We start from the raw sequence: 70,513 nt of genomic DNA on the forward strand, positions 1-70,513 counted from the left end.
CACTTCTCCTGCCTGTGAGTATGGAGCGTTACTACCCCCTGTGAGATGCTGACAACATGGCTGCAGTTAGGGTCAGTGTTGAAGGAAATATGTGAAACTTCAGATTGATTTATAATTTTTAATTATAAATTTACATTCAGAGTCCTTTATATCATGCTAAAGGAACATTTTATGTAAGAATTAACTGAAAAATTTGCATTCCCATTTGCTTCTCAGAAGTGTAAGATGCTTGCATGAGACTTCCAGTTCTTTTTTTCTCTCCTTCTTTTCTCCTCTTTCTCTCCAATTGGATAAATATGAAACAGGATGCTAGTCAAAAAAAAAATACTGTCTGAAAACACACCTCAGGGTTTTTGTCCTGTTCCTCCCATCCTTGCCCCTTTAGTGGAGCCAATTTGAAGCCTCTAAGGTGCTCCCCCAGCTTGCATGTAAAGTAGTTGTACATACTAAGACAAGTTCTCTCAAGGGCATTAAATCTTTAGGTGTGTTTTTTTTTTTCTTTCTTCTATAGGTTAGTTGGTGTGGCTTTTGGGTTTGTTTAATTAAAAAAATAAAAGCAGTGTGTTGTCCTCTTAATTTCTCTTCAGCTTTATTTCCTTTGCTTTCTTCTCATCTGTCATTACTTTGAATAAACTTGAGGCAGCACGCAAAGGAAGTGTTTTCTCTGTCATTGCATCTCTCTTTTGCCTACACTTTTCTGCCCTAAGAAAGGGCTAGCCTGAGCACTTGAGCTGTTGGCAAATTGAACCAGGTATTAATTTGTGCATTGCTCTGAATTTCCCACTGCCCTAACAGAGACAACAATGCTACACTGTTTTGTAACGAGGATGTGTTGAGAAGTAAAGTCTATTAAGTATGTAGTACTGAATTAGGATGTAATAGTTCCTTTAACGTTACTTTAGTTTTCTGCTGTAATTAAGGTTGTTATCTTCACTTGTGCTTTCATGATGTCCTTCTATCATGTAGACGAACTTTTTTTTTTTTTAATACAAAATTATATTTCCTGGGTGTCTTAATCTACTCTCCAAAGGTTTTCTGCTTGCTTGTGTTCTTGCATAACCAGTCTTTATCAGGCTTCTCAGCTTTCCTCCTCTTGTGAAGCCTCCTGAGGTCAGACAGCGAGACACCAAGTTTGGGTGCCATGGCATTTCATCAGCATCTTAAGTGAGCCATGGGACTTCATAGGATATCTTAGTTGTGTTGCCTTTTCAGATGAATCCTTCTGTATGATGAATTTAAATGCTTAATTTGCTCAAAGTACCCCCTGCAGCACCTAAGTACTTGCAAGTGTTTTTCAGAACTTGCCTGTCTGCACTAAAAATGCAGTTTGAGCGGAGTTTTATTTGTAGTAGAGTACAAGTAAAGTAACTGTCAGTATCACCCACTCACTTCTGCTGCTGGAGTAGTAACAATACTTACCTGTAGATAAAAGAGTGCAAAATCCATTTTGGGGAGAAAGGGGAGAGGTGGTTTTGTAACTTTGTTAGTTTGTCCAGGGAGATAAGGTCTGAGGGACGCTGTGTGGTTACTACTCAACCTCTTGGTGCCAATAGTCTGAGCTACACTGGTGGTGTGGTTTAACCCCAGTCAGCAACCAAGCACCACACAGCCACTCAGTCCCTCTCACAGGGCATGGGGGAGAGAATTGTAAAGAAAGGAAAACTTGCAGGTTGAGATAAAGACAATTTACCAGGATAGCAAAGGAAGATGATGGTAATAATATAACATAATAATATATAAGGATAATAAAATATACAAATGCACAATTTCTCACCACCCAACAGCCTGACAACCGATACAGCCCATCCCGTGCAATGATTACAGAACAGAAAGGAGAGCAATCTTGGAATGATCCCAACAGAAAGAGAGCAAGAGAGCTTCCCAGTAGCCAGCCCCAACTTATATACTGAGCATGACATATGGTATGGAATACTTCTTCTGGCTCTTTTGCGTCAACTGTATTGGCTATACTGCTCCAGCCTTCTGTACCTGCACATGAGCGAAACCTGGAAAAGCCCTTGGAATCTTCAGCAACAACAAATAACATCACTGTATTATCAACGTTCTTCACCTACCAAATCTTGTACAAAATCCAAAACACAGCCGCTACGGGGAAGAAAATTAGCTCCGCACCAGCTGAAACCAGGACAACTGGGAGAAACAGGCACAAGCTTGTGAACGGCTGCTTCTTGATAAAGCAAAGAGCAGGAGACGCACTGCTCCAGCTGAACGTGTAAGAAAACATTTTCAGCATGGGATCAGTTCTTCACTGTGGAATGACATAACCTGGACAGCATTTGAAGCATTAAATTTTATTTTATTTTATTTTATTTTTGGCTTTGACACGTAATCCGGGATACCTCGGCACGGGGGCTGACATAGGAGAGTGGCCTCTGGCCGGGGGTAGCAGAGGGCTGGTCAGGCCGTCACCCTTCACCACCAGCTTCAGCACGGGCCAGCCCTGCTTTCCCCACCACCTGACGAGGCTCGCCGGCCCTCAGCTCAGCCCGGCCGCCCTTGCCCGGGGCCGGGCCGCCGGCGGGGCTCAGAGCCCGGGACCTCTTCCCGCCCAGGCTCAGATGCCGGTAGCAGCGGAGCCGAGCGCCGGGCCGGCGTAGTGCTGCGCCTCGCCCGGGCGGAAGCGCGCCGTTCTCCTTCCGGGTCAGCACCGGGGGGAGGCGGGAAGGCGGGAGGCCGGGAGGCCGGGCTGCGCTGGGCCCGGGGCCGCCATGGAGAGGTGAGAGCTGCGGGGAGGGTGGCAGCCGGTACCGGTGGGGTGTCCCGGCTGAGCGCGGGCCCCTCCGCGGGTGTGACGCGACGCGTCCCCCTGCGGCGGCCGCGGAGGAGCGGGGAGCGGTGTGCTCGCCGGGCGGGCTGGGAAACGCAGCAAGGCTGGAACAGGCTCTGAGGGGTGTCAGAGGTTTTCCTGACATCGGGAGCTTTAAACCTGTTTTATTTTCTTCTGGAATACGTTTATGGATTAAACGAGAGTTGTTAGTTAAGCAGGAATCGTTGAGCCGGGCCTTTGCAGGGTGCTGTACAGCCAGGCCTGCTTGGGCAGGCACAGCCGGGGCCCTCGCAGCCCGCCTGTAGCTTCCCCTTTGCGTCTCGGTAATCGTTAAGGATTTTTTTCCCCTTCTGCAAGGCACGCCCAATCTGTGGTGATTTTGTGTATCTGAAGAAGATAACCAAGCAGTGAAATCATGTCATTCTTTCAATTTATTTTTTTTCTGTTCAAAATTTGAGTTTCTTACTGCTGCATCTCTTACTAGCTTTTTATTTTAATATGAAGCTGTTGTGGTGTAGGAGGAACAGAGTGTGGTGTTTCAGACACACTTATTTTCCTGAGATGATGAGCAATACTAGATGTTCTGTACCGGAAACTGGAGATCAGTACTAGAATTAGAGGTGACTTATGCTTTCTTTAAGTTTCCCAGTTTTGGAGTTAGTTGAAGTAAGAAAAAAAAATAAATCTTGTATATTCTGGTTGGATTTAACTATCTATATCGCTGTTCTCTAGAATTGGTTTTGGAGACATGTCATCCCCCCATGATGTGGAGATGGCCAGACCTGGATGGAAGCAGAGCTCTCAGAAAAGAGTTTCTAGTATCCTTTTCCTGTAAAGACTTTTAATCTTCTCTTTAATCATCACTTATGGTGTTCACAAGGTGCATGTGTTTTTACCACTGCTTTGATTTTGAGCATGTTGAGGATGGTTTTCAAATACACAGCAAGTTACTCTTTGTTTTGTACTCATTAAAAGTGAGGAGTGTATGGATGTAATGTGAAACTGTTATCTGATTTGTGAGGTATTCTGCAATCAAAATTTTGCTATTGGACTGTCTCATATTTTCCCCTTCTGTAGTCTGTTTTATTTTCTGTGTGGTATTATCACACATTATGAAGGAGAAAAGTTCAGAAACAAAACTATGATTGTAGTATCTGAAAACTAGTAGGGAGGGATATTAACGACTGACTAAAAGTGTGGCTGGGAAATCTGGACAAGTTTAATTTAGAAAAAAACCCTGCGTTTTCTGCGGCATTGTACATAACCTGGCCTTTACAGAAGACCTTAAGGATAAGCCAAAAGATGCCATTGTTTGCATTTTTGCAGAATAGTTTTTCCTCTGAATGGAATTTTCTTTTTCCCCTCCTTTTCCCCATGTTGTAGTCTCAAACCATGTCCAAGCTGTTGTAGTGATGGCACAGAACAGATTACTTAATAGACTTCAGAGAAAGTAAGGGACTGCAATGTTTGTGTAGTCAGTTCTTTACTATATTTAGATTGATTCTTTCAGTTTTGGGTTAAGTATGGTTGCAGGAATGTTGCATTGCATATCTCCTAAACTGGTGCTATCATGTTAGTGTACCATGGTGTTTTACAGTTTTTCATGGGCTCCTAAACTCAAGTTGATGTTAGCCCAGAGAACTATGTGAGCCACAGGTGACTCCATCCCTGAGTTTTCTTCACTCCATTATACTTTAACTTTATGGTTTTATGCTCTTTTGTGTGTATTGTATTATTAGAGTATTGTGATTATTCAGTGTATATTAGCTTTCTGTCCACACTCATAGCAAGAGGAGTGCAGACATGGACTTAAATTTCCACAGAACTTTTTCCCCCGCTTATTTAAAATAAGAAAAAAAAGTACTGTCTAATTTGACAGCTAATATAATGGTATTTTTCTGGTTATGATAGCAAAGGAATCCAGAATATTTGCTCATCCTTCTTTTTTTTTTTTTTTTTGCAAGCAGAATAAAACTAGTGAGATATTGGCCCTGATTATATTGTCCCTAAGAATCATAATGTTCTTGGACGCTGCTATGACATCGGATACTGAAACTTTTACACAACTACTTCTTAGTAAACCATACCTGGAGCACTGAACCTAGTTGCTGACAGGAAGAAGGAAAGTAGAGCAACAGAGACTTTTTTATTAAAGTCATCAGCACCCTGGAACCAAGAGAGAGAGAATTTTTTTTTTAAATGTATTCAATCTCAGATTTTCATGTTACAGTTTATATAACATAAAGGAGCTCGTCATGGAGCAAAAGTATTCTCTTTGATCTGAGCAGTTATGAGGAGTCCCAGACTTGTCATGTTCATATTTCTGAACTTTACTTTGTAGTGTCCCTTTTAGCCCTCCAGCTTTTAAGCTTCTGGTGAAACATGTTATGACCTAACTCAGGCTTGTGCGTGGGACTTTCTGCTTTAGTCTGAAAGACAAGATGCGTAATCCTTCATCATAATTGAGTTATAGCCAAGTATTTTCCCTTTCCGAGTATTCGCAATTGTTTTGAATAGAGTGGAAAGCGTGTTCAGGAGAGTGTTTCTTAACTTATTTATTGATCAGTTCTTACATCCCTGGATGACACTATTGGAAACACGACGCCCAGAGGCCAGTTCCTTTCCCGAACTCCTAGTTCATTGCTTCGCCAGCCAGGTAAGTCTACTTTCTTTCTTTAGTACTTAGTTAAATTGCTGAATGCCAATGGATTTTCGCCTTTCAGTTTTTAAAGGGTGTTTGAGCTTTATTTTCTTTGTTTGGCACAAGAGTGTGGCCAGTACCATTTCAGTTTCTCTCAAGTACCATGTTGAAACAGATTCTTGCCTTACTAGTCAGCCATCTAGTTTGTTGTGTTTCCTTCTTTTTCGCAGCCTTCTTCTGATTTTGCAGTAGCTTTTAATTCTTCAAGATTGTCTGTCATATAGTGTTTCTTCAGATTTTTTTCCATCCTTGTTTTTGTGGCAATTCAATTCTGTTGCTACCAGGTGTATTTATTGGTTGCATTAGTAAATTATTTCCCTCTCTGCTAGCAGGAGAAGAAATTACATGGCACACCTCACAGAAAGGCTGTAGAACCACACATGGTGGCTAGGATCAGGTTGCCCTGAAACTTCTCAACCCGTGTTCTGCATCAGCTGACCCATATTAGGAGCATGTTGGGGATTGTTCCCAAACTAGCATTGGTGCAAAGATACAACGTTCCGGATAGACTGATTCTTCATGATTTCTCAGAATTCCTGACAAGTTCAATGTGCCCCCTGCTTGTTCTCGTTTAGCATGATATCTAGTGGCTTCTGTTTTGGTGGTCAGCAGCAAAGATAAATGCTGTTAGCATCAGCCTTCTTCTCAAGCGTGAGCTACTTGTGTGTCAGCATTGACAGCTCTTGCAGTGAAACTGGAGGTTGTTCTTAGTGCTGACTTAACACTAAACATACTGTGAAAAAGTCTGTAATCCTCTTAGTGCTTCCCTTACTAGTTGTGGGTGAAATAAAAATGCCCATTCCTTACATTTCCATGTCATCACCAGGGCTTACCTCCCTTTTCTTTGTCATAGTCTCTTTATATAGTCTTTATTTTGTCATAACTCAGGCATTTATATAAGGAATTGCTCATTTTTGTAATTATCTAGCCAGTGTATTTTCCACCAAGCTCCAAGAGGATGGCTGGACCTTCTGCTACTTTACATCCTCCTTTCAGTTACTGCTGTAACTGAAGGTGTGTCACACATTTGGTGCATATAATAGAATCATAGAATGGCTAGGGTTGGAAGGGACCTTCAAAGGTCATCTAGTCCAACCCCGCTGCAAGGAGCAGGGACATCCCTGACTAGGTCAGGTTGCTCAGAGCCTCATCCAGCCTGGCCTTGAACGTTTCCAGAGATGGGGCCTCCACCACCTTTCTGGGCAACCTGTTCCAGTGTTCTATAACTCTCATTGTAAAAAAATTTTTCCTAATTTCTAATCTAAATCTACCCCCCTCTATTTTAAAACCATTACCTCTCATTCTATCGCAGCAGGCCCTACTAAACAGCCTTTCCCCATCTTTCTTGTAGGCCCCCTTGAGGTACTGGAAGACCGCTATCAGGTCTCCCCGGAGCCTCCTCTTCTCCAGGCTGAACAGCGCCAACTCTCTCAGCCTGTCCTCATAGGAGAGGTGCTCCAGCCCTTTTATCATCTTCGTGGCCCTCCTCTGGACCTTCTCCAACTGGTCCATGTCCTTCTTGTGCTGGGGGCTCCAGAACTGGACACAGTACTCCAGGTGGGGTCTCACCAGGGCAGAGTAGAGGGGGAGAATCACCTCCTTCGACCTGCTGGCCACGCTTCTCTTGATGCAGCCCAGGATGCGGTTGGCCTTCTGGGCCGCAAGGGCGCATTGCCTGCTCATGTTAAGCTTCTTGTCCACCAGCACTCCCAAGTCCTTCTCCTCAGGGCTGCTCTCAATCCATTCCCCGCCCAGCCTGTGTTTGTGCCTGGGATTGCCATGACCCAGGTGCAGGACCTTGCACTTGGCCTGGTTGAACTTCATGAGGTTGTCACGGGCCCACCTCTCCAGCCTGTCAAGGTCCAACTTGCGGTCAGCCTGGCTTCAGACTTCTGTCTGGAATGCTGCTGCACTTGAGGAAGAACTGAAATGACAACGAATAGGCTTTGTCTCTGTGTTTGTACATGTCCTACTTGGTAAACTAGGGCTTGAGTATGCCCCGGGCTTGTTTAATAAGGTGTTTGTATAACCCCAGCGTAACTAGATGAATAGGTTAAGTGCCATTATTGATAATGAACCTCCTTATTTCTAAGTGTTGTTCGACCTAAGTCTTGTTTTTCTGTTATAATTGGTGTTTGCCTTCTGGTAGAAGGGAAATGAAGATGGACAGGGGCAAGTTACTTCTCCATCAGTTTGGTTTGTCTGTTTCTTGTGTGATCAAGCGGGATTTCATAAATACTTCAGTCTCCATTGTAAGATTTCCTTTAGAGCTCCTTGGTAGAGCGTAGTGGCCTTACACTTTTTCTTTTCAGAAAAGGCGCGCTCTTTTTCAGGTACTGCACTGAATCGAAGCTCCATGAAGCCATCAGATATGTCTGCCCTCCTGGGAACAGGAGGAAAATCTCCTCTGATTCTGCCAACTCCTGGACTTTTTGGCAATATGTCAATGGTAAGATGGTTAGAGCACCTTTTCCTCTTTTGTTCCTGTGAAACTTGTAAGAAACTAGAAGTTTACAATGTTTGTGTTATTTCCATCAAGGACAAACTGTGGGTTGTACAGGCTTGCTAGTAGTACTATTGCTGCTTACTGCTATTATTATTTATAACTGTAGTGTTCTTTGAGATGATGCAGTGAGGAGTAATAGAGGGGTTTAAGGATTTGCTAAATATGCCATGTGTGTTAAGCTAGTCCCTGTAATACCAGCTTGTGACTACAAAAATCCTGACTTTGCTTGATTACAAATTATTCTGAGGCAATTGTTCTATGTCAGCAAGTTAAACCTTCAGATTTTTCTTATTTTTGCACTCTCCAGTATTAGGCTTCACTTGGATGTTAAAGTTTGGACTTCAAAGAACAAGCTCTTCTGATGACTTTTCAGATGACATTAATTATCTTCTACTGTAATGTCTTTGGAAAAACACTGATTAGAAAATATATCAGTAGGGACATCTGAAGTATTTTATCTTCATTTATTTTTGAATTAACTCAAATCAAGTTAAGGTGTCTTTCTGTATGTGGATTTTAATTCCTTCTCCCTTCTGGTTGTTTCTAGTTTGTTTGTTACAGCTCATTTGTTTCTTTAAATTATTAGGTTCTGGGGCCTAGTTGATCAGCGTGTATGCAGCTCTGAGCAGTGGCACTTCTCTGATTCAGAGCCTCTTGTCATTCTGTAACGAGTGTTTTATGAGTGGAGTACATTTTAGGCTAGCATTTAGTGCCCTGAATTGAATCCAGTTTAGATTAGCAGGAGGAAACTTGGGACTAGACAAAGGCTTTCACAGGAGGGTGGTGGGAAAAGGACTTAAAATTATGTCTTGTAGAAGTTTGCTTGCTGGTAGATAAGGACACTGATCAGGCCTTTCTGTATTTCCCGCAGAGAATTTTACTGGAACTGAGTTTCTTCTTACTTTTACTCTGCAGTCGGAGTGCTGTAGCATTCTGTTCTGGGTGGCTGGAGGGCAATAATGGCAGAGAGAAATCAGGCAAGAGGAGAACTGTGGGTAGAAATTGGGGCTTAAAAGGAAGATTAACAGGCATATGTCCACAGGTTTTGGATATGCTTAAGAGGCTGCTACAGCAATGTTATCTGGTTCCCTGTTGGTGCTTGTTTGTTTGGGACCATTTTAAGAGTCTGGAAGAAGAATCAGCCAATGACACATCTCTAGGTCTTTGTTTAGCATTAATTGCTGCTGAGAAAGCAATTGCTGTCATGGAAACAGCTATAGGAAGCTGTCCTGTCAGTGCAGTGTATGTAGAGTCTGTCTTCTGCTTTAGCCATTTTGCTGTTCTGATGTCAGATGTTTTATTAAATACCTCCTCTGAAATACTCCCCAAAAAGTATAGGTATGTCTTTATTCCCTTGTTCAATATTCTGATACTTGCTGTTATTTTAAACATCTACTGCTTCATTCAATCAAATTATTTTTGACCAATTCACCAGGAAAGTTGAAAGACTGGTAAATGGTTGCGATTCAAATTTTAATTTTTTTGCTTAACTTTTCACAGCTGCTTTACAACCTAGTCAGTGTTATTCTGTCTGTTTTTACTTTGAATGACAAAGTAATGTGTTTTATTTGTTTTAAGATGAAAAGCGATACCTGGTGTTTTAAAGTAGCCAGTCTTGTTAGGTTAGCTTCTATTTTAATTATTTCCGGGGGGGTGTGAATTTCCTTTTCCCAGATAAAAATGTATCTTTTCAGAGTTGTTTGTTAAAAGCATATTTTGACCTTATCTAAAGGTAGTTTTTTCACTATTAATTTTTAGAATTGTTCGTTATGTTCTTGTTATGCTTTTAGTTGGATGAAAGTAGCTGGACAATGGCACTCTCACCTCAGCAGACAGGAATGTTTGTAAATCTAGACACGTCCAATATGACAGAAGATGTCTCTATGAGCGCTGTACTGTTGCGTGAGGATGATCCTGGGGAAGCTGGTGAGACAATCTGAAGTTTGCATAATAATTTACTACATTTTTTATTTGTGAGGTATAAATATATACGTTCCTTTTTTTTCTGTATTATTTTGTTCAGATATTTATTTGTCAAAAACAGTCTAGTTCAGGAAGTTATCTCTTCCAGTTATTGGAGTTTTGAGAGTTTTGACTCTTCTGTGAAACCTAACGGCACAAATGGTATCCCCTGGTGATGCAAGATGCAAACCGGATTTGTTTTGTGGAGATATGCAAATGAGTTTGTTGTTAAAACTTTCTCAGATTACAGGTTTACAGCAACAGTTTTATAAATATTTGGCTTACCTCATAGCTTCTGTGTCTTACTATCTTAGCTGATAAGTTCTTCAACTTTATGGGATATAAATAGTTTGTATCATCATCCTCATTTCGATTTACAAAAGACAAGATGCTTTGTCATCAGAAGGATTTTTTTTTTTTTGTAGCATGTTGAGGTTTTTTTACCAAGTTATCTCTGACTAATATGGCTGTTTCTTCTTAAATCTGTTCTAGCTACCATGAGCATGTACTCAGATTTTCTGCATTCCTTCCTGAAGCATACATCAACTACCATTTTTGATCTTGTGGATGAGTATGAAAGTATTTGTAACAGTCAGGTAAGTAGTTTGCTTGGTTTTTTATTTACTTGAGTTTACAGTCCTTCCCTAAGTAAGTATTGCTATTTTTCTTTAAGCTGAGAAGTCACAGTGCTCAACATAGATAACTTAAATCTTCCAGCTGTTTGCAGTCGTATGAGTCACTGAACATTAGCATTGAATAGCATCTCTTTTTCCTCATCTGCTACTTTGGCACAGGAACACCCATTGTGTAGCTTGCTGAATAGTAAAAATGTCATCTGGCTGCCATTCCACTGCAAGTAAGAAGTAACAATAAACATGAGCAGATGTATGGTATTTTTTTGTTAATGATAATAAGCTGGATTAAAATGCACTTATTTCTCTTGAGTATAAATAAATCAAATCATTGTATTATGATGCTTTAAGGGTTTTCTGCTACATTATTAACAAGCTGGCAGTAGAGGTGTCAGCGTCAGCTCTAAGGTGTCTCTGCGTTTAGACACAGTTTTTTATTTGACTGTTGACTGACAGTTTGGAATCAGCAGGGATTGGCAGTTTGAAAGGAAGAAATCAAGATGCTTCTGTCAATAAGTGTTGATCACAAAGGAGAGAGAGGTGGGCAGACAGTTTTTTTTAAGAGACTTCATACCTAAGTCTATGTTAATAAAACACATTTTTGGTAGAAGGTTGCTAGCCTATTTTGTGCAAATTTGTTCTTGCGACTGAATTGGAGGACACTGAGATCTTTAATGAGGCATGTACCGCAACTGTGTTCCCTAGTGGGAAGCAGACAAGAGAAGGAAGATAAATGTGAACTTGATTATTTTGTGAGATGGTGGAACTTCCAAGCTGAAATGGAAAAGAAAGTCTCTTCCATTCCTCCTATTTGAGGATATGGTTACTATCTACAAGATCATGGAATATAGAGCGGTTGTTTTAAGCCATGTGGAATTGGGGGGAGTTGACTGTGTGTTACCAAGGACCTATGAAAGCAGAGTGAAGGGTGTTGCTCCAAGGATTGGCTTGGATGTTGCTAATGGGGCTTGGGATGGGGATAGAGGGACAGCCCTGAGCTCTCCTGCTGCCTCTCAGCTGTACCCTGAGATCAGCCAGTGGCTCCTAGCAGACATGAACACTTTTCATATTTTCTGGAAGATGACAGAAGGGACCAGAAGATCATGCTCCTCTCTTGCATTGTGATGGTACACCTCCTTCTTTTCTCCAAATCTGTTGTTCACCTCCCACTTGAAAACTGATTAATATACTGATGCCTGACAAATTGGGTACTCCTAAAATGTGAGATTTTGGGGCTGTTCTCAGAAGTAGTAGCAGCTCTGCAACTAGCTACTGATGGAGAAGACTTTGTCTAAGTTTTCTTCATAAGAAATAAAGTAAAAGATAAAAGAATTTCTTTTTGGTAGTACTGTAAATTACGTGGTAACCAACAGTCTGGGTTTCCTAATTTAACAGAGCTAGAAAGGAAAGGGTATCTTTCAGGCACCGATAAATGCATGAATGCTGTCATAAATACCAGTAGGGCTGACTTTGTTTGATATTGATGTATATGGAAAAAAAGGATTTTGGTGGTTTGTTTTTTGTTTGGTTGTTGTTTTGTTGGGTTTTTTTTGTTTTGTTTTCAGTGGTTGCCTTCTCTCCTTCTGAGTCTTTTGGTGCTTTTTAATTTATCACCATAAGCTGTTTTTAGTCTACATTTGTACAGTGCATTGCAAAACAAAGCTACTCTCTTAGTTTATGGCTTCGAAGCTGAGTTTATGGCTTCTAGGCTGTCTTAATGTTATTTTTATTAATAATTAAGGGATTTTATGGTGTGGAGTATCATCTGCCTGTTGGTAAATCAAACTTGGTTGTTGAAGCATTCAAGACAATGAAGAGATTGCTATAACAGCTTAGAAAAAAAAGTACAATGATGGGCAATATTAACTATGTATAAATTTGTTTACCTCAGGTGAATATACTAGGGAAAATAGTTTATCGGGCAACTCCTGGACAGCAGAAGTTTTCAAAAACTGCCAGTGTCTTGTGGCTTCTCAAGCAGGAGATGGTAACTTGGAGACTGTTGTCCTCACTCTATAGGTAATTTCTTTGAAGAACGCTATATGTTTTTGCACTGAGCTGACTTTCCTGGATTTTTTTTTTTTATAAGATTATAAATATGGAGTGAAGCAATAAAGTACCCATTAATAACCTGTTTATAGAACTAGGTGCTGATATACATGTCTATTTATTATCTATTTACAGAAATGAAAGTTGTAAACAGGAGTATTCTTACTGCCTCTGTAACTTCTAGTATTTTTTTAAGAACACTTTTGTAAAGGTATTCTTAAGTGCTTTCACTTATGTGCATTCTGATTAATTTTCTCAGCTTTATTTTAAACACTAACATTTTGCACTTTTATTTCTAGAGACAGAATACAGTCTGCACTGGAAGATGAAGCTGCATTTGATATCACAGTAAGCTTGGACTTTTGGGGGGTTTTTTGAGTGATATAATAAGCTAAATACAAGCTAAATGCTTATATTTTATTTTTACAGTCTCAATATTGCAATCACTCAAAATTCAAAGGTAAAAGAATGTAAACAAGAAAAGAGACTGATTTTATTTTCATCAAGACAAATATTAAATTATTTCATATATTGTGAAAAGTGAATGTAAATATTCAGTTCTAAAAAGAAAATGGTAGTGTAAAAATACTATGAACTATACTTTATATTTTGTCTCCTTAAGTATTCCACATACACTTGTATCCTCTAGAAATAACTATTTTTTTTTTTGCCTTTTAAAATTTGCATCAGTAGCTGTACTGTTCCCAAAGGTCAGAGATAATTTTGCTTTGCATAAAAGAAGAACATTTGGTCTCCAGCTGTGTAGCTTTTGCAATCCTGATTCCAATTTATCTCAAGAGAAATCAAAATTTTTTAGCATTCTTGTTTTGGCTGTAGTCTTCTTGTCTGTGTCAATACAATGCTTCCAGCCTTTGCTGCCAGAATGTGCTTAGGAAGACAAAACAATAAGTAAAGTGACTCTGCCTTTGTAAAATTTATGATCGCAGTTGCTTTTTTCTCAGTCATAAAATAGCTTCCTCTAGGATTCCCACTGCTAAGTTGTCACTATTAAATTAAACACAGTTGTGCCAAAAAACAATCTTCTCCTACCTGTGTTTTTTAGGAGAAGGCATCTTCTGTTCTCTTTTTGTTGCAAGTCTAATGAAAGCTAAATTAATGCAGGAGAGCAGATAAAAGGATCAAGGTTCTGGGGTTGAGTTTTTTGGTTTGGGTTGTTTTGTTTGTTTTTCACTTGTTCGTGTTAAGTGTGCATATAGTATTTGAAAATGTGATCTTAATGTATACAGTAATAAATGGAATTTGGGATAATACGAGTGCAGTCACTGGAATCAATGGATCTACTGTGTAGAATCTTTCTGCAGTCATACATTTGTGAATTGTATTCTGAATCTCACTTTTACAGTTTTTAGTGTAACTGGATATAAAAGATCTGATTTTAAATCATCTGTTTTTGAAAAAGGGATAGGGGAGTGGCAGCGTACTGAACTTGTAGAAAGTTTATGAGTTAGTATGTGTTCAGTTTGGTATTTGTGGTTTTGTGGCAAGTTTTCTTTTCCAGGAAGTAATAATCAACTTTTTCTTAAATAGGTTTTAACTGCTAGTGAAAAGACGACTGTAGATAACTTGTTTCAGAAGGATTCACTTGTTCGACAAAGCCAGGTATGATGGAAAGTTTTTGAGATGAGAATGGAAATAGATCAGTAGACACTTAAATATTTATAACGCTAATGCTTTATGCACTTTATTAAGCTGTTTCTAATAATTACGCTTTTGTATTAACTGAAGTGTGTTATTCTTTGTATGCATAAAAATAATGCTCTTTAGTTTCTCAAGATCAGAAATGTTGTTCAAGCTAGTGTGGAGAGGATGGAGGGCTGAGAGCTGTTACCATTTGGAGCATCTGTTATTGTTGATAGTGGTTAAAAAACTATTAAGTAGCACTGTAGTAACTGCAGCATGTAGTGAGAAACAGAGATCAAGTGCCTAAACAACCTTCATATTGGATACTTAAAATGAAAGTGGAGTAGTCTTCAGGATGTGTATGCCTTTGGTTACCATGCAGATAATGAGTAGATCCAGAGATAAGAGGAAGACAATTAAAATATTATTTTTTAGAAGTTTGTTTTAAAAATGCGATTTAATTTTATTCCAGCTGGTGGTAGATTGGCTAGAGAGCATTGCCAAGGATGAAATTGGGGACTTCTCCGATAATATTGAGTTTTACGCAAAATCTGTGTATTGGTGAGTTCAGACTTTCTTTGATTGTATACGTACTCCCATCAAGTGTAAGATTCGCAGGCACAGAATCGCTCTTAAAAAGAAGTGGATTTTTAAAAGTTGCTCAGTTCATTCACTTTTTTTCTTTAAATACTTAGATGTAAAATTTGAGATTTTCTGCCCATCTACGGGAGTATATCTTCTCAATAGTCAGTTACTGCTTTTGGGAGGCAAGGATGGAAGGAAAACCATCAAAGCAACTTAATTTAATCGTAATGTGGATGCACATTTGCTTTTTTCCCAAGAAGGCACAATAAGAGATGGTCACCTGCTGATCAGCCTGTTATTTACACTGGATAAAACAATTTATTTTATTATATGATTCTCAGATGATCACTTCTTTGTCTGGTTTTAATTTTTGCCTGTTCAAGTTCTAGTCATTACTTTGTGTCATTGACCCTTCACTAGAAGCTGTTATTGTGGTCTGTATTATCAATGGTGGGGTTTATGGCGGAAAAGACCAAAGACCACCTTTCATGCTAGATGCCTAGAATGAACCTGCTTTTAATGGCCAGTGAATACAGGCTTTTGGAATTGTGTGTTCACCCTAAGCTGAATTTCTGTCCTAGGCTGACTTTATAGTGGATGCTAATGGGAAATTTTGCTTATGCAGAAATCAGTTCATAGTTAAATACTTGAATGATTGAAATGATGGATGCTTTTGAAGAAATCAAAGATATGTGAATTGATTCTAATATTGTACTTCTTGTGAAATGTTGCATTTTCACAACAGTAACACAGCCCACTGATAAACCAAACAAACGAAGTGTGTCTCTTCTGTAGCGATATTCCATGTAGCAAAATGTATCTTTCAATATTTGTGTCTTATTAAACTATGCTTGCTAAAAAAAAAAAAAAAACCAAAGCATTTTTCTGAAAAACATTTCACTGCTTTCAGGGAGAACACATTACACATCCTGAAGCAGCGACAATTAAGTACATACATTGGAAGCTCTCGAGCTCTGGTAACAGAGTTGGTAAGTATTATATAAAAATAAGGTTTGGTTTCAAAATGGGTTAGAGAGAACATATATGCTATTTTCACATCTTTCCACCAATTTTTAGGTAGTTGTACTATCCGAAAGTAGTTGTACTGTATAAAAATTAGTACAGAAATCATTAAAACCCCTGGAGTTCCTTTTGGGATATGTGGCTGTTCTGTTTTCTTTCAGTAGTCACTTCCATACCCCCACCCTCCACCACAAGTATCTGTGGTCTATTTGGTGAAGTAAATGGCTTTATTTGTTCTTTTTATGTCTGAAACAAACTCATATTCCTAACGAGAACAGCTTATAAAATTATTTGGAAGCCCTTGCAGATAGGGGCGTGCCGTCTTTAAACAGTGACGGGTACAATGAAACCAAGTCCTGATGGGTTTCCTTGAGAGCCAATAGTAAAAGCCAGTAGGAGGGAAGTCAAGAAAAGAAAGGACTATCCAGTAGAAGGAGGTAATGGACTCTATCACCAACAGCGAAGCAGTCATAGAAGATTAATTCAGTTAGAGAGTGATCTGAGGTATTGCTTGGCTTGAGAAACCTTGTCTGGATTAAATAGAAGCAAATACAGCTGTTGTGAAAAGCCTTCTCCGTTAGAAAGTGGAGGAGGAGAAACAGTTTGGTGGGTAGAGAGGCAGAAAGGGAAAGGATTTTTGAAGGTGGTGGAGTAAATAAAGAAATTGCAATGGTTCCTTCTGATAGGAACAAGGATAGAAGAGGAATAGAAGAAATGAGAGAGGAAAGACAGGGAAGTGCCATACCTGATGTTACACGGGTTGTACAGATCGTTGTGCCACTGTGAAAAAGAGACTCCAAATTATAAAACAGGGCAGGAAATAATTGGAAGAGGCATATAGGCATTGTGTGGATGGATGGTGACTTTCCTTTTCCTTGCAGGATCCAGATGCTCCAATAAGACAGAAACTGCCACTTGATGACTTGGACCGGGAAGATGATGCAAGGTTATTGAAGTATCTCTTCACTCTCATCAGAGCAGGAATGACAGATGAGGTAAGCTGCAGAAAGTTGTAGTATCTTCTTGGTTAACTAGCTTAATTTATTTTAAATCTTACTATTAAAGCTAGTGAAAAGCTGTATCTGTTAAAATTTGGCTTGTAGTTATTTAATTTTCAATTTATTACCAATACTGACAGTGATGGACTGCTAAATTAGTATTTTAATGAAATCTTGCATTTAGTTCAGTAATTTTGCATGTAGAATAAATGTTATGCAAAAAAAAAAGTTTTATCTTTAGGTTTTTTGATTGTTTGACATTGTTGTTTTGTTTTTTTTTTTTTACTGGAATGGCTTGATACTAAATACTGCCAGACAAACATACAGAATGTTTCAAAGAACTTCCTAACTGCATCTCTAATAATCGGTGGGTTATTATACAGGCTTCCTTCTAGATACATCAGAGTGGAACAGACTTGCAATTTTAACCAGAGAGAGGAGTTTGATGTTTTCTTAGAAATAGCATTAAATTAAGCAAACTTTACTTGCTCTGCTCCTCTGACGTTTGTTTGGATCTGAGTGGAGTGGAGGGAGAGAGTCCGGCCTATTTTTGTCACCTTGTTATACAAAAAGTTGCAATGGCACACTTGGTAGTGTGTCCCAGGACTGAGTACTGGGAACCAGTGCACAAGCTCCACAGGCTAATAGCACCATCAGAAGAAAGGCAGTTATTTACAGGGATGGCTCTTATTAGTGAAAATAACTTTTCTTTCTTGCTTTCTACCTTTCGTTTTCTTACCTTGATTGTTTGGCAGGGTCTTCAGCAGTGAAAACTGATAGACTTTATCTGAGTATTCTAGAAAACACATTATTATCCTCCTCTAACTCTTTCACTGTAAGTCTGCTTGTTCCCCCACCTTAGAGAATGTGTGATGTGAATACTTTGCATTAATCCTTAGCTGAGTAACATCCAGGCAATTTTGGTCCTAAAGTTTTTCTGAATAAAGATTCCCAGTTGTCAGGTGGCTTTCATGATTTAATCACGTAAATACTTTATTGTGGTGTTGTCTAAAGGCCTCAGCTGGAAACTGGTTCCCTTATACTGGACTCTATGTATGTATGATGACATTTGAGTAAGGGGCGGGGGGGCGACTTGAGATTCCTGTGCCCAAGACCTTAGACTTAGGAATGTGGTTACCTGTTAGTACTCTGTTCCGATATGGTACACAGCTATTAATTTTCTGATAGTATGGGCACATGAGCATGCTGCTGCAGGGCAATGTGAATATAAATTTGCAGCATCAGTTGTTCTGCAGTCACTGCTATGATGTCTCAACTGTCCGCTAAGCATGAAGTTGATTATTCACTACTGAAAGAGTAAGTTAAAATACTTTGAATTTACTCTGAACTAAGAATGAACTGCTGTTCAATTACCATACAATAGGTAATACACAGCAGGCAAGCTAGAACAACTTGCTTGTCTGTTCTTTAAATTTACTGTTTGTCACTGTTCCCAAAATGGTTGACTCTCTGCAGCCTTCCAGGGTGAAAAGAACAGAATTTGTCTAAACAAACCAAGACTGCATATTGCAGTTTCTCTCACTGTTCATACTGTTTTGTCAGTCCTGGAACAGTACCAGTCAGACTAATTAGATAACCTTTAGCTGACTTTTTTTGTTTGTTTTTTTTCAGGGGTGTAGGATTGGAAGAATTGTAGAGAAGCTTTTTTTTTTGTACAGTTTCTGTTCTACTTTCCATGCTATTCAAATGGCTTTGAATTAAACTTGTTTGTGCTAGTGCATAGGCTATTGAATATCGTTACGGAAAGGGTGGGATTGCTATTTCTAGAAGTGCGTGAGGGGTTTAGAAGGCTAAGTCAACTGGAAAATTAGATGACTGCGAGAAGAAATGGATTATACATCTAAGCAACAAGATGACACCTTAAACTAAACTTACCAGAAGGATATGTAACAGCTGTTTTAAGCCAGCAGCAATGAGACTGTAGCATATTTCTCGCATTGTTATAAATACTGACTGAAAAACTAAAATGTTTAGTGAAAAAAAAACTGATGACATTTTATTTACTTTGAAATCTCTCAGTTGTTTTGAGTTTAAGATTCTTTGTGCTTATTTTTTGCATAGTAGAATCTCTACACAAATTAACTATTTTAATAATGTTCAGATTTTTTCAGAAGCTGATGGTTTTCCTACCTTGAAGTCTGTTGCTGAGAAAATCTATTATTTTTCAGGCACAGCGCTTATGCAAACGATGTGGTCAGGCCTGGAGAGCTGCAACTTTGGAAGGATGGAAATTGTATCATGATCCTAACATAAGTGGAGGTATCTACTTCAAAGTGCGTTTGAGACAGATTTAAAAGTAGGGCAGAGGGCTTTCTTTTAATATCTGTCTGTGGCAAAGAGAATCAGTTCTTTCTTTTCACCTAAAGAGCCTTTTGCCTATTTTGTCATGTCCGTTGAACATGTAAAAACTGTGAAATTATTTTAGTTGAGGGTATGAGGTCACTGAATCCACTTAACATGCTAAAGTCACTTTATTTTTTAAAATCAAGCATAATCACTAGGAAATAGATGTCTCAGTTCTGGACAGATGTTCTCTACCTTTGTATAATTCAGTCTGTATTTTCTCAACATCTGACTTGTGCCATCTAGCAAACATTTTATTGTTTACAGACTCATAGCTGGACTCTATATCCAGCTTCAGAAAGTTAGAGTAGGACTAGAGTTCAGCAAATGTAAATGCAGGAAAAAGAGATGCTTCTCATATATTTGAAAACTGTAAATTACCTTTCTCCTTGGTTCTGGAGTTCCTAGCGCACAGACCTATTTATAACACAGTACCTTTCTTCTCTTTATGCTCAGGACATTGCAGGATTTTGGAAAGAGTTTAAGAATGTGTCTAAGTGTTGTGCATAGCCAGGTGTGGAAGGCATAGTGCTTTCCTACTTTTCAAATCCTGATAGCCTGTTACTTTTATATGTGTGCTTCACCCGTGCCCTAGCCTTGTTTTCAGTGTACCTACCTAGCCTGCTGTTATGCAGGTTTTAATTCCATGATGTATGCCTTCGTGCAGATGCATGCAGAATAGCAACATGGAAGCAGTGACTTTTTTTAGAACTTTGTATTCCTTAAGATATAAAAAATTCCTTTTCTCCTTGACTTTGTGTTTTACAAATGTAAACATTGTAGGTATGTTATAGTAAAAAACATTCTTTTCTTCAAAGCTAGATAGCAGCTAAGCATTCAAAATACTGTAACTTTAAGATATGCATTTACCAAACTTCCCAGAAAAGCCACTTTGCAGTCCAGTTGAAAGCATCAAATGCTTTGGGAACAGTTCCAAAGGGATTGAAATTGGGTTAGTAACAGAAAATAGGCTTTACCTTGTTACTCGTTTCTCTTTTTTTAATAGCACCTTTTTTTTTTTTTTTTTTTTTTCCCCTCCCCCCTGCCCCCCTAATTATCCTTTGTATGTAGGAAAAGAACTGGAGCCTGTTCAAGGGAATCCATACAGGTGCATTTGGAAAATAAGTTGCTGGCGTATGGCTGAAGAGGTAAGATAATGCTGATGTGCTTAATAGTAATATATGAAGTTGAATTTTTCTGAACTCTGTAACATGATTTTAAGTAAACCTACCTCCTCTGTATTTGCTGCCTATAGGATTTACAATTAATGCAATTAATGTAGGTGGCCTTCTGAAATAATGTATTTATGTCTTGTAGTGAGAAATCTACATAACCAGCACCAATTTTTTGGGCTTAGGAAATGTCTGACACTTTTTTTTTTTTTTTTTTTTAATTTGGTTGAAAGTGAAACTGCTAACACACTGACTTTTACTTTTGTCTTGACTTAGTTGAATGGAAAAGGAAAAACGCTGCTTTCTTTCCTGTCAGTATAAATTTTTCAGATAAGTTACAAGGGAATGCCAGTGAAGGGGAAGTCACTTGATATTCTTATTTTGGCTCCCGATACATTGTGTGATTTTCTAGCTTTTCTTGGAAACTGTTAGATGGAACATTTTGTAACAGATTAATCTCTAATAAGATGTAAAGTGACTAGAAAACTTACAAGCTTTGTAATTAAAAGTTGTAATTTCTTACTGTTTATTTTAGGAGCAGTTTAATAGATATGAGAGAGCAATCTATGCAGCACTGAGTGGAAACCTCAAACAGGTATGTGAAGCCTCCTAGGTAAGTGGTATTTGGTAGTTGTGCATTTTCTTTATCATATGTGACGGTGGTATCATCAGAAATACTGCGATTTCTGGTTATTGTACTTCTAAAGACGTAGTAAACAGGACAATAGCAAACATTGCTGCTTTAGTAGACACATTCTTTGTAGGATGGATGTGCCTTAATTAAACATACAATAGAATTTTCGTAGTATTATTCCTGGTGGGATAGTACTTGACTTTCGGTACAAACACTTCTAATGTTGTTGGTTTAGTTTTTTTCTAGTTTAGTGTTATTTAAGAGCTTATACAGTCACTTTCCTGCGTAATATTCTTACAGACGAGTTGGTATATCCAAAAATAATTCTGTACCTGAATTTCATTATTAATAGGTTTCATATTCTGTACAATGCTCACTTTTATCTTTAAGTAGTTCTGTCTTTTTATTAGTTTTAATCCTGCAGATGTTTTTGTGCTCTCAAACTCTTAGTGGATTTTTAATGTTATTTTTAATTTTTTTTTTTTTTTCAAGAACAATGAGGAACATTACAGGCTATCATAAAAGTTCTCATGCTGTTAGAGTAATCAGTGGTAAGCTCCTACTTGAGGAGCTTGATTTCCCACCCCCTCATCTTGATATGATGTAGTAAAGATAATACAGAAAATAAAGAGGGGGAATAGGGAATGTTTTCAATTTTTATTCACTGAAATTTAAAATCGGTTCTTTTACAGGAAAAAGGGCATTATAAAATTATACAGACTACAGAACAGAAGATACTTACCTTCTTGTGACAGAGCAAAGAGACATTTAATGATACTAAATGCCAGTAATGTCAGTAAAATTTGGTAATTTTAAAATTACTGTGAGAGACAAGTGTTTCATGAAATGCAGTGTTTTCTCTGGAACTTGTCCCGGCGTTTTGCTGCTGAGAAAGCCTAGCAAGATTCAGAGAAGAACTGGATATAAAATTCTTGATATCACCACAGCAGTGGTACTCCCTCCTACCCTTCACTGCTCACTACTGCGCTGAGATTTGTGCAACTGTGACATAAAACCAGTAAGGCAAAGTGATCCTGCTGAAAAAATGCAGAAGGAGTGGATAGTCTTCATCTGGATTGGTTTTCTGAGGTGGTACACAAGAGGGGAAATGGTGTCAGAGTGGTGCTGCCTCTGGAAAAACGATAGAACAATTGCTGTTGACTACTTTTGATACAAAATAATCAAGGAACTACAATATTATTCAGTTAAAGGATTTTTTGTATCCTGCTTTGATGAAGGAAGGGCTGCTGTTCAAGGGGGTTATTAGTCTGCTTTGGTGCCCAAAAGTCTGATCCTAAATTACAGTTGTTCTGTTTGGATTCTGATAGATCTCCATCTCTGATAATTTTTGCTCTGTTTTTTTGTTTTTTTTTTTTTAAATATGCAGCTTCTTCCAGTTTGTGATACCTGGGAAGATACTGTGTGGGCATATTTCAGGGTCATGGTGGACACTCTTGTTGAGCAGGAAATACGAACCTCAGTAATAACTGCAGAGGAGATGGAAGAGCTCCCTAGAGATTATTTAGAAACAAAGTAAGTTTTAAGTAAAATTATGTTCCAACACTCAACAAAAAAACCTGTATGATCTGTTTGGAATATTGAAGGTAATGGTTTTTTTGCCTTTTCTCTCCTACTTTGAATGAAGCTGGACTTCAGAAAAAGTTTTTGAAGAACTTCAGGCAACAGACAAAAAGGTACTTATTAATTACAGTGTTTCTCCTCACTGTTTACCATTTTTAACTATTTACTGGGTTCTGTTTTTACTAAACTACTTAATGAAATGCTCAGATATGCACAGTGACTGATTTATTTTAGGTTTTCCACCTTTATAATGTGTAATTTTTCAATTCAAATAGATTTTTCTATATGCTGCCACCTTTTAATGATTAAAAACATACAGGTTTTGTCTTGTCCCTATCTGCCAAGTTAGCTGGGTGTGCTAGAGAAACAGCTGACTGTCAAGTGCTGTCAGACATACAAAGCAGACAGAGTAAACGAACTACTTAACACTTTGATAAGATGTGCAAAGATTGATTACATGCTGTTTTTTTTATAGGAGGTTTCGATTTTCTTCATAGGAGGTTTGTGTGCATGCTCCAAACCAGGCCTTTCAAAATTGAAAAGCATATTTGCTTAAACAGGCTGTGTTTCTTCGTTACTTTTAACACCCAGGATACTTATTTAAGATGGAATATATAACTTATATGTTAATTTTGTAAAGATGAAGTTGAAACTACGCTTACTTTATTTGATGGAGTAGACACAGAGCATTTATCATATTGCTAAGACAAAGACAGGTTGAAAGCTTATGGATTGATGCAGTCAGCTGCGGGTACACCCAGCTACCTTTGCCTTTCTAGTGCAATCCTCACCGTGTAGCAACTGTACATGTGCATTTGAATTGTATTTCATGTATTAATTCCTCTACTGGAAAAAAAAAAAAAGCTCTTCCTCCTTAAGTAAGTTTTGCAGGCCTTTTCTTTAAGGGGTTTATACACCTTGTTGCTGCTTCTGTGACTTTGTAGAATGTATCCTCTGTAACATTGTGATTTATTTCCTCGTCAGAGCAAAAAGCCCTTAGTCTTGGATCTCTTCCATGACAGTATTAACTCCACAGATCTATATTCTGGTTCTTTCTTTCAGTTTGTCAATATTCTTGTAATTTGACATTGAGATAGCAAGTGCCTTTTCTCCTGCTCTTTATGCAGAATAGCTTTTTTTCCCTAAGGAACCTTTGCTTTATTTGTAAGTTTGCTTTCTTTATACATTATGCTGTAAGATTTTATTCAAAGTTTGAACTTTCTTTTTCTCTCCCCAGAGGGTTATAGAGGAGAATCAGGAACACTATCATGTGATTCAGAAATTCATTATACTGGGAGATGTGGATGGTGAGCTTTTCTCTAAGTGATTTTTAAATGTCAACTGACTACATTATTTCTTGGTGACCTTTCTAGAAACTTATATGTGAATGGATTTTAGAAGCACACAGTGGGCAAACTCCACCTAAAAGCTAAGCTGCTTCTTTAATCAAGAACTGTAGGGACCTGCTGCTGTAGTTTTCAAAGAAGTCATGAAATCATGTAAATGTGTCAGAATATATGTGAGACTATTCCTGTAACTTTTTCTGAGAAATTACAAAATACATACAGCAGATATTTAAGTCAAACTGCTACATCTTTCCAAAACTGTTGCTCTTCTGTTCTGTTGGGCTTCTGAGGCTAAGTTACATTTGTTGAATAAATGCATAGTTCTGAAACATTTCTTAAGTGTTTTTTCCCCATGATATGGCCAGTATTGACATTTTCTTGGTGGCTGTAGGTTTGATGGAAGAATTCAGCAGATGGCTTTCCAAAGACAGAAGTGTGCTCCCAGGACACCTCCTTCGTTTCATGACACATCTTATTCTGTTTTTCCGCACTTTGGGTCTGCAGACTAAGGTAAGTTCACTTGTATTTGATTTGTTGTCATAGCAATAGCTAGTCTTTGAAGTAGAAATGATTGTAACTATATAAACTACATACAATGATGGTAAATTACTACCAGGCTGATGAGGAACTGCATGCTTAAACAGTGTATTTGTTGATCTTGGAGCCTAAATACAACAGTCAACATTAGAAAAGAGTCTCCTTCTCCCCTCCAGTTCAGCTTGAAAATTGGTTTTTGAGGATGATGGATTCTACTTATAAGCCCTTTACTGAGAAGGACCTGACTCAAACTTCAATGTTAGGCTTATTCATAGCAGCCAAGATGCTTTGAATATAACCTGACCTTACACATGGTCCTCGGAATTGTACCTGTTGCTGTAAACTCATAAATGTTTTTGCTTGAGGTAATTGGTACTAGCTGAAACTTTCATATCTTCCCCAAATTACTAAGTATAGCCTACTAGCTACCTAGCCTATTTATGCTAAATGTGCTGATGGGTCTCATAGGCTGCAATTACTCTTTTCTGAGGCAATTACAAGCAATTAGAAGCTCTCCTTTTCTACTGTTTTAAAAATGTGAAGCACTTATGTATCAAACAAGTTTCTGAATGTAACCTGTTTTGGCAAAAGACAAATGTGTGTTTTCATTAGATGATTTAAACACAGCTCTGAGTTATGTTGTTGTTTCATGGCTCTAATCATTACTTCATTCCCTTGTTGAAATTTATTTTAAGTCAATTAACATTTAGCTAATTAAGGGGAGTGTGTGTGTGTTATACACATATTTTTTTTAGCCAGACTCAAAATTTGATAGAGTAGGTCTTTAAGCTAAAGTATGGTAGAACTAGTCAATCAGGTGCAATTTCCTACATAAATTTAATTGTCGGATTGTGAGTAACTGTTGATTACTGCCTTTACAATTTTGGAGTAGGTGAATTTACTGGAAGATTACTTGATCAACCCTCAGTAGACCTCAGAGTGATGAGGCAGTTGTGCAGGCTTTTATTATGTTCCTTATTTGATGTTTGAATACAATTCGCATAGGTATATACTTAGGTGAAAATCTCTAATTTCATTTACATATATCAAGCTAAAGTGATAGTTCTTCACAACAACAAACACTTCAGCCTTAGCTAAAGCAGGTGCTCTCACGCTACTTTGGTTGTTTGCTATAGGCTGTTACAGATGAGCCAGGTGATATTTATACTCTGTACATAGGAACATTAGAATTTTCTATAATACAACAGTACGTGTAGCACACTGCAGTAGTCATCCTTGACATTCCTTGACGTCCTTGTCATGCCTTGACATTTTATTTATTAATAAAAAACATACGGTAAAGTGGAAAGATATGAAAAATAATTTAAAGAGTAACTTTCCAGTTACATCAAAAAATATATTATGTGGTTGCTGAAAAAGAAAACCCTTGGAACAATAAATCTTTAAATCAGAAGACACATTTTTTTTAATCAGTCTCTGAGATAAACCGTTCTTCCATCTGTGTCCGTTTGAATGTGTAGATTACTGAAGCAGGGATAAGCAAATAACCTTGTCTCTGTGTCACGGTGGTAGTCTGTAAAGTTTTGGGGTTTTTTTTTTCCACCTTATGATTTTAAATTGAATTTATATTTGTTTGTAATAAGGAGGAAGTTTCTGTTGAAGTCCTAAAGACCTACATTCAGGTAAGCTTTGGAAAATATTGTTTGCTTTCTCTGATGTAATTTAGACATAAAGGAGGAAGAAAAGGAGACTTAAGATTACAGGATGGAAAGAGCTATGGCACAGTTAATGCTGTCTTCTCAAGAGATATGTGGAAGCTTGTGTAATATGCAGACTTTCTGTCAGCAGTGCTTAAATAAGAGGTGGTTTTATTGATTCTTGTTTAGAAGCTAAGAAGTGGAATCTTCCTATATCAGAACAAAATAATCAGAAATTTGTTACACATTTATTTTTTTATATAAGTGTAAACACATGTGTTTACACAGAGGAATATAATATGTTTTTCTAAATATCTGCTTCATATTCTGCAGCGGATGATATCTGAGAAGCACATAGATTTAATAGCATTTTACGTTAGCCACTTGCCCCCAGAGCTAGCTGTTGCTCAGTATGCGTTATTTCTCGAAGATGTTACTGAAAGTGATCAACGCCACCACTGCCTTGAATTAGCAAAAGATGCAGGTGAGTTTTATGCTGATATTCAAATTATCTCTTTATATCCTGGGTTATTTTGTCTTTCAGTAGTTTTTAATGCAAGACCCAGCTATGAAGATGATACTGTTTCCTTCATATGTCTCTTCATTTTTCAGTTAAATACAATTAATTTACTGATCACTTCTTCAAGTAGGTATATTGTGGTTTTTAACTGACCTGGAATTGCAATTCTTTTTCTGAATTAAATGAATACCACTTTTGCTTCTGGATTATGTCCAAACACAGCAGGAAATAAATGTCAGCTGCCTATCTCTAATAAATGCTTTGAAGCTTGATGTGATCATATTCTTTCAGAAAACTAATTATAAAAATAACTACCTGCTTGTGGATTTAGGAAGATTATGAGTATCTTAAATTTTTTGTCTGATTTATGGTGTTCTTCCTTAGCCACAGTGGGTTGCTTGCCTTAATTGTAAGCTTCCTTTTAGGCCTATACATCACACTAAAAGGGACTACAGTGAAGCAGCACACTGTCCAGTGTTTGACAATGCTTCTGTACCACTCAGAATTCACAAAGAAATAGATTTGATGCAGAATTCAGTGTCTTAACTTTTCTTCAATAATTTTTAGTCATTTTCTTTTAAAAAGTTGGCTAAGGTTTCAAAAATAAAACATCCTGCTTCAGCCTCTGTATAAGAACTATGCTGAGCTTTTCCTGGTACATTCCTGTCAAATCATAGACTTGTCATCAGAGTGGTAGGAATCAGTGGTCTTAGCAGATGAATCTATATGCTGGTCCCCAGCACAGACTGAAAAAAGTGATAGTTGTCTTATTCTTTTCCCCATGTTTGATGTTCTCTGTTGTCTCAAATATCATTCTTCTAAAATACCTGGAATAAATTACATATCTCAAAAGCTTTTAATTTAGCCTGACAATGTGAGTGTGAACAGACTCATAAGAATCACTAGTAGTAAGGAATGAGATCAACAACTGGAGTCCGAAATTAATTTTGTGGCAAGTTTGAATTCATGATCACTCTTACATAGTTCCCTCTTAACCCAGGTCTGGATGTTGCAACCATAACAAAAACCGTTGTTGAAAACATCCGCAAGAAGGATGCTGGTGATATCAGTCACCATGACCAGATGTTAGATACAGGCACAACGGAGGTGAGTGTACTTCATAGGACAGATACTCTAGTTTGCAATCAACTACAGCATTTATTACCATACATAATTCATATTTCTCTTTCAACAATGGTGGAAATTGCCTTGAAAAAGCCTGTGAGGGAAACACACTTTCCATGTGACCAAGTGTGAGGAGTTAAATTGCACAAATTCGTAACTTCTGTTTCTGCATCTCCTTGATCTTCTGGGCTGTGGTGTGTGTTGCTCAGCAACATGCCTGTATGCAAACCATAAGTCAAGATAAAGCCTGTGAAATTACTGTTACAAAATATGTTGTAGCTGAGAGTAGGATATTATTGTAGCTTCTAAGAATTACAAGGGTTAATACTTTAGAGCTTAGATGTACCTTATTACGTGCTCAAGTGACATATTCTAGCTGTGACAGACATTGCTGTTACTGACAGTTTCCTTGTCATCATTGATGAGTGTCAGTTGGATCCAACTCGGTACTTTAGCGACAGTGAGGTACTATTACTAGCTTGCATTCAAAGTACTGTTTAGAAAGCAACTGATAATTTGCAAATTTGCAATTTTTTTCCTGTTCAGTACAAAATTTAAAGTCACTAAGCAGAATAGGTAGTTTGTCCAATGCAAGAGTTGGAAGACTGTGGTTGCAGGCTGATGGCACCCCTGAAGATTGTAGCAAGGGCTCCATAAACCGTGTTTGTACAGTGTATTCATAGTAAAGTTTGAGAAAGATGTGTAGTAATCCATAAATATTTTTGAGAGCTGATGCTCATCCATTGGTCTGAATATCTTGGGAATACTTGGGGTTTTGAATGATTTTTAAATTGCAGAGATTGTTGTCTAAGCTTTTGCTTTATTCACAACTTTATCAATCCTTGTTAGTATCAATCCTTGTTAGTATGTCATAATGGTATCCAAAGATCTCTAGAAACCTGTGTATTTCATCAACCAGATTTAATGTGTCTGACATCAGCTGTATGCTTGAAAAATTAGTGAATCTGTATGTTGGTTTTTACAGGCAGATCGGCTGAAAATAGATGTAATTGACTGGCTCGTGTTTGATCCTGCACAGAGGGCAGAAGCACTTAAGCAAAGCAATGCAATCATGAGGAAGTTCTTGGGTACTAAACTTCACAAATATTGTAGACTTTTTAAATGTTGGGTTTGTTCTCATTGGCTCTTGGCACTACATTTGATATAACTTTGAATATAGCCCATTAAAAAGCATGGGTTTGACAGCTTATGAAAATGAAGTATGGAATTTGCAAAGCTGTTGATACTCAGTTCACCTTCTCATAGCATCCAAGAAACATGAAGCTGCAAAAAATGTGTTTGTGAAGATTCCTCAAGACTCTATAGCAGAAATATATAATCAGTGGGAAGAACAGGGAATGGATACCCCACTTCCAGCTGAAGATGACAACGCTATACGGGAACACTTATGTATTCGGGCGTATTTGGTGAGTTTCAGATATGCTGTATTCCAAGTTATTACGTAGAAATAATGGTGGCTTTGCCGTGGTGGTGAAACTTTAAGCTTTGTCCATTTGATTTAACTTCTGATTCCTGGATCATAGAATAGTCTGGCTTGGAAGGGACCTTTAAAGGCCATCTAGTCCAACTCCCCTGCAAGGAGCAGGGACATCTCCAACCAGATCAGGTTGCTCAGAGCCCCGTCCAACCTGGCCTTGAATGTTTCCAAGAATGGGGCATCCCCCACCTCTCTGGGCAACCTGTTCTAGTGTTCCACCACTCTCATCATAAAAAAATTTCTTCCTTATATCTAGTCTAAATCTACCCTCTTAGTTTAAAAACATTACTCCTTGTCCTATCGCTACAGGCCCTGCTAAAAAGTTTGTACCCATCTTTCTTATAGGCCCCTATAGGATGCACTATAGCTGTTCATTTAATGACATTCTTGTAATTGTATGAGTCAAAAATGTCCAAACGCTGTTTCCAATGCAATCCAGGAAGCCCACGAAACCTTTAACGAATGGTTTAAACACATGAACTCGGCTCCACAGAAGCCTTCTTTGTTGCCACAAGCAAGCTTCACTGAAAAAGTGGCCCATGAACATAAAGAAAAGAAGTATGAGGTAGGTAAAAGTTCAGGTTATTTACTACAGACGTTTAAGTTCTTGCTTAGGTGGTGGTCTTAGTTTAATGAAACAGAGTAGATGACTGATAATTCATATTGCTGAAGAACTCTGTTATAAATTACTCTATTTTTATGTTGCAGGAGTATGAGACAGTAGAATAGTAATGCCACTGCACAGTAAATTCTCATGAGTTTTTTAATATGGCTCAGCTTTACATACAATACTGTCATGTGATAGTAAATGTACCTTATAATGTGTTGGCTGTCAGTGTTACTAATAGATCTGAGTACTTGATTTTGCTATTAGCTCTTTATTCTTGTATTTGTCACATTTTCCTCTCTAAAAGATGCTGCAGTTCTGTTTGTTTTCACAACAGTTCTTTTTGCATGTCTGGCCAATGTGAATACGCTGTATTCAGTTTATGCAAGTATTTGTTTTATAAGCATGACAGAATAAGTTGTTCAAAATTATCTTCCTGTAGTGGCTTTCCTTCTGGACAACCTGTCTGGCTCTGGACAGGGGATTAAGCAAGAATGGAAAGAGCTGTTAGCAGCAGGCTTTTAAGTTTTAGCCATGGGCTGAAGATTCTAATTTGAATTGGAGCTGCGCTGGCTCTTGCATGCTACATGCAGAGTCTGTTAAAAAGAGCCTTGGAAATTATTCTGTCCTGCAGTAGTTTATTTTTTGTTTCTTTGCCAGATGGACTATGGTATTTGGAAAGGCCTCTTGGATGCTCTTACAGCTGATGTGAAAGAGAAAATGTACAATGTGTTGCTGTTTGTTGATGGAGGATGGATGGTTGATGTTAGAGAGGTAAAATTAATTTTTATATCATGGCGTAAACCACAAAGTGCTGGATTGTGCCTTTTGTCATCTTTAGTTTGATATGCTTCTGTTTATTCTGTTACAATTCACTCTGGCCTTGCTGTGACCAGTTTCGGATTGCTTCCCCTTCAGTTACCGTATAAATCGGATCTGCCAGTCCAGCCTAGGCTGGTTAGTCCAGTTTTTGTGCTTCTGACGCTACTGATTACGTGGTTATGCTGAGCTGCCTTTTAAAGTTAGATGTCCATAATACTAATATATTCTTTTGCTACGGTAAGGATGCTGAGGATGACCCCGAACGAACACACCAGATGATTTTGCTGCGCAAGCTGTGTCTGCCAATGATGTGCTTTTTACTGCACACGGTATTACATAGTACTGGACAGTATCAGGAGTGCCTGCGGCTGGCTGACACGGTCGCTTCTGAGCGACACAAGCTTTATACGGTGAGTTAGCGAGAGCTGCAGACAGCTTAGCTTCCATTTGAAAGCTCTGTGGGTTGACTGTGGAAGAAGCTTCTATATAGAGAGGAAGATGCCATATGTTCCTTAACATCATAAATTTCTTCATCTCTTCCCATTCACTGCAGTAGCAAAAGGTTTTCTTGTATGCTGACTTAAGGAATCAAAGAGTTAACTTTGAAACACTGAAGGTGATGCCAGTGTTTTGACAAGCAGTTCTTCTGAGTAGTGCAGTTACTAATTTTTGGATGGGGGCTATTGAATTGAAATAAGTTGAACTGTAGAATTGTAATTGATTTTTTTTTTTTTTTTTTTTTTTTAAATTTCCATTACATTTTGGAACATTGTATAAGCAGGTTTTGGTTTGGAGCACTTGGTTTACCTAACCTTCTCTCCCTCCAAAAGCCTGAAAAACAACCTCAAAAAACTTTATAACTTAAAAAAAAAAAAAAAAAAAAAAACACACAAAAAACCTCCCCGTCCCTAAAAAAAAAAAACAAAAACCAAGGATTAGAAATCCGAAAAGAAACATCAAGGCCAAGAAAAATACTGTGATGCATTCACCTGGGTTGGCTTAAGATCTCAGCCGGCAATAACAGGAACATTAATTTTGGCTGTTTACCAGTGATCTTTGTAGTAGTTATGAGACAGAGCTATCTTAACTGCCTTTAGGTTTTGGATACTGCTACTAGCTTCCAGTCCTTTACTGAATGCTATTCTGGAATGTCTGATGTTCACACTTTCTTAAACAGAAAGAAGGAATGGGATGAAAAAAAAAAAAAAAAGAGGGGAGTTGGAAGTTAGTAACTTAATTAACCGCTATTTACTTTGATATCCATGCTTTTGATTGCTAATTAAATATAACTTCATTATGTCTTTTTTTATTATTATTATTATTAGGTATTTTCAAAAGAAGAACTCAGAAAGCTTCTACAGAAGCTAAGGGAATCTTCTCTGATGCTTTTGGACCAGGATCTTGATCCTTTGGGGTATGAAATTCAGTCATAGGATTTCATGCGGATACTTGCAAGAACTTCTGAACATGGACATCCTGGTTATAAAACAGAACAAAACCATCACTTGGACAAACTGTTCTCATCTTTGGGGGGGAGAAAACCCAACCCTCAGCTTTCCATTTCAACTTGAAAACTTCTGACCACCTTCAGAGAGGATATTTGTTATACTACCTTTTTCATAATGTTTTTGTTTGTTTTTTTTTTTTTCTAATAAAAGTGCTTCACAAACAGAAAGTGTTTGTTCAATGTAATCTGAAATGTCATCACATAGCTGTGGTGACTGTTCGCACCTCCTTACTGTCTCTGCTACATGCCAGAGTGGTGCCTGCAGACTGGTAACATGGAGAAGAATGCGCAGAGAGGGAAGTGCGACTGGAGGAGGATGTGTGCGGAAGGCAGGGGAGGAGGCAGCAGACACGGGGGGGGGCTGGAGGAAATGAACATCAAAGGAAGAGCGAAAGTTGAAGGGCCACCGAGAGAGAAGGGGTTGCCTCCGGGCCTGTAGTGTTCTCACGCATGTTGTGCAGTTGCTAAAATGCCAAAGTAATCCCGAAGCGGAGTAAAGGTGAAACTCCCAAGTTTAAGATTTTGTAATTTATTTAGAAACCTTGTTGAGGCCCCATGTAGGTGCGTGAACATACGTTTAGCTGCTTTTCCCTTAACTGCAGGGTGCAGAGGCGGGAGCTGTAGCGCTAAGTAGGGGTGAGGGCTCCGGTGCCTTCTCCCAGACAGCAGCTTCTGACACTTTGACAGACCTTGCTGCCATTTGCGCTGTGTATACGTGTGTGTGTGTGTGTTTAGAAATACGCAGTACGGGTTTGAGAGGTACCGGTACCTTGCAGAGGTGTGTTTCTGCCCCTGGCTGGACAGCGGGGTGAGGGGGGGGGGGGTATTCCCGCGGGGGTGTACACGGGGAGCGGGGCGAGAGGAGAGGCGCTGCACCTTAGGGCCGCAGGGTGCTCGTTCTCCGTGCGTCTTCTGCTCCACCCTCGTACCGGGGTCCGCGGAACCGCGGCTCCCGCCAGCCGCACCCCCCAAACTGCGTTCCTCCGCTGGCCGCCGAGAGCGGGCGGAGCCACCGGAAGGCGCGAGCCCACGTGTCCCGGCGGGGGCGGGCCGGGCCCGGTTGGGGCGGTGCGGGGGGGGAGCTGCCTCAGCCGCCGCTGCTGCCGCCCGGCCCTGCGGGGCCGCCATGGGCTGGATGCCGGCGCAGGGTCGTTTGGTGGCGGGTCTGCTGGTGAACCTGGCCGCTTCCATTTGCATCGTCTTCCTGAACAAGTGGCTGTACGTGCGGCTGGGCTTCCCCAACCTCAGCCTCACCCTGGTGCACTTCGCCATCACCTGGCTCGGCCTCTACCTCTGCCAGGTGCTCGGCGCCTTCTCCCCCAAAAGCCTGCAACCTTCTCAGGTGTTGCCCTTGGCCCTCAGCTTCTGCGGCTTCGTCGTCTTCACCAACCTCTCCCTCCAGAGCAACACCATCGGTACCTACCAACTGGCCAAGGCCATGACCACGCCGGTCATCGTGGTCATCCAGAGCTTGGCTTATGGAAAAACTTTCCCTCTCCGGATCAAGCTCACCCTGGTGAGGAAGCGGTGGGGCTGAAGGGAGCGGGAAGGGGCGGCCCTCGGGCGTCGCCTCAGGCCGGGCGGGCGGAGGGAGGCGGGGGGCGCGGGGGTTCCCCCGCGCCCCCCGCCTCCCTCCGCCCGCCCGGCCTGAGGCGACGCCGAGGGCACCAGCCCGACCTAAACCCCCCCCCCCCCCCCCGCCCCCCGTCCCTCTCCACAGGTCCCCATCACGCTGGGCGTCTTCCTCAACTCCTACTACGACGTGAAGTTCAGCGTCCTCGGGATGGTGTTCGCCACCTTGGGCGTCCTGGTCACCTCCCTCTACCAAGTGGTGGGTATAATGGTGGTGGTGGTGGGGGTGTTGGTGGGTGGTTGGTCTTCGAGATGCTGTTCCTCGGTTGGATCAGTTCTGAATAGCAGCTTGCCCTCCAAGAAACCGTCCATAATCCATTATTTCTTAAAAAAAAAAACCCAAAATTGTAATAATCTGCCTCAGCCCTTGGTAAATTGTTTAAAGAATTGATCATCCTTGCTGCTAAAATTTGGCTTGTCACCTTCAGCGTGGCGATGAGCATATTTTCAAGGATAAAGATTGCTTCATCAGTAAAACTCTTGCTTTTCTAGAGAGCACAGATTTTCTTCTTGGTGAAGCAAGTGCCTTGTGTCTGAGCCATTCCCTAGGAAAAAAACAAAGGGCATTGTCCAGTCCTTCAGATGATCCCTTGAGCTATTTACATTTTAGCAGCATCCTTCTTCGATTTTGACCAGACACAATCTAAGGTGTTTTTGTAGAGGGTGCGTTAATATCTATGCACAATATAACCTTTCCGGCTGATTATGGTTGAAAAAATAGATACATCCAAGGGCTGCCTTAGCCCTTTCTGCTGCAACATTGTACGAACAGCTCAGGACCAGTTCATTATCAGTCGTGATTGTAAAAGCCTCCCAAATTAGAGTCTGCTGTCACCTTGATGCGATAGTCGGCATCCGTTTACACGGGAATTTCTTTGTAATAGATGTACCGTGCCTCCAAAAGAAGCAAGGCTCTTTGACCTGTAGTGTGCAAGGTGACAAATAACGGTCTCTTGTCCTGTTTTGGGGCAGGAGGAGGCGTGAGATGCTGTCTAGTAACTTCAGGTGATGTTGTGTGTACTGGAGATACGATAGACCTGAGTGAAGTTATCCTGTAGTTGTTTTTTTTTTTTAAAAAAAAAACTTAGCAAGTTCATACACTGGAATCCATATCACTGATGAATGTGATTTATGAAGTACTAATGTAAACATCACTCTTCAGCGTGATGTAAAGGTGCATCCTTTTGCATGTAGCATCTATCTTCATATCCGTAGATAACTAATGTCTCTTAAAGCATGCTACGTTGAAAATCCAAGTTACAGTCAATTATAGTCAATATTGAAATGAAATCCAGTAAATTTGGAATAAACTGTCAAAAGAAAGCCAATCACTTCCTGGTTTTGTTAGCTTTTATGTGGAGGAAAACGAGGAGCAAAAGCAGATCTCTGCTTAGCAGATCTCTCCCGTCGTAGACAGGATCTGGAATTTGTCTCAAGAACAAGAGGGAGCTGGCATTTTCTTCCCAGCTCAGCTACTTTTTTGTTCTTCCTCAAGTATAATACCTTACCTATAGACTATGGGAAAAGGAAAGTTTAGGCACATAAAGGGGTTTTCATTGTCCCTGCATACACTTTCCTCCTCATGACTGCACTCTAGGCTTGTGTGCTCACAGGAGGCAAACATGCAGGCCTCCGGTTAGGCAAAGTGGAAGGTGATGCTCAGCAGTCCACTCCCTCTGCATTAGTAGCCAGTTTGCTTTTGCTCAAGTTTTCTTGTTTGTTTGTTTTTTCCCTCGTGTTTGACAGCTTTCTCTTTTGGTTTTAGTGGGTAGGAGCTAAGCAGCATGAGTTGCAGGTAAACTCAATGCAGTTGCTGTACTATCAGGCACCAATGTCCTTGGCTATGTTGGTGTTCATCATACCCTTCTTTGAGCCAGTCTTTGGAGAAGGGGGAATATTTGGGCCCTGGACGCTTTCTGCTGTGGTAAGGCTTCTATTGACTTTCTTTAAATAAATAATCAGCATTGATGTAGTTACATTTGCTACTAAGATGTTTGTGAAACAGATTTTTGTGCAGTCATTGACTATGATGAGATGGGAGGAGCGTGTGCAAGAGGAAAAAAAAACCCTTCTTGTCTGTGCCCCACTTTCTCCTAGAGGAGTCTCTCTGTCCATTGATTTACCTCCTTATTCTTGTTTCTGTTTAGAGGACATCTGAACAACAGGAAAATCTGACAAAATCCAGAAGCTTCCCCTAGTGTATTAAATTAAAAATATGTAAGTGCCCTAGTTCCAGCTCTTACTGTCCACTCAGAGGAGAGATAAGCATGCTCACTTTTGACACTCTCAATTCCTCTTCTGTAGAAGGATGCCAGCATTGCTTGTTCTCTAGAATTGCTAGTTTATTTTCGACAGGAAGGCTGGAACCTCTCTCTTTATCCTTCTATCCAAAAAAGAGCCAGTGGCACATTCTTACCACTGCTGATCCTGCCACTCAGTGGTGGGTCATTTCTCATAGCGCTGCAGTTTATGAATGGAATAGCAACTATTCACAAAAATAAAATCAGATACGTTAGGGGTTTTTTTGTGTGTGTGACCACAAATAAGACTCTGTCTCGCGGGTAAAGAATACAACTTCTATGTGTATGAGTAGCCAGATTTTCCAAACCATTCTTTAAATGTTCACTGAGAGCAAAGGAGAAACGGCTTGTGGTTATATCAGGATACACTTACAGACATCATACCCTGAGCTACTTATACACATCGCCAATGTCTGTACTGATTTGAAACTTTTTCTATTTTTGTTCTCAGTATCTTTTTCTCGCCTGATATTTTGCATTTGAAAGTAAAGGAAACTAACTGAATAACTTGAGATGTATCTACAAGTGGCCAAAAGCCTATTGGGTTACTGACTGTGTCCGTTACTCCGCAGATAATGGTGCTGCTGTCTGGTGTAATAGCCTTTATGGTAAACTTGTCGATCTACTGGATCATTGGAAATACGTCACCTGTCACGTATCCTTTGTCGCATTACTTGTTCCTCCTGTTTCCAGACGAATCATGTTAGCATTCATCCAGACTGATTCATTGTGGGAAAATTGGTTGGTAACTTGCCTTTATCTTAAATGATGAAACTGGAAAAGCACGTTCACATCGTAGCGTATTTTGTATCTTTGTTCAGGATTTGTATAGGTAATGGTGGTTAAGTTACCGACACGACCTTCATACCTACGGAGAATATTTACCAGACTTTGGCTGCCTTCAGGAAGTGTCGGCATGTCAGTTTGTAGTGTACGATGGGAGAAAGGCTTTACATGGAGTTAATTCTCATCACTGCAGAGAGGCAGGAAAGTTGCACGAGTTGAAGTCAGTGTGACGTACCACTGCATGCCTTGGAAGTAATTAATGAAATTCCTATGTGTTTCTATTTACAAGTAAGAATACTGATGCGTTTGCTATTATCCTTAACAGATGCCTAGGTATAACATGTTTGGACATTTCAAGTTCTGCATCACACTCCTGGGAGGGTGCCTCTTATTTAAGGATCCACTGTCTGTTAATCAAGGCCTTGGGATTCTGTGCACGTTGTTGGGCATTTTAGCTTACACGCACTTCAAGCTTAGCGAGCAGGAAAGCAGCAAGAGTAAATTGGTTCAGCGTCCATAAAGCAAGGGTTTCTGGAGATCAATAACATTGTGAAAGAAAACAAGTATTTAAATATGCATTGATTCTAGAATGCACAAAATTGCCTCGTTCGTTTAGATCGCTGGTTTTGGTTGAACCGCCAGGATTGTTACTCTGTAACTAAACCAAATGAACTGAATGATGTAAAACGCTGGGGTTTTGCCATCTCAGTCCATCCTATCGTTTTCATTAAGTGTAACTGGTAACTTAAAAGGGAAAAAGGCACACTTCAGATTGCTGTGGAAATTATACTGAAGTAATTATATTTTTTTTTGCATACCAAATACGATCACGATGGCTACAGTTATACAGAGAGAAAGAAAAGGAATCTTGCTTTGTGATCATGCCAGTGTTACTGTTGTGAAGAAACTTGGAGGCACTTTTATGCAGATATTCTGGTGTGTAGTGGTGCTCCTTCCTTTTTGTCTGGTGAACAATGAAGAGGAAACACACTTCGTTCAGTAGTTTTAAAAAGGGCTGCCAAGCTCAATCCTATTTCTTGTATGATTTCTTACGTATCTTTGGCTTCAACGCATTGATGGATTTTGGCTGAAGAAAGGAGATAAAATTACAGGTGGAGAGAGGCTAGAGGAGACACTGGAAAACTTGAAGCCACAGGCCAAGCTATAGAAAAGTAGGAAATCAGATCTAAACGGTTCATCTTAATTTTTTCTTTTGGTCCATCAGGACATTCATGACGTCATTCATATTTTAAAAATTCTGTTAGTGCTTTACAATTTTCTCTATGCCAAAACCGGGGCTTTACATGAGATCTTGTAAATACTAGAGAGCCTAATGAAATACCTGATTTTGTGGTGATGACCAAATGTTTTGCAGCCCATGGCCGCAGACGCCCATGCTAAAAATAATTTTGGAGAAATCTTCAGAAAGGTCACCATCTGTAATGGATGTGAAGGTTGCCTGGTTCTCTCTCCTGCCTTCAACCCCACCTCCCTCACGCCCACACCTTTCCCCTAGAGTTAGATTCCATGCGATCTGCAGATTTGTCTGTGTTGTTTTGGGGGGAGGCACGGGGGCTCTCTGGGCAGTGCTGAGTAGGCAGCGTTTCCACAGCAGACAGTCCCCAGAAACGTATCAGAGCAACTGAAGAGCGTGAGGTGGGACCTGCTGCTGCTCTAATTTGGGAATGCTTTGGAAATTATCTTATGCCAGCATTGAGCACTGATTTTGACAACGTGGAAGGAAGAAGTTGAGTGCTGTTCTATTTTAAAAAAGAAAGAAAAAAAAAAACTGCTTTCAGTAAATCTGGTGAGAACATATGTTCACTAGATTCACAGGGTTACAATTCATCTGCAGTATCTTAATCCTTACGTTTTGGGGTTCGTTTTATCTTCATCTACCTCTAGCAGATTTAAAGAGGGGAATTATGCGAACAAAACCAGGTATTTAAGTTTTACAGCTGCCAACAGAAGTTATTTAGTTCCTCTAAGCTTTTTACAATATAGGTAAAAAGCTTTTGTGTAAGAAGCAATGCAGGTCTTCTCAAGCTTGTAAATTATTTATTCTGTTACAGAGTTTTTGATTTAAGAAAAAATTATTTCTCTGTGTAACCTAAGTTTACACTGTAATACTCAATATAATTTCAGAGTTAGAAATACCTGAATAATTTTACATCTTTACCAACTGTGTCTTAGACATTGTACTGGTCCGAGGATAATTTTTTGTATACATTTTTGTAAGTCTATAAGTAGTTTAAAAATACCACCTGGACTACTGAAAGACGTGTTCAGTCAGTCAATCTCTGGATGCATATCCTTCAGTACACTGAGAAAGCCATTTGCATTAATTTGTGCTGTGCACAAGTTCTTCTAAAATGTAGATAGACTGCAAAGACTCTTGCAGTTAGAAAACAACAACTGAATTAGAAGCCTGTATGCCAACAATATTTGGGATGAGACTGATGTAAATATAAAGTGGTAGAATGAACAAAAGAACCATGCCTGAAAATACAGAAGACTCCTTAGGGGGAGGAGCAGATCTGCAAGAGAAAGTTAACAGTGTCATGTAAAACAATACATTATAAATACGGTCTGTTGCTGGAATGTATAAGTTGTGGAGGTCACTTAAGTGATGTGATTTTTTTTGTACGTTCAAGAACTCTCCTTTGAGATTGACCTGTTGTATCGAACAAATAAAGCATCATGAACGTTGTCGTATGATTGAAAATATTATCCAGGAGGCTTGTGTAATTGTGGGATAAATAGATCTTTGTACGTAATGTTTCTTTGGATACCATGTGTAGGATGGGAATAAATTTTTAATCACTTGACTGATATCTGCTTGTTGCAGGGGCGAAAGGTTGTTCTTGTCTTCTTTCAGCTTCTGCTTGAATTGCATACACTTCGGGGGTCTTGATGTGTGTAAGACAAAATGGCACCACTTGGGTTTCTGTCTATAAATATTTCAAGGAGTTAGCATGTTTTGAGGCTGAACTCATGAGGCTTCATGCCTCCTCTCTCCTGGGCAAATACATGGTCCCACATGTATTTATGCACATGCTCACACACTGACAAGCCACCTGTGGGCTTTTCTTCACTGTTTCTTTCCCCCACTGAAGTCCTTCCTGAATGCTGCAGTCTCTGCACTTTCTCCATTTCCTTCTCTGTCCTGGGCAAAGGTCCCCAGTGCCGAGGTTCCTTGGTTTCACCTTTCCCCTGTGCTAAAACCATGCATGCTTTCCTCACTGGTCAGACCTCTTCCTCCACCCCTTAGCAGAGATGTCCTGGCACTCCCAGTTATGAGGCCAGAGTAGGGTAATGCTGGCATTGGCCAACTCCTTCCTTCATAGGAAGTACGTGTAGAGTTGTATGTTGGGGCAACTGAATCTTCCTTCAGGAGATTGTAAAACAACAAAGAGAAGGAAGGGGCAAGAGAGACTTTCAGTTCAGTACTGCAAGCACTGTGATAACACACCTAGCCAAACTTTTCAGTCCTGAGGTGTCAAAGAGGTGTCTTACAAAAATTACTGATACTTACCTGGTGGGAAACTTGCTTATTCTAGTTTTTACTATGTCACTTTAATATGTTTTCCTGCTAATTATATGTGTTTCATTCAGTTTGGGCTTTCCTGAAAGAGAAATCATAGACTTGGCATCTTTAATAAAATGTAGTCATCACTCTGTGTGTGCCACCAGAATTGGAGCCATATTGTACAAACATCAATGTTTACTTTCTGCTTTTATTTTACATCACATTCTACATACAACTAAACTGTGGTAACATGATGGACCTTGGTCCTTTTCTGCCATTGAGTGCCTTGCTGCTTACATTGGGATCATTTACTTTTAAAAGCTACAATTAATGTAGGTCCAGTGGAAAAACTAGCATAGATACCAGGGTGGCATTTAAAAAATTAGAGCAGATTTAGATGATTCTGATTAAAATATGAGTGACTGGTAGAAAGTTATCTTTGCTAGCCTTGTCCCCGAAAACATTTTAGAACATACATGAGGTTCTCTTGTTTTCCCCAAAGGAATAGGAAGTGTGCCTTCACTTCAGAGATACTCAGTGCAAAGTTTTGTGTTCCCTTTAACTTTGGTAACTCAGCACTTGTTTGACAAATTTTGCATCTAGTTTTGTACGACTTGCTAAGAAGTTCTTGCAGGCTCTGGGGGCACCGTGCCAGAGGAGCTTTCCTGTTGATGGGTGAACAGCTGCTCTCTCAAGCTGGAGGTGGAAGGAGAGCGGTTTGCTGCTGCTACAGGGATGAAAAGGAGGTTTGTCTTCCAGGAAGCCTACCTTCAAGACAGAGCTGCAATTCAGTGGGAGCATATCCTCTCTCTCTCATTTCATGAAATGAATGCCCAGTGATGGCCTGGGGCTAAAGCAACATTAAAGCCTTATTTGGACTACTCATAGTTTTTATTAAATTTTAAAAATATATATTAGTGGTAGTCCGTGCTGGTTAAGTATTAATGTAAAAATCTCATTTTGATAGCATCTTACATAATAGGAGCCTCAGAAGTGTGTTTTATAACATTTTGGAGTGCAGTTAGTCTCTAACCCATGTCCAGTTTGTCACATCTTCTACAAAATCTATCAAAAGCTAATGATGGATTTTTTTAACTAGCTGTATATATTTATACAGTTGGGCTGCCGAGAAGGGGCTTGCTGTTGAGCAATGCTGTGCTACTAAACACCGGAATGCTGTGAATCTCTTCAGCAGTGATTTAGAAGCATCCAGCCTGAAACTCACCAGTGGTGCTTAGGAAGAGGAAAAAGAAAGCTCACTCTGCTAGGTGAGAGAGCTTTTTATCTTCTTGTTTTTAACAACAAACGTGAGGCCTGCACTTTAAGGGAATTCAGAGAGCAGGCCTTACTGTCTCTCAGCTCACCCTTCATAATAAAATTTTTCACCCAAGATGTCTGTTTTGCTCCGAGTTACAGAGTTGGTGTCTTACCTGGATTTTAAAAGTAAATAGAGTTTGGATTGCAGGGTTGCTGGTGTTTGCTTGTATTTATTACGGGTTTTTTCCTCTCAAAATGTTATGTTAGCCATTCACAACCCAACTTCCCTGTTTATTGAGAAAATAAAAAGAAAGGAATGGTGAATGCATGAAAGGTAGGCAGGCTATATAGTGAAACTATGTTTTGTTTTACACAAGACTTGCACTCCTTTAACTGTAAAGATGCAGCTTTTTCTGTATGTTTGTCTTCTGTTATAATGAGGTAGATGCACAAAAGCACCAACTTTCTGCTCCGTACAAATGCTCTCTCTTCCCGCTGGTGCTCTCTCTCTGATCGCAGTCTCGGCCTTCCATGTGACAGCTCAGTTGCTCCAAAGATGATTGGGATGTCAGCCACAGAAGGTTAAGAACAAGAAGTGAAAAACTATCAGCAGGAGCTGATATAATCTTAGGTAATGAGAAATCCCATTCTAAGACACAGAGACATCTTACCAAAAAGACCTGTGCTAAGCAGCAGGGAGAGGTGTGGGTTTATCTCCAGGCAGGTATCACAAAGAATGCAAGAGTTAAATTGTATGAATTCTTGCTGTGCTGCAGTAGTTGACAAATTTAGTTTAAACTAGCTTTTAATAATATAAAAATTTAAAATATAAAAGCCATGCAAAAAAAAAAAAAAAAAAGCTGGATTCAGGCAGTGTGAAATCTTTGCCAGACTCGTCCCACGGCGATGGTTAACCTTCCTGAAAGAAGGGAGCTATTGTTTTGCCTCCCCTTCACCCAGGGATGCTGGGCTTAGTGAAGGAGAGTTTGTGTTCCTGAAAGCTGGTCTGCTTTTTTTCAACTGTATCATTTGGTCCAATGAAAACATATCACCTCTCCCTACAGAGTTTGTCTCACTGAAGTTACTATTTCTGCTTTCATCTAACTGACTTGGGTCATGCTCCTGTCTTCCTCCAGTAGCTGAAAGGTGTAAAGGACCTCAGGGAGTAGAAGACACTGCATTGCCTTGTGTAGCTGCAGTGCCCAGTCAGCCCTGCTGCAGGGGATCCAACCCAGCCCAAAAGGTCATCCTTACCACCTGCACTACAACAAGAACTGAAGAAAGGGGAAATGTGCTCCCTTTTCATTGTCTTAGTTGCAAGGCAGTTACTAATCCTTTCAAATTTTAGTTTTTGTCATTTCCCTTTAGTACGTGCATAGGAAAGCTCCTTTTCCTGTTTCAGTCTGCCTTTTCTGTATAATTATGCCATATTTTAGGGAACTCTGGAACTGAGACAGAAATGGTATTCACTGCTCACAGATATATATTGACCTCGCCCAGTGTTGCTTTTTTTTTTAACTTAGAGACCCTTGACTGCCTCCCGATCCAGAAAAAAAAAAAATAATAATTGCTTAAAATACAGGATGAGTCCTGAATTAAGAGGTAATTTGCCAGCTCAGGAGTTGCATGTGCCTTTCCAGCTGCGCTAGCTCAGTACGTAACAGGCGCAATATATTGCCTTTATGATGGAAAGGCAGGAACAGACATGGACAGATTAAACATAATGAAAGTAAATTATCTATTTAGAAGCAAGTAGTGGGGATGATCCAAAGGTTACTGGAGGATTAGCATTGCAAAGATACATTCTGATTAGTTAGTGGCTTCACAGGAATATGAAGACCAGCCTTTGATTTGAAGGCACATGGTTATATTTAAGGAGCTCCAAGGAGTCCAGCATGGCCATGTGGGTAACCAGCAGATGCAGGATGCACATGCGGGCTAGCAGTGTGTCAGAAAAGAGCAAGATTATTTTTAGAACCGTAGACGGCTGTGTCACATCCAGGAAGTACAGGGAGGAGATCTCTGGCTGAAGCACAGCATAAGAATGTAGTTTTTAATGACCTTGGCACAGAGAACAGTTGTATTTTTTACTTTCTTACAAAGCAGAAGCTCAGAAGCAAATTTGTTTATAGGAGCTCTGTTCTGATCGGGCGAAGCACATGGAGTAATGATGGCTACTGAGACCCCAGAACAGAGGTGGCTGTGATTTAAAAAAAAAAAAAAACAAAGAAAGAAAAAAAAAAGTGAGACAGTGGATAAAGAGACAACTGAGAGGAGTATACAGCACTTATACATCTAGGCAGGTTATTAAATATAAAGTCTAAGTTTAGATGCTTAACTCCCCGATTAGGCATCTGAACAGCAGGGCCAGATTTGTCAGGGTGAACTTTTTCCCTTTCAATTGTACTTAATGGAGAATGGCATGTGCTCAACATTTCCAGAAATTAAGCTGTGTAGTTGACAAGTCTGACATTTTTTTTTAGTCTCCAACTAAATCAAGTATGCTGTTTAACTAAGAATCTGAGTTCTTGTTCTGCTTCCTTACTCTGTCAGTCATGTTTTTAATCCTCCTTACTCTTGAGGGGGAAAAGAAACCATTTGCGCACTTTGATTTTCTGTTGCATAACTAACTGCAGTGACTGAAGAGGTTTTGTTTTACAATACACTGGAGTTGCAGGTTAAAAACTTTTATTAAGATCTTGTAATTTATCTACATGTGCGCACGGTGATTCCACTCGGGTTTCTATCTCTGAGCTGAACGGAAAAACCCACTGGTATTATACAGCATCAGCTGTTATGAAATAAAGCGCTTCTCTCCAAGAAGTGGAAAGGCAATGTTAAGGTCTTCTGGGATCTAAAGTGATTTACTTGTTAAATGCATTTCTTGTGGTGGTTAGTCAAAAACTGGTTTCCTATTTGTTAAACCCACTGAGAGGAAAAAAGGACAGTGGTGGTCATATGTCCTTCAGGCACTCATAATGTATTTCTGAAAACACACAATCTCACTTTTCTGAGTGGTAAGACAATTCTTCTGTCTGATCAGGATTAACAATGTACCGATGTTTTTAGCTAGTATCATTCCCCAGAGACCTACTTCTTCAGCTTTTCTTCAAGTGCAGTTTGCATAAGACTTTGCTCTACAGGTAGAAAAAAAAAAAGGGAGAGAGATGTAGTAGATTTGTTTCCCAAACAAAGCCCAAGCAAAACTTTCCCAGAAAGGCTATTTTGATTGATGGATAACTTTGCCTTTATCAGTGGTGGACAGGTAAACCTTAACTCTGTAGCCCTAAACCTACAGTTTCAATGAGGTCCAGCCAACGGCAGAGTGGATGGACATAGAGGTGGATGGCACTGAGCTGGGGTTGCTCAACACCCACAGTAAGCTGTTTTATTAGAACTAAATGCAAGATTACAGCTGCACTTGGGTGTCATTCAAACCTCATCTTGGATGGCAAAGAGAGAAATTAAAATACAGGTAGTTTGAAAATCAGAAACTTTGGGAAACTAGCAGATTTAGTGAAAGACATGCTCTTAGCACACATTACATGAGATGTCAGAGTCAGTGGAACAGCATGTTACTGCTTAAAGGCACATGGCCTGCTCATGCCCACGAACACAGCTTGGGCACTTGCTTCTGCCCCTTGATCCATCTGAGCTGGAAGATTTATCTGACCCTCTGCTAGGCAGAACAGCCATGACTGGTTCAGACAGCAAGTTGATTGCCTTACCGTGCAGGCAGTTTCAGTGCTGGGACAAGGGAGAAGAGTGACACCACACGGCTAGAAACAGGACTGAGGGAAGCGGGGCAGGGTAGGAGTCCAGATGTGATGTCCACATGCCCAGCCTCAGAAGGCAGGTTTTGAAAGAGACAGTTACAAACAGAAACAAAATGATGAGAAAGCCCTGTTTTCCTGTACAGCTACCGACCTCTCAAGCAGAAGCCTTCAAAGAATTTTTCAAGCACTTCACAACATATTTATGCACCTGTAAGTGGTCCTGAAGTTTTTGGGAGACTGGCTGGCTCTGACCCTCAGTGGCTGGTTGCCTGCGTCTGCAGCCCTTTGTGGTCTGGCAGCTCCCTGTTCTCCTTGTCCCCTGTGTAAAGGGAAGATCTTTGGAAGGTTTGTATGTTGGTGGTATTTTTCAGTGTGCTTCATTTAGCTGAACCAGTCTGTGCTACGTCAGCTGTTTCTGCTTCCATGAAGACAGCTTTACTCATTTGAGAGCCTATAACAACTCACAGGGTGTCACATGAATCAGAAATCATTGGGATATTATTTTTAGAGGCTGGCTAATTTTCTAATCAGTTACTTGTCCCTAAGCAAGCCAGGATTTAAATACCTCATAGTTAAGTATTCTCAGTGTTTTCATTGAGTGTAGACTAAGACAAGCAGTCTCCTGATGTCTGGAGTTTCCTTTTAAAAATGGATGTAAATCAATGCATACAAAGACATCTGAAGAAATTATTTTAGGATGTGACCTCCTTATTGACTAATGGGATTTAACATTTTTGAGGCTAGGAATGACTGAAATTAAACAAACTTCTGGAAATCCTTTTCTGCAAAAGTGGCTAGACGGGATTGGGTTGTAGCAGAAGCCAGAGACACTGGGCTTTAAAGAGGCGCTGCTTGCATTGAAAACTGGAACCAAAACCTCATGAAAATGGAGCACTGATAAGCATATATACAGCATAGATAAAACCATAAAGTTTCCTCAGTTTTATTGCAGTCATCTTTTTGGCCTTGCGTAAAATAATTGTATGGCTGCGTGGACCAAAAGGATTCTTAACTCTTATTCTGTGTGCACAGGCTGGCAGTGATGTGAGACAGTACCGCTCCCCAGCTATTTGTCGCTTCTCCTCTTCCAGAGACGATCATCCTTTCCCATCAGTGTCAGCAAAGAGGAATGTGTGCCTGGACGGTGGTCTCCCGTGGATGCAGTCGTTTGAGTAACAGTTTAACGTGTAGACTGTGAACTGAACCCACTGAGGTGTGGGTAGTGATCCCTCCAAATTACTATGTTGCAAGGGCATAACTTTTGCTAAGAAAGCAGTCAACAGCAGAGGAAAGGGATGTCTTCAGCTGGAGCAACTTCATTTCCTAGAGCTGCTTGATCTAAAGCTGTAATAAGAGCAGCAAATCATGCTGCTAGCAGGCCAAGAAATATTAGGATCATAATTTTGGAACTGCATGGGGAAAAATCTTTGAAAGTGATTGAAAGATTAGCCACAAGATGAAAGACGGTCTCACTTCTCAGTCTTTTGTCAAAACTAAAAGTTGCCACAGTAAAATGCGTGTATTTGCTATCACAAAGGAAATTCCCTTAATATCTCCACAAGTGGAATGCAAAATACCCAGCTGAAGCATGCTCTCTACAGATGTCAAGATGTACATTTCCAAAGAAGCTTTCCCAGAAGAGAACAGGTTCAGCTTGAAGTACAGAGCAAATGAGCTACAAACAGAACCACCTGCAAATTACCATCAGAAGTGTCTTCAATGGTACAATCAACCCAGCTCAGCTTGCAAAGAAAGCTTTCAGCTCCTTTGCAGCACAGGAAAAGCTGGCTAGTGCCAGCTAAAGTCATTATCAGTGGTAACATGTACTCTTTACTTCTCCCTAAGTAACACCCGAGGGAAACTTCTGGGAATTTGGATCCAGTTCTATCAGAGGAGATACTGCAGGGCTTATCAACCCAGGTGACAGATAGGGCAGGTAATGGCAGGACATTCAAGGTGTGGTTAGATGATAAGGGAAAGTCCACTGAATGGCTCCCTGCCTTCACAAGGGTTTTTTTCCCCATTTCCACCTCCAGTTCTCTGCTTCCAGCTGTGTGCTCCTTCCGCCTTCCTTGAGATGTCTCATGCGCCCACGTGACTGCATAATAAAGCAAACTGACATACTAGCAGCAAATAAAAGTAATCCTGTTGTTGAATCAGCTAGATCTGTCCTCAAATGAGCCAAAGCCAGCTCAAAAAAAAACCCCACTTGGCTGGGAATGCACGGCTCCTGGCAAGGCCATTGTTTCAATAGGGCACTAGATGGGCTTGGGACATTCTTTCAGTGATTTATTTGATGGGCTCAGCTTGCACCTAACCATGCAAGGTGGCTGAGTCAATCCAACACCATAATACTTCCGGAAAAGGTCTCACCATCAGAGCTTGCAGCCAGCAGTGAGGAGACAAGGAGGAGAATGGGACACCTTTTGCAGTGGTGTGCTCTGAAATCAGCCAAGCTTTCTGTAAGCTTCACCTTCAGCAGCACTGCTGCCTAAGCTAGCTGAAGCAGATCCCGCCCGCCTTTTCTCCTGCCTACCTGTCTGCCACTGTTCCAGCGATGTCCTGGCCCAGCTGCTGTGTAGCTACTCAGGATTACCTCAGAGAACTGATCTGGCTGAGAAGTAACCTGCAGGGAAAACTGCACTGTTTCTCAGGTGTGCTGTATCGCTTTATCCACTTCATGCTGTAAATGCACAAGTCTCTGGGCCAGTATAACAGAAGGGGCACCAAGAAGATGGAAGAGGTGGATGGAAACAGATCTCTGTAAAGTAGCATGCCTACCAAAGAAATACAGGCTTTATCTTCATAAGCATTTTAGTGTGGCTGTGCAGCTAAGTAAGCCCCACAACTGATAGGTTTCTTTGAGCGGAGCAGGTATGGTAGATAATGTGGTTGATGAGGGATTGGGAAGAGGGTAAGCCAGGCCCAAGTCAATGATTCTCCATAGCTTTACCGACACCCCATCTGCCAAGAAAGAGGAAATTGGATATTGCAGCATCTCCTGCATTCAATGAGTTAAAGATCAGGACAGGCAATTATCTGCCAAAAGGCATGGTCTGTATTCTAGCAGACCTTCTTCAGTAGATATTGGGGAAAACAAGTGTTCTTATGAATCTTCTTGAAATGCTGTGTTTTGCTGCTGAAAGCCAGAAAATCTGTGCTCTCAAATATCTCCACTACATTTCTGGATATGTTTGTGTGAGGCTTGCTTTACTTACGTGAGGAAATGGCAGCCTGTCTCCTGACAGCCAAGTTGTGATGCAGCAATAACTTACAGGCCCACAACGGTGGATTTGGTATTTTTGCCTTGCGAGTAGCACTACCGTGATGTACTTCGCTCAAAGGGTTCTACCGTGTTGTGTCCCCTCTGGCCTTGGCACATATCTGAACAACATGGTGTTAAGATAAGTGAGGTGGGTCAGAAGTCAAAGCCCAGTGCCTGCCTCTCTCCCCAGGTACACAAAGAAAGGCAGAACAAACTGCCAAGAAAAATGCACAGAATCAAAGCTACCACAGCTAAAAAGATTATTTTTAAATGACAGGGGTGATCTAAACTAAGATGCTAAGATGGACCCAGCTGAATGAAGGAATGCCAAAAAGTCCATGCATTTGCTTTTTCTAGAGGCAAGAGATAACTGACATACTAATACTTCGATGGAACCAAACGAAGCCCAGAACAATAGTTTGCATGGCTTCTTCATCTGCAGTCAGAGTTTGGCTTCTGTCCTGCTTTTTCAGGGGCATCAATGGGTTTGTGCCAGTTTTTTTCCATTTATTTCTAAGAGCCTTTTTTGGGGTGCTGTAGATGTAAAAAACCCTTTTCTCCACCAGATGGCAAAATCACCAACAAACCTTCACTGACAAACCTTGGAAAGCCAGCACCGTCTAAGGCTGAAAGCATGTAAACACGGGTAACGTCTGTCAGAACAGCTAATAGAGCCTGGGGAGGTGGCAGAAAAACAAGCTTAATGGCACACACATCCTTCAGAAATTCATATACCATTTGGATTAACAATTCCGCCCCCCCCCCTCCAAACTTTGCCTTCCTGATAAAGACTCCGGAGGTTATCCTGATCTGTATTGCCCACTGGTACTTAGAAAGAGGTTTCAGTTTCTAGGGCAGCTGGGGTGGGGGATTCCCCTTGCGTTTCCTGTTTCATACTTAGAAAAAAAAAATATTCTGGTAACAAAAACAACTCACGTACAAGAACTACCTGTCTTGTTCAAGTTTCTCTAGTGCAGCTGGACCCATCAGAGTCCTCCTCGGGCTAAAACATGCCACGTACTGGAAACCAGTACCAGGTGGCTTTCAGGTGGAAGCTAGGACAAACTAAAACTCTACAATAAAAGCAGAAAGGCAGGGTACGAAATATATGGATATTAAAACACTTCTTTAAAGGCATAAACCCTCTTGCTACATGCTGCTTTATTGCTCCAATTCTATGAACATTTTCACATGTGATTACAAAAAATTAGGACATGTAAGAGTATCTGCAAAACTCTTTATATGAAACTTAAATATGTCTAGAGAGTATATATATTAAATATACCGTGGAAATTTTAACAAAATCTGAAAAGCAGCAATGACATAAAAGGGAGAAGACAAAGAATATGGAAGTACTGGGACAAAAACACCATAGGAAGCAAAGTGGAGAAATTCAGAGGTGAATGTAAAAAAGAAGCTCAAGACAGTGCTGGTCATCCCAACCAGTGTCTGGCACCTGAACTCCAGAATGCGAAAATCTCATTTTCTTGGTGTTTCGCACTGCAGCAGTGTGAGTATAAAACACATATGACAGCCTTCCCCTTGATTTCTGTGATTGTCATATAGCACAAGCAGATTAATCATCAAGGCTGTTGCAGCATAGAATCATAGAATCATAGAATGGTTAGGGTTGGAAGGACCTTCAAAGGTCTTCTAGTCCAACCCCCCTGCAAGGAGCAGGGACATCCCTGACTAGGTCAGGTTGCTCAGAGCCTCATCCAGCCTGGCCTTGAATGTTTCCAGAGACGGGGCCTCCACCACCTTTCTGGGCAACCTGTTCCAGTGTTCTACAACCCTCAGTGTAAAAAATTTTTTCCTAATTTCTAATCTAAATCTACCCCCCTCTATTTTAAAACCATTACCTCTCATTCTATCGCAGCAGGCCCTACTAAACAGCCTTTCCCCATCTTTCTTGTAGGCCCCCTTGAGGTACTGGAAGACCGCTATCAGGTCTCCCCGGAGCCTCCTCTTCTGCAGGCTGAACAGCGCCAACTCTCTCAGCCTGTCCTCATAGGAGAGGTGCTCCAGCCCTTTTATCATCTTCGTGGCCCTCCTCTGGACCTTCTCCAACTGGTCCATGTCCTTCTTATGTTGGGGGCTCCAGAACTGGACACAGTACTCCAGGTGGGGTCTCACCAGGGCAGAGTAGAGGGGGAGAATCACCTCCCTCGACCTGCTGGCCACGCTTCTCTTGATGCAGCCCAGGATGCGGTTGGCCTTCTGGGCCGCAAGGGCGCATTGCCTGCTCATGTTAAGCTTCTCGTCCACCAGCACTCCCAAGTCCTTCTCCTCAGGGCTGCTCTCAATCCATTCCCCGCCCAGCCTGTATTTGTGCCTGGGATTGCCGTGACCCAGGTGCAGGACCTTGCACTTGGCCTGGTTGAACTTCATGAGGTTGGCACGGGCCCACCTCTCCAGCCTGTCAAGGTCCCTCTGGATGGCATCCCTCCCTTCCAGCGTGTCGACGGCACCACACAACTTGGTGTCGTCGGCGAACTTGCTGAGGGTGCACTCTATCCCACTGTCCATATCGCCGACAAAGATGTTGAACAGGGCCGGGCCCAGCACGGACCCCTGAGGGACGCCACTCGTGGACATGGACATTGAGGCGTTGACCACCACTCTCTGAGTGCGGCCATCCAGCCAACTCCTTATCCACCGAGTGGTCCGTCCATCAAACCCATGTCTCTCTAGTTTAGAGAGAAGGATGTCGTGCGGGACAGTGTCAAAAGCTTTGCACAAGTCCAGGTAGATGATGTCAGTTGCTCGTCCCTTGTCCACCGATGCCGTCACCCCGTCATAGAAGGCCACCAAATTGGTCAGGCACGATCTGCCCTTGGTGAAGCCATGTTGGCTGTCACCAACCACCTCCTTGCTCTCCATGTGCCTTAGCATGGTTTCCAGGAGAATCTGCTCCATGACCTTGCCAGGCACAGAGGTGAGGCTGACCGGCTTGTAGTTACCTGGGTCTTCCTTATTCCCCTTTTTAAAAATTGGGGTTATGTTCCCCCTCTTCCAGTCATCGGGCACCTCACCAGACCACCACGACTTCTCAAATATGATGGCCAGTGGCTTGGCAACTTCATCTACCAGTTCCCTCAGGACCCGAGGATGGATCTCATCAGGACCCATGGACTTGTGCACCTTCAGGTTCCTTAGATGATCCCGAACCTGCTCTTTGAGTACAATGGGCAGTTCTTCATTCTCGCAGTCCATGCTTGCACCTTCTACAGCTTGGGCGGTGGGACAGGAACCCTTGTCGGTGAAGACAGAGGCAAAAAAGTCATTGAGAACCTCAGCCTTCTCCATGTCCTGGGTAACCAGGACACCAGTTCCCTTCTGGAGGGGGCCTACATTTACCCTGGACTTTCTTTTGTCCCCTACGTACCTATAAAAGCTCTTCCTGTTACATTTTATATCCCTGGCCAGATTCAGTTCTGCCAGGGCTTTGGCCTTCCTTACCTTATCCCTGGCCACTCGCGCAGCCTCTTTGTAGTCCTCCCAGGCTACCTGTCCCCACTTCCACCCTCTATAGGCTTCCTTTTTCACTTTCAGTTGGTCCAGGAGCTCCTTGCTCATCCACGCCGGCCTCCTGGCCTTTTTGCCGGACTTGTTTTTCATCGGGATGCACCTCTGCTGAGCTTGGAGGAGGTGCTCCTTGAATATGGACCAACTTTCCTGGGCCCCTCTTCCCTCCAGGGCAGAACTGCCCGCTGCATCTCTGTGGGTCACAGAACTCCTCCCAGGAACACCCAGCTATTTTCTTAGCCAGCTCAGTTCCCTAAAGTCGTCCGGGCCTTTGGAAGAGTCTTGGTGCCTATGCTTATAACCCTTTGCACCTGATCTTACGAACTCCCACAGAAGAAGGGTTTACTCTATGGTAGATCACCATTGAAGGACAAATCATTTTTGCAGAGATCTTTAGATCTCCAAGATCTAAAGGGCTATTTGCCTGTTCTGTTACAGCACAGACGTATTTCCTGCTTTGGTCTCCCTTCACAGTAGTGGTCTGTTCATTCTGGCAGATGAGATTTAGTCCCTACTTTCCCAGCCCTTTCTTACCAGACATTTGAATAGGAAACAGGAGCTGTGAGTTGTACTGTGAGTAGCTGAAGAATGGGAAATACCATTGATGCACAGATGGAGCCTAAATGCTGAGGCTAAACAGCTGCTTTCCATGTTTTAGGCAGCCTTTGAGAGAGCAAGGGACAAACCTTGAGGAGCAATGGAAGGAACAGGTCAAATAGAGCCATTAAGAACATCAGTGAATAAACAGCATTTATCACATCCTTAACATTCATTAACATGATTATGTCATATTGATAAGGTACATGAACAATCCTGGCAGGTGATTGTCTATGGAGAGCAAGATGACTAGTTAATTCTTTGTGGAGATACAAGTACAGAAGAGCTCTACATGTGGACTGGGGGAAATAAGCCACACAATCAGCCATACATAAATACAAAGGATACAAGTTCTGAGGTATTTCAGAAATCAAAACCCTCCAATTCCAGCTATTGCTAGAAGAGAAATCTAGGAAAAGATTGCTCAACTTGAAAGTATAATGTGTGGCCCGCTACAACTATATCATAACTAAGCTGTCTGGATATTAGGGCAGTTAAAGAACTCTGTATATGTCATGTGTAAATCTCCTTCCCTTCCGATCTTTTTAAAATCAGAAAAATCAGAACACTAACACACCACTGGAAACATATAAATAATTTTTAAAAACAACTTTACTGCATATTCATTATGCTATGCAAACTTAAAAGATCACAAGATCACATGCTTCAAGATGACTGCTTCTCCAGTATAGCCTGTTTCCTGCGTAAAGCTCAATGTGCTCAAGATGCAAAGCACTGTCTCGCAAACTACTTTGCCAGCTACGTAAAAGGAAAACTTGGTCCAAGTTTGTAGCTGTCTGGGATTCATCAGTGAACTTATTTTCTTGTCTGCCTGCTTGTCATTCTTGTACATATATGCACTGGCTCTTGATATAGAAAACCTGGCTTTTTCCTCTGTGTCTTTCCCACAAGACAGTCTTTCACTCAGACCAAATACAGCCATGGTTCTGAAGTGGAAAGGGCAAGAGGATTGAATAACTACCCTCTGGACATAAAGTTACACAGTAATTTGGGTTTGCTTGTTTACAAAGAAAGCAATGCATTGCATACAAACTCACTCTTAGGAGTCCATGGATTCAGTCCTCTGTTTGATTTGGGTCTCAAGTGGAGTTTGGGTTGATTTGCTGTCGTTCAGGATGCTCCAGGCTCTCTGTGAACACCAGTTTACAGGTTTCACCAGATGGACAAAACGTCAGTTTTGTGTATCGGTCAGAAAAGTCCCTACCACTATAGTCACTGAAACACGACAGAACTAGCACAGATATAGCTCCCCTCCTAGTAAAAATGCACCAGTTCCCTCCTATACATTGTGCTGATGTTACTACTCCCTCGCTTCAGAGAGAACCTTTCTGTTTCAGTAGCATGGATGCATTCCTTACTTAGATGCTGTTGTTTCATGTTTGTGTTTAAACAAATACTAGTTCGCAGGCAGGCAACTGGACACTATAAAAAACTTTTCTTCTTGCTTGGCAACAAGTAGTTGCGCGCCAGCAACTAGATGGTGAGGCAACATTTCATCAGGATCCACCTGAATCAAGAGAGGGCAGACAGATAAGGAAAAATGCAGGCTGGGTAGCCAGGAAAGCAATGTGGCTCTTCAGGAGGATAACTTAGCAAGGTATAACAGTTTATATCAGGAGGTATATAAATCCATGCCTGATCTGAGGGAGAGTTAATCTCAAGGAAACTCTGAGGAAACTCAGCAAATCCACTTCCAAAATGTGCTTTGGAATATACATCCAAAATGGATAACATAGCCCTGCTTGTGATGGCAAGAGACTCTTGGACTCTCTACTCAAAATAACCTTCAAGGTTTCAAGTCGAGGCTACTCTGGACACTGGTAATGCCTCTAGTAAGTGCTCCAAACTACTTGTCTGGCTGCTGGCATTGTTGTTTAACTGTACATGCTGTATGTTAAAAGCTGTATTGGCAAAGCTATGCTCTCAAAAGTAGAGAGCCACTTGACACCAGCACAAAAGTGACTTGGTAATTCACAAGCAAAACCAAAAGGGGAGATGTGGACAAATGGGTTAGCAAGGCTGAGATAATTCTAGGAGATACATGATCAGATGCATAGAATGGTCTGAATTAAGAAGCTGCTTGCGTAATACAACACCCTGCTGTGTTTTGTTGTTCGTAACAAACAATTCAAACTACAGCCAGTTAAAATCAACTTTTTGTCTTTCCCTCCCCTAACCCAAACTGCAGCCTGATTTCAATAGTACTTTCAGGCCTGACCTCATCAGCAACTGTAGTTCTCTCCGTACATGGCATCCCAAATAGACTGGATTTGGATTGGATGCTCGTTTGCTCTCAGCCTTTCCTAGATCTAGGTGGTCCCTGAATACATTTCAGTGTTCTCTCAGGTGCTTCTGAAAGATACCTCAGTCTGTGCACACCCCCCACACCCTTCTGGGCCACTCCTTTGAACAGAAATATGTTTTGTTGCTAGACTGAATAGTACATTTGAATGACTAATGATTAAATACTGAATTAACAGAACAGTGCTAAACTGAATGGGGGTCATCCTTGTTTGCTTAAACAAGGCAGACAACTATTGTTAAACTGAGGCTTTCTCTGATCTAATTACTTGCAATCAAGTACTCCTACAGAAGGTAGAAGAAGATAACTGTTATCTAAGAAGATAACTGGATTATTTAATTTTCACAGCTACAGATTAGTAAAGCAGGAAATTTTCACAGTCTAGCCACATATTTCACCCCTGCTTAACAGGAGTAAAAGAAAAACATGTTTCTTCACTCAGTGGTGTTCCCAACCAAAACTACTGAGAGTAAGAAGAACCTTTTCATGAGATTTTTGTCTTTTGGTTCTTTAGAAACCATGAGCTGCAAAAACAAGGACTAAACAGAAAACTAGAAGGGAAAAAAAACACCCAAACCTTTCATTCCATGTTAGATATTGAGCAGTTCTAAGCAGTTCAAGATAATTGTTTATATTTTTGCCAGTTGGCCTCCCTCCAGAAAGCATACACTATTTTTTTTTTTGTTTAATTTTCCTCGCTACCAAATAGGAATCAGATTTGAGGAGATAGATGCACGAAGGAATGCACACACAACTAAACAAAAGTAGAAGAACTTGTGTCTTTTCTGATGTGGGATTGTTTCAGCTCCGGGTGGTTTTGAAGCAGCTTGTACTGAAGGCTCGCAAGAGCAGGGCACACCTGAATGCCTGTGGGAGGGAGGTAAGAGCTCATGAACAGCTGCTAGAAAAACATTTTGTTTGAGACCATCTTTGCCAGTCCACCTGAAGTAATTTTACATTTTTCAAAATAAACAAGGTTGAATTTGGAGTTATGGCAATGTAGGAAACTGCAGATCTCCATAAAATACTGCAGGTAGCTGAGCTCAGCGTGCGTACGCAGCTGACGCTGCAGAACCCCTGCCATGCCACCCAGTCCGCAAAGCAGCTGGGATTGTTGGGAAGGGCAGTGCAGCCCTGGGCAGCACAAAGACACAGCTCCTGCACACCAGAAAAACACAAGTTTAACAGCAAAGTACAATTTAGTGTTCCCTGTTAAATAGCTGCAACAGCACTGTGTGTGGTCTTTGCTGCTGCCACAAGCCCTGCTCTTTGTTCCTGCTTGTCATTACTGTGTATTCAAAATTGCCCCCAGCAAGGCTGCATTCCTTTTCCATTTAGTAGAATTTGGGTGTCATTTATAGTAAGAAGCTTCTGGTGGTGGCACTGACAGATCTCTCCATAGGGACAGGTCTTAGCTTATGAAGTTTAAGTTCTCTGAACTGAACATGCACGAGGATTTCTTATCAATGTGCTTTTTCTTACAAAAACAAAACAGACATGTCAAGGAAACAACAAAATTCTTTCTCTTGTATTTGTACAGAAGTGTACTGACCCACTGTCTGGCATGTGGAGTCGCAGCTGCAGCAGATAGGCCTGGCGGAAAGCTCTGTTAAGATATACGTGCCCCAGCTGCGTTTCAGCATCCTTTTTCCTCTGTCCTTTTATCTTGCCATGCCCGACACTCTGCGGCACATGACTGATCGCAGCTTTGTGTCACACTAACAGAGATGCAGTCTAAGGCTTTGGAAAGGATAAATCAACATAATGTCAGGCCCCAGAGGCTTTTTTTGATTTTTTTTTTGTCTGGGAGCAGTTGATAGACAGCACATGAGGTTAACCCATCAGATAGCCAAGAAGCAGCAAATGGGTTGAAGATGCGACCTGACAAACCCTGGCCACCAAGGCCTCTGATGAGCATCTGGGAATTTCGGACCATTTAATGTATATGCTGGATGCTGATCAGGCAGCAGCTGGGAAAGGGTAAATAGGACTTGTTGGGAAAAAAAGAAAAGAAAAAAAAAAGGCATAAGGGTGAGGAACAAAAGCCTGAAATTGGAGTCTTTAACAGTCCAATCCTTCACTTGAGTCGGGCACCCCTGCAGCACAGGGACCTGTTCTTTCCTCTGGCATATGTGCCTATAGGCAGACCAGAACCATCTCAGAGAGTAATTCAGCTTGCAAACATTAAACAATGAAATACCTCCAGTTAGAATCTGGATTTGTATTTAAAAGAGACCACGTTAGTTAACCAGAATGTAAAGTGGGTATCTCTAGTTAAGGCAGTTGGGCTACATCTGCTCCAGATATTTTCTGTAGCATTATAAATAAAATACAGAGGTGGAGTCTTGCCGTAACCACGTCTCCTGTTCTTTTTACAACCTTGAAACAGTGGGAAAGTCAGCTCTCATTACTATACAAGCTTATTACTTACCCTTCAAGTAAAACTTTTTATTATACTTGTCCAGAATTATGAAGCGTAAGAAAATAATTATGCACATTGATGACATAGCATGTGCTGTATTAGTGACAAAGTTAGTGACAAACAGGACAGAAGTGGTGCAGCGCTGCATATCAGAAAATATCCCCCTATCTCCCAGAGCAAGCACAGACAGTGTTTTACCTCCTCGCAGCCTCCTCTTGCTTGAGATTAGTCTGTCTGAGAAAAGAGATAAGATTGGCCTTGAAGACTGATAACAATTCCAGACAGAAACTGTTGTTTTTTTTTTTTTTTCCCTTAGGAGTTAATGAATCGGTAAGGGAAGTTATTATTTAAAGAATCCCAATTTAATCTCAAAGTCGGCAGTCACAAGACGTTTATTGGTTGAGAAGTGGAAAAAGAGTCATAATTACCAGTTTGGTAAATCTTGGACTGCAAAACACATTGCTAATTTAAAAAGCACCCTAACTTCCACACAGCCTTAGCAAAATGATAGCGTGCTTAAGACAAGGCTCATTAATGTGATATATTTTGGGGATAACTACATAAACACTGGTGAGGTTTTTTTTTTTTGTTGTTTAAGTTCAGTAAAATCCATTTTGTATAGGAATTAAATAGCTTTCATGCCACATCAGGACAAGACTGAGCATCGATAATACTGCTGTTCAGTGTGTTACATCAACTGAATGTAGCCATTCGGTTCTATCCTCTTGCATTTTTGTGTAGATGGAATTTTCTCCTAACGATGAAGCTAGCTAGCTAAGGATCTCAGGAACTGGGGTGCTGGTGGAAAGGAGCAGATATCTGACTTTGCCAGTGGCAAGTCATAACACTTAAACCAGATTTATGTTTGCTTGGAAATTCTGGTGCTAACATGAGGTGAGCACGGTTTGCAAAATGCTGGCAGCTTCTCGGCTGTCCCTCACTGGACCTTGAGCTTTATTCTCTGCAAGGATAACAAGCTTGTCTTGAAAATCCATCATCACGCAAACAGCTAGATTTAAACCCTTGCTGGAATTTTTACAAGGTGCCGTAGTTGCTGAGAATCTATATTTGGCCAACAGACAAGTCCAGGCAGTTATCTACTGCTTGTTTGGACAAGTTAGTTGTCATGGAAAATTAGCATTATGCTCACTTTGCTCCAGCATATCTTTAAACCCCATCTGCAGCACTCGTTCTCTAACAAATCTTTTCAATATTCAAATATAATTTTAAAATGTCACTATAGGCAAAGAAAAAGCTTGAGAATTAGAAAAGGGAGTCAGACTGAAAACCAGTTCTAATTGAAGTATAGCAATTAATAAGTACCTATCAAAATAACATACTTCCAAATACCCTACACTTAAAAGGTATTAAAAATTAGAGAACGGAATTGACAGGAATGTAGGAAAATATAACAGCACCCAGTTCTCTTTGGATGTAAAGTTTTCTCCTAGTTTCCTCTCCTAAACATCAGTGAAAAAAACCCTTTTAACTGAAAGGCAAAAATGAGCATTGCAAATCAAACTAATATCCAAAGGTGTCATTACCTGTTAGCCAGGCAAGCAACACTTGTGTCCCTGAATTTGTGGGCTATAAGCAAGAGTCTCTGCCTTTCTTAATCTCGAAATAAAGTGACATAATTAATTTTTCTATCATTAACATATGCTGCAGTTAGATTTACGGAAGTACGAGGTTGCCATTAGAAGTCTTAAGGCTGTTTATCCCCAAACAAGATCTGATGTTTCAAAACTGGAGCTCCCAAAGCAGGGGACCAGAGGGCTGCCACTGGCAGGGGCTGCGCGGCCTTGCTCTGGGCGGGCAGGCCTGCGCCTCGAAACTGCCAGATGCAGCTGAGGGGAAGTCAGAGAGATGGTCAGCATCCGCCTGCAACAGAAGATTTTTTTTTAATTTTTAGTAGAAGTGAGCATTTGTAGGGAACATGTGTACTCTTTCAGGCTCACTGTTAGCAACAAGCCATGCTCATCCAGCTGTGTCTCCTTAATGCTTCACGTCCACAAGCCACAACATGTTTTGTTTACTACAAACCGACGGTTTTCGTGGAGTGTCCGTAAACACAGGCGGGAGTGCATAAAAGGGAGGACAGACAAGAAGAGGAAGGACGCAGCCGAGAAAACAAAAAAAAAGCGCCAGCAAAGCACAGGCCGAGCCACCTCCTTCCCGCAGCCCCTCGGTGCGGGTCTCAGCGCCGGCTGCTGCCAGGCCTTCGCCCTGTGTGTCCCCCCGCCCGGGCTCTGGCTCTCCACCCCGTAACGGCCCGGCCCGGCCCGGCCCCGGCGGGCCCTGCTGCCGCCCGCGTCAGAGGCGTCGCCTCAGCCCGGCGGCCGTTGCCCCGCCGCCTGCGCGCGGCGCGGCCGTTGCCCCGAGCCCGTTAGGGGGCGCTGGGGAGACCAGCGGGCCGCGCGGCGCGGCGGCCAAAATGGCGGCGTTGGGTGCGCACCGCGCTGCGGGGTGGTAGGGGTCACCCCCTCCCCACCACCCCCCTGCCGCCCCCTTCCCCGATCCTCCGCCCGCCGCGGGCCGGGCAGCGGAGCGGAGCGGGCGCGGCTGGTGGTGCGTGGAGATTGCCGGCTGGCTCGGGGGCAGGGGCTGAGGGGGGGGGGGGTCGCTGCTTGCTGGCTTTTCGCGCGTGGTGGCGGCCTCGGTGCGGGGGGAGGGGCGGCTGAGGCGCAGCGGGGCCGTTACGATGCGGGGCGCGGGACGCGTTTTCCGTCCGAGGCGGGGAGCGGGGCCGGCGCGGAGGGCGTGGGTGAGGGGGGAGCGGAGACGGGGCTATTTCTCCACCACACCGCGCCCCCCCCCCCCCCCCCCGCCCCGTTTCTGGCGTCGGCGGTGAGTCAGCGTCGGCCGCCGCTGCTGGTCATGCTCAGGCATGTCGGGCCGCGGCCGGCGGAGGAGCTAAGCCCTGACTTGCCTCCTCTTGGCAGCTCTATATAAGGCCCAGCCCGGCCCGACTCGGCCCGGGTACCCGCCGCCGGAGACCGGCGTGTGGGTTGGACGAAGGCACTGAGGTGAGTGGTCACCGCCGGGGCGGGGAAAGGGGAACCCGGGTGGTGTGGCTGTGTTTTGAGGTTGTTTTTCCCTTAATTGCAGGCAAATGTGCAATACAAAGATGTCCTCCCTTACGGATGCCTCTTCTGTCGCCGCGTCGGAGCAAGAGACGCTGGTCAGTAGCTCTGTTGGAGGCGCGAGTTTTTCATGCTTTTTGCAGACTTTTTATGTGCTAATTGAGAAGGGCGGCTTTGCCACCAGCGAGCGATGGTTAGAGAAGAGCCAGGAAATCCGGTGAAGATGATCTCTCTTTGATCCTGTAATTGTGAAGCAAATGTTTCTCATTCGTGGTTGAGAGTTGAGGGTGATGGCTTAGGTCTAGTCCCTGTTTCCTGGAGACCTTGATGGTCAAGTTGCTTTCTTTCAACAAAAAGAATCTTATGGTCCAATTTGAAAATGGTAAGTATTTCGTGGTGGAAATTGTTAACAGCTTGTAACTGAAGAGTTGTGGAACATCGCCGTTGTGCAAAACATACCTAGTTTGTAAAATAATCTTGTCATTACAACTGAAGGTTTTTTGAATTTGGCATTTTCACTTTCTCTTCTGTTGGAATTCATAAGCAAGTTGTGAATAGTCTTCACTTGTGTTTATGGCTTTGTATATCTAGGCTTTCCATGATACAGTACCAGTTCTGTTGTCCTGGCTTTCTGCGTAAGTTTTCCTGAGGGTGGAAGCCTGTGTGTTATACCTGAGATGCGATTTGAAAATGGCATATATACAATGACGGTTGAAGTGGATTACTTTTTTTGTAGGAGGGTAAAGGTTAAAAGTGTAGACTGATAGCAGAACTTCAGAAAAGCGAAGTAGCAGACTAGCAAACTGTTCAAATTTGTGGGGTGGTGTTTTTTTTTTTTTTCGTTTGTTTCTTCCTCTTTTTTTAAGTCATCATAATGTAATGCTACCGTCTACTGTCATATCTGCATGGCGGAAGAAGTTCATACTTGCACGAGTCAGGGAGAGAGGGCTGAGGAGTAAAAGGATTTGAACCCATGGGTCTAATTGTGGGTTCAGAGATCTGAAACTGCTTTGCTTGCATTTACTGAGCTGTCATTACTAGTTTAATAAGTTACTGTTTGTTTCCTTTATGAACATGTAATACATGCTGCATGCTCTAAATAATTCAGGACTTAGGAAGGGGTGAATAGGCATGTAACGTTGTGCACAAGCTCCTCTATTGATTTTCATCGTGTGTGATTCTTGCAACTAGTCTCTTGTTAATGCACTAAAATACTTACCGTTGGTTTTAGCAGATATTTGAAATCGAATGTAGGGAAGTTTTCCCCCTTCCGTAAGCATTTATTCCTAGTCTCATATTTTATTCATGCTTTCCTTTAAAATATGTCTTATACTGTCTTTTTACTATTTTAGGAAATATATTAGGATAGCTAAATATTAATCTGTTCTTAGAATTATTATGCTGTTGTTTAAGTAACAATATGAGAACATACTGTACTGGGAACCATCAGTGGCTCTGCAGGCATTTTCTTTGCGGCTCTGGCAGCTTGTTCTCGTCTCCTGCACTGGTACTTGTACGGCTGTTTGTGGAAGGGTGCAGTGAATGGGATCAGGACACTACTTTGGCCAGAAGAAAAAAAAAAAAATAGGGGAGAAAAATAGGGGGGAAAGTGTGGGGTTTTTTTGTTTGTTTGTTTGTTTGTCGTGTCGTCCCGTCCCCCCCCGCCTCAGAAATTGTCATAGACTGGCTGCAAATAGAACTCTGCTGGCACAGTGTGGGCATGGGAGGCCATTGCAGAGGTCAGAGTGATTGAAATACGATGGAAAGGACGGAGTGTTCTTGTCCCAGCTAAGAAAAGTCTTCAGCAGTAAAGCAACACAGCTGGCAAAACCGCAGCCCCAGAAACTGTCAAAGGAAGAGGCTAGGGAAGAGGTGGACCAGGGCTTTCTTTGCTTTGTGACTTGCACTCTGGATCTGACAGGTAGTCACAAAGGTCCGTTTGCCTTCCTCCCTCCCCTATGGGTGTCACTGTAGTGACTAAAGGAGTGAAGCTGATTTCCCCAGGGCCCAGCCCTGTACTTGAAACCACCAAATGAATCCTGTGGCTCAAATCGAGGAATCTGTGTGTACCAATGGAAGGTTGGGGTCTGAGCTAAGATGTACACTGTATGGGAAGTTCAGTACGATTGAGTTTGTGTGATTTTTCCTTTACGTTTAACTTCGCAAAGTGAAAAACTTGGATATGGGTAGATTTTAATGTAGTTGCATGTTTGGGTATCAGATAAATAGAGAAGGAGGAAGTCAACCTGTGTAAATAGTGTTTTGTTTGGTGAATAATTGGTGCGAACTGTTTTTCTCCTTCCCCCTGCAGGTTAAACCAAAGCCCCTGTTGCTGAAGTTGTTAAAGTTAGCTGGTGCAGAAAAGGACACTTTTACTATGAAGGAGGTGAGAACTTTTAATTGCTAAAGGTAGATTACAGTGAATACAGATAGATTGTTCTTTTGTTTTGGTTGAATGGAGGGCAATGTAGTTCACAGCTTATCTAGAGGATGTTGAGACAAGGTATTGTTTTTATTCTGCTGACTTCTTAGGTGACGTTTAGCAAGTTTCTCAAAATCTGAACAAAAGTATAGAGTGGTCAGTAGAATAGCAGAGTACTTGGGGAATGATAGATGAAAGTCGCAGCTCCAAGGGAGTTTTAGGTAATCAGTGTGAAAAGAGCAAATCTCAATGAATTTAGTGTGTTTTCTTTTACACTTGAAACAACAGAACTTGGGTATTTATTGTCTGTATGTCATTTATTTTACAGGTAATATTCTATCTTGGACAATATATTATGTCTAAACAATTGTATGATGAAAAACAGCAACATATTGTACACTGTGCAAATGATCTCCTGGGGGATTTATTTGGAGTAACAAGCTTTTCAGTAAAAGAGCACAGGTAAAATGGGATTCTTTTCCGGGAGTCTGGTTGTGAAATAATGGAGAACGTAATGTGTATGGCCTTTTTTAACTCTTTGCATCTTCAAAGATGGTAAGCTCTCTGTTATAATTGCCTGTAGCTAACTTGCAACATCTCTTTCTTTATCCCCATCTAAGGAGACTATATTCAATGATTTCCAGAAATCTGATAGCAATCAATCAACAAGGTAAGCTAGTTTGGGAGGACCTTTTGTTTTGGGAAATAGTAGTAGGGAAAATACAACTTACATTAATACATCTTGCACATAGTGTTCAAATGACACCGATCTTTCCATAATTAGCTATTTGACTTTACATGCTGCTGTCCAGAGTGATCATAAATAATGAATCAAAGAAAACACTGTTTCTTCTGGGGGAGGAAAAGAAAATCTGAACAGCATCTGACCTGGCAATATGTGGTTGCAGCACAGAAAGCCAGCTGCAACCTGGGCTGCATCAAAAGAATAGTGGCCAGCAGGTCGAGGGAGGTGATTCTCCCCCTCTACTCTGCTCTGGTGAGACCCCACCTGGAGTCCTGCGTCCAGTTTTGGAGCCCACAACATAAGAAGGACATGGACCAGTTGGAGACCATCCAGAGGAGGGCCATGAAGATAAGAGGGCTTGAGCACCTCTCCAGTGAGGACAGGCTGAGAGAATTGGGGTTGTTTAGCCTGGAGCAGAGAAGGCTCTGGGGAGAGCCTTAGTCTTTCAGTACCGAAAGGGATGGGGAGAAACTCTTCAGAAGGCCCTGTTGTGATAGGATGATGGGTAATGATTTTTTTAAAAAAGAAGCAAGCAAATTCAGCCTTGATGTAAGGACAAATTTTTTTTACAATGAAGGTGGTGAAGCACTGGCACAGGTTGCCCAGAGAGATGGTGGATGCCCCATCCCTGGAAACATTCAAGGCCAGGTTGAATGAGGCTCTGAACAACCTGATCTGGTTGGAGATGTCCCTGCTCCTTGCAGGGGGGTTGGACTAGATGACCTTCCAAGGTCCCTTCCAACCCAAACTACTCTATGATTTGGGTAATCCTAATTATATTTATGGACTAGAACCAGAACAAGCACAATCAGAGCTGAACACAAAGAGGACGAAGTTGAAAAATCAGTTGTTTGCTTGTATTTCTTACAGATAAAGCCCTCAACAACATAAAAAGTTTTAATATAAAAAAAAATCAACTTCATGAGCTTGTGCCAGCAGTGAAGTCAGGGCAAATGCTTGTTATTCATTCTGTTATTGTTCTGTTTTAATTTTCAAAACTGAATGTGGAATACATTTAGAACTGGTCACAGTTAGCTACACTGAGTCCTCTTTTAAAAAGTCTGTATACTTTTAAAAAGTAGCTTTGTAGTAACTTTGTGGTTGGCCACTCCATAAATGGAGAACAGTAACTTGTTATCACATTTTTTGCAGTATAAAAATACTTAATATAGCTGTAAGTTTTGGCTAATACAGGGAGTGAAGCAGAAGTTGAACAATGGAAGCTGTTTTGTACGTTGGCTTCTAAATCCTTTGTTTCTTAATTTTCCTAAAGGCAGGTGCTAGCTGCTGAAGATGGGAAACATGCTCTCTTTATTATCCCTTATTGTTTGCTTGCAAACTTAAATTGTCTCTCATATTCTTTTCTTGAAAGGTAATTAATTCAGGGTTTGCCAGGTTTTATTAATTATTTACTATTTAATTAACAACAGTTATTTTTCTTCTATTTAATATCTTTTTCGTTTGATGTTCCAAGAGATGATAGCTAGTAAAACATACTTTGGTGAGGAAGAAGTGTAAAATATTTCGTGTCTGTATTCTTTCATATCTGCAGAATTCCAGCTAGAGCACATTTATAATAAAATTCTGAGCTATTTTGCAGTCGAGATTTCTTCTTCATCGCCACTTTCCCACTTCACTGATGTTACAGGGGAAGCGTTGCACGCACCTGAAAAGCAAGGGAATGGGATTGTTTTTTCCATTGTTGTAAAGTGTCTGGATTGTAAGTTCTGTTTAGAATTTGCTCTGTAAATGCTATGTGCGGTTAACTTCTCTATGATTTTTTTGTTGTGGTTTCAGACTCTGCGCTTGCTGACACACCTGAGGATGATGCCAGGTTACAGCTTGAAGGAGAAAATGTTCTAAAGGTGTGGTTGGTTTTTTTTTTTTTTTAATAAAATAAATATTCTGACATGTAAATTCTGTTTAGTTTTGCATGATAGTGTCAATGGTTTAGATGCAGATGATGATTTAGTTGATTCTAGGATTTTACCACATATTCATGCTTAGGCTTACTCAGTATTTCTATTAACCAGGAATCTATGCAAGAATTAGAAGAGAAGCAGACTTCGTCAAACATGACTTCCCGACCAACTTCATCTTCTAGGAGGAGAACACACAGTGAATCTGGTATGTGTAGATTTATGATGCAGAGCTTCCAGTAGCATGGCCACTTAGGAAAAAAAAAAAGTACATTCTGTTGCCTTACTGGCATTGAAAGATGCTGACAAATAGTACTCGTGTTTCTCTGCTTATCTAAACCAAAATGTTCAGTCTGGAAGAAATGCACGATTCCTTGTGTTGCTCCAATGTCATGTTACAGTTTGGATCGCTAGAACTGTTAGTAAAATGATGGAAGGACGTGTTCCACAGATCTGTTATTCACATCAGCTGAACTTAATCAGTTGTATTATCTTCATGATGAGAACACTTTGATTATAATAGACAAGTTATATATAGTAGTCAAATTCTTTTCAGTTCCTTCTGTAGACAGCCATAAATCTTTCCATTTTGTTTGCTCTCTAAAACCAGTTTTTATCCGATTCCAATTGGTGACAAAGATGTCAAAGGTCTGGTAGTAACGTGGGATGATTTTGGATATATTTAGGTACCTGACCATTCCTTAAGGACTTTTTTAAAAAGTCTGGTGACTTAAGCAGCATGTTTGTCTCCTCTTTCTCTTTACCATGGATATTCAGTAATCACTGGCAAATAATTTTTCAAAATGTGGAATGTTTCTTCCGTTAATGAACAAACTGGTCAGCATAAACCTGAATAACTTTAAATTTCTCAATGGAGGTGTTCTCTAGAGTTCTACTTAAATACTATTCTGTGGAATTTTTCGCAATAGCTTGTTCCATCACTTACTTCTTTTAACTCGTGACTTGACAGTTGTAGTTACCTGGACAGTGATAACTTTCTGTCACTGCGTAAAATTTCTTCTCTTCAGTTGCTAGGGAACATTTTTCAGTTCCTCAGCTTTTGTGTAGTATTTTTTTTTTTTTTGTGTTCATCATAGGCCACTGTTATGTTAGTCAGTCCAAAAACTGTGCTGTGTTGCTAAGCAGTTTGCACTAAATTAAAAGAACTTTTAAATGTTGTAAGAAAAACTGGTGAAAGGATGGAAAGTCTTGGTTAAACATCATAACCTGTAATATTTAGGCATGACCCAGAGCACGTAACGTCCTGTGTTGTGCTTACTTATTGTAGGTTTGATTATTAACTCTTGTCTTTGCATCCATTTATTAGTTTGTTACAACCTTAAAAGTTCTTTTAATATAGTGTTTTTATATACACTTTTTTTCTAATTTATAGGAAATCTTCCTTTTAAACCACTATTCTTGTTAAATTGGGATGGTAGCGGCTCCTTTGGAGCCGCATATATAGTGTATAGAAACCTTGTGGTGATACAGTATCAGTACAGCATGGAGCCATGACAACTAAATGAGGACAACGATGGACAGGAGCAACCCTTGGGCCTGGGGGCACCAAATTTGGTGGGGCTCTCGGGGCGAAAAAAGAAAAGAGAGGGGCTGAGCCAAGAAGCACCAAGGGAAAGTAAGAGAAGTCTCAAAGTATGTACAAGTGTTTTGTTCTCTTTTCTTTTACGATGAAAGATTCAAGACTTGGAGACTCTTGGGTTGTCAGGGTGTGTTTTGCAAGGCAAGGGAGAAGCCGGACAATAGAGGGTGGGTGCAAAAGGCACCTTTAGATGGGCAGCACACTCTTACCAAGGTCTGTTGTACCAAGTTGTCAGGCCTCTTGGAGAGTTTTCACTTTGCTGCACTTACCTACAGACTTTGCAGCGCCTTATTAAATAAAATTGTTTCTTACCAAACACTCCTAAAGGTCAATGGAGCTGAATTTTGACTTACCTGCCCCTAAAATGCTGTCCCCCTACTCCTTATGCGGCTGTAGGTGGTTGTTTCAGAACATGTTGTATACAAAAAGCATTGTCTTTTTGCCTTCAATCCAAGCGTATTTAATAAGCGCAGCTTAAAGCAATGCTTTCAGAGTTAAATTTTTACGTAGTACAACTTGAAGATTTTCTAGCTAGTGTGTGGTGAAAGTAATAACTGCTTGTTACAAAAATCTGGTTGAGTAAACATGATTATATAGCGCAACTGTTAACTGACAAATTTGTTGAGGTGTCTGAAACTTGAACCTGAACTTACCGTGCCTAACATGAGATCCTTTGTATGCATGTGACCTGGGAGCTAGTTGCTCTGTCTCCCTGCAAATTCTGTGATGGACTGAGAAGCCCTCTGAAAATGCCTTTCTGTCTACCGACTGTAGAGGGAGCTAGAACAATTAAGATCCTAACAGTATTCCTTAAAATAAGGAGGGGTTTAACGTGTCATGTCTGGAGTAAAAATGCTTCCAAATTTGCAAATATTTTATTTTCTGAATGAGGAGACTGCCATTTACAAGCTCTACTGATGGGACAAGTGGGGAAAGCCAGCCCCTGAAATACTGGTTTCAAGAATGTTTCACACTTTTCATGTTTCCCAGTGTTACTTGTGGTTTTTCTAAAAAAAAAAAAAATATTAAAATGTTTTGGTGCCTTTACTTTTTTCCCCCCATAAAATAATACCAAATGACTTTATTTTTCATAAATTCCTCTATAAGTAAATTGTATTTTAAGTTTCTGTTAAGGATGTTCAAAACTGCACATTGCTTAGATGTTTTGGCCTAATCAAAATTCTTGAATGTGCCCAGAAGAAAATTCTTCAGATGATCTGCATAGTGACAGAAGAAAACGACACAAGTCAGACAGCATTTCGTTGACGTTTGATGAAAGTCTCTCATGGTGTGTAGTCAGTGGTCTATGCCGTGAAAGAAGCAATAGCAGTGATTCAACAGATTCTCTTTCCATTCCTGTAAGTCAAAATATATATATATTTTTTGGTACCAGTTTTGCAGATACTACAAGTGCAAATATGCATCTTAAAACATTATGTTCTTAATTAAAAACAGCAGTGCCTTTAGTGCTGTCTGAGGAGAGAAAAGGGGCTGAAAGAAAAGTTGGTGTGTGGGTGGAGTGGGGTCTTTCGTAGATCTATTGACAAAGCTGAAATGAATTTTTAAAAAATATTAACCCTGGATATTCTTTAAAAAACAGATTCTTAGTACTCGGCACAGTATTGAGAAAATGCCAGATACATTTTGTGTTTTAAAATAAATATTTCTTAGCATGCTACGAGAAGAAAAGCAGTGACAGAAGTTCCAGAATAATGGTTTCAGAAGAGTAGTTCAGAATAGTTGGTGCTTTTGGGCATCTGGTAGTTCCGGTACAGCTTCTATAACTGTATGTAGTAGTGCCCTGGTGTTACAGTGTATTTGTTTTCCAAACCCTTACTGGTTATTATTGTTGTTTACAGGAGACACTGAGGCAAATTATGTGTGGTTAGGTTAAGTCATCAAAAGCTAAACTATTTCTAGTTACATACTGTATTCTGAATTGACAGAACTAATAGTGTATCTTCACTTTTGCTATTTTCTAATTGCTTAGCCATTGTCTCAAATTACATTTAAAAAAAGTTGATGAGAGTAGAAAATACAATGACACACAAGAAGATGCTGTCTTTTGGCTGCATCTGTTCTTTCACTTTTTAGGAGAGCTTTTGTGAAATAGTAGCAGTAATCTTCAGGTTGGCTGTAGGTTGACTGCCACCTCTGTTACAGAGCTGTCAAAAGGCTTTCAGATCTAGCTTTATTTTTAGCCACCTATCATTCGTCTCATAACATATTTTCTTTATAACGGCTGATCTCACTTCTTCCGTAGCTAATTAAACTAAGTAGTTTGGTTTTATCTTATGAACTATCTTAAAAGCAGTAGTTATGGATATCGACTAGTGAGGTTCAGTGATGGACTAGTGAGGTTCAGTGTGTACTTTCTTTCTCTTTTTTTTTCAGGATCTTGATGCCAGTTCATTAAGCGAAAACTCTGATTGGTTTGACCACAGTTCTGTTTCAGACCAGTTTAGTGTAGAGTTTGAAGTTGAGTCTATTTATTCAGAAGATTATAGCCATAATGAAGAAGGACAGGAGCTCACAGATGAAGATGATGAGGTACATACTTGTTTTGTTTGGGGGTTTTTTGACTCTGAGGATGAGACGGGGAGGAAGACTTAGATGAATACTTCATTTGGAGATTCCAGTGAGGAAAAATAACCCTTCAGGCTTATTTCAGGGCTATGTGTGCTGTGTGACAAACTGCACCCAGTCATTCATTAAATCAAGTTACATGCCTGTGCAGTTGGGTGAGAGTTACACACCCACCAGGCAGTAACCAGAATGGTGCTAAGGCCTTCTGTAGGCTCTGAAACAGTCTCTTGATAGTCTGGAAAATTCTGTTAACTTCATTCGCTAGGTGCTGAAGTCGATGGCAGCGTGCGTACTTAAATCTATTCCTACATTTTTAATTATAGAAGTGTGTGTTGAACTTTGATCACACTTCTAATACAGAATTAAAACTTTCCTAGTAACTCTTTGCAAAGTTCTATTTCTGAATCGTTTGCCTCCATGAATATAAATGTTTCATAGAGATGCTGAAATTCGGTTTAAGAAATTTTCATTAGGAGGTAAGAGGACA

General features: G+C 40.9%; 3 protein-coding genes across 6 annotated transcripts in view; all 3 read left to right on the forward strand.

The window, feature by feature from the left end:
- The first annotated feature begins 2,701 nt into the window (after positions 1-2,701).
- On the forward strand, positions 2,702-32,424 carry NUP107 (nucleoporin 107). Its single transcript, XM_086748990.1, has 28 exons — positions 2,702-2,737; positions 3,521-3,606; positions 5,355-5,444; positions 7,823-7,938; positions 9,786-9,921; positions 10,450-10,553; positions 12,481-12,608; positions 12,938-12,986; positions 14,187-14,258; positions 14,752-14,840; positions 15,775-15,853; positions 16,769-16,882; positions 19,075-19,165; positions 20,321-20,397; positions 20,957-21,016; positions 22,443-22,588; positions 22,701-22,749; positions 23,874-23,943; positions 24,374-24,492; positions 26,124-26,162; positions 26,511-26,661; positions 27,698-27,804; positions 28,808-28,910; positions 29,089-29,249; positions 29,760-29,885; positions 30,588-30,701; positions 30,992-31,159; positions 32,075-32,424. The coding sequence occupies exons 1-28, from the start codon at positions 2,730-2,732 to the stop codon at positions 32,180-32,182; spliced, it is 2,760 nt and encodes a 919-aa protein (XP_086605116.1). The 5' UTR covers positions 2,702-2,729; the 3' UTR covers positions 32,183-32,424.
- A 914-nt stretch (positions 32,425-33,338) lies between these two features.
- Positions 33,339-39,802, forward strand: SLC35E3 (solute carrier family 35 member E3). Of its 2 annotated transcripts, XM_086749002.1 has the most exons (5): positions 33,339-33,772; positions 33,977-34,087; positions 35,654-35,812; positions 36,761-36,843; positions 37,308-39,802. In XM_086749002.1, exons 1-5 carry the CDS (start codon positions 33,383-33,385, stop codon positions 37,492-37,494), a joined length of 930 nt encoding a protein of 309 aa, XP_086605128.1. In that variant the 5' UTR covers positions 33,339-33,382; the 3' UTR covers positions 37,495-39,802. The 2 variants fall into 2 exon arrangements, with proteins under 2 accessions (XP_086605128.1, XP_086605135.1); XM_086749009.1 differs by lacking the exon at positions 35,654-35,812.
- Positions 39,803-60,100: 20,298 nt separating this feature from the next.
- The window catches only part of MDM2 (MDM2 proto-oncogene), a 19,461-nt gene continuing 9,048 nt past the window's right edge, over positions 60,101-70,513 (forward strand). Inside the window, exons 1-10 of one of the 3 annotated variants that reach the window (XM_086749019.1) lie at positions 60,101-60,239; positions 60,614-60,697; positions 60,780-60,852; positions 63,066-63,140; positions 63,505-63,638; positions 63,797-63,846; positions 65,719-65,786; positions 65,955-66,048; positions 68,638-68,798; positions 69,835-69,990. In XM_086749019.1, coding sequence (XP_086605145.1) covers positions 60,784-60,852; positions 63,066-63,140; positions 63,505-63,638; positions 63,797-63,846; positions 65,719-65,786; positions 65,955-66,048; positions 68,638-68,798; positions 69,835-69,990 — 807 coding nt within the window. In that variant the 5' untranslated portion in view covers positions 60,101-60,239; positions 60,614-60,697; positions 60,780-60,783. Of the gene's footprint in view, positions 60,240-60,613; positions 60,698-60,779; positions 60,853-60,873; positions 61,137-63,065; positions 63,141-63,504; positions 63,639-63,796; positions 63,847-65,718; positions 65,787-65,954; positions 66,049-68,637; positions 68,799-69,834; positions 69,991-70,513 lie in introns of those variants that run through there. The other 2 variants (XM_086749028.1, XM_086749036.1) reach the window with 2 other exon arrangements.

Source organism: Chlamydotis macqueenii, chromosome 1, assembly GCF_036417535.1.
Source record: "Chlamydotis macqueenii isolate bChlMac1 chromosome 1, bChlMac1.mat, whole genome shotgun sequence".
In the NCBI taxonomy this organism is placed as follows: domain Eukaryota; kingdom Metazoa; phylum Chordata; class Aves; order Otidiformes; family Otididae; genus Chlamydotis; species Chlamydotis macqueenii.

Coding starts and splice junctions, on each gene's coding strand:
- NUP107 (XM_086748990.1), top strand. Junction 9,922..10,449: donor GGATGATCCTGGGGAAGCTG/GTGAGACAATCT, acceptor AATCTGTTCTAG/CTACCATGAGCATGTACTCA. Junction 12,987..14,186: donor AAGCTGCATTTGATATCACA/GTAAGCTTGGAC, acceptor TTTCTTAAATAG/GTTTTAACTGCTAGTGAAAA.
- SLC35E3 (XM_086749002.1), top strand. CDS start 33,383: ATGGGCTGGATGCCGGCGCAGGGTCGTTTGGTGGCGGGTCTGCTGGTG. Junction 33,773..33,976: donor TCCGGATCAAGCTCACCCTG/GTGAGGAAGCGG, acceptor CCCTCTCCACAG/GTCCCCATCACGCTGGGCGT. Junction 34,088..35,653: donor TCACCTCCCTCTACCAAGTG/GTGGGTATAATG, acceptor TTTTGGTTTTAG/TGGGTAGGAGCTAAGCAGCA.